The sequence below is a fragment of the Vanacampus margaritifer genome, chromosome 10 (assembly GCF_051991255.1).
Source record: "Vanacampus margaritifer isolate UIUO_Vmar chromosome 10, RoL_Vmar_1.0, whole genome shotgun sequence".
NCBI lineage: Eukaryota > Metazoa > Chordata > Actinopteri > Syngnathiformes > Syngnathidae > Vanacampus > Vanacampus margaritifer.
The window spans coordinates 4,337,978-4,410,066 of NC_135441.1; the positions used below are offsets into that span (position 1 = coordinate 4,337,978).

Genomic DNA, 72,089 nt, shown 5'->3' on the forward strand with positions numbered 1-72,089 from the left:
GGACAATGGCTGGGGATGGGAAGCGAAAATGGCGACAGGTTGCAAGCAGCTCACGCTTGAGCAGTTTTTGTCAAAGACGAAAAGCATTGACCAACGCTAAAGAGCACATTGATGACGACGATGATCATCTTCGATGATGATGATGGTGACTCCGAGGTTGGAAGCGTTAACGCGGCAGTAGAAGACGTGAGGTGAGCTACATGGCTGAGGAAGCGAACAATGGCGACCGGTTGCAAGCAGCTCACACTTGGGAATTTTTTTCAAAGACGAAAGGCATCGACCAACGCTAAAGAGCACATTGATGACGACGATGATCATCATCGATGATGATGATGGTGACTCCGAGGTTGACGCCGAAGTTGGAAGCTCTGACGCAGCGGCTATGACGACGTCATAAAGGTTCACGGGCTAGCGATGCTAACACCGGAAAACGCGGAGCACAACCGAGCACGCTCATGCGGATGTTCAATGGGACGACGAAGAGTACTGAAGACATTTAATATTTTCAATTTATAATTTTACTGTTTTTGGATTTACTTATAAAGCATATAGATGTGATATAATCATGAGTGTTTAATAGAATACAGTGGAATAATGATTTTGTGAATTTTATTTTATCCTCTCACCCTCAAAGCTATTGAAGATAGGAATGTGCATGATGTTATCAGAGCCTTTTGTCATTAGAGACTAAAAGTCTGGGGTTAGATCCTAATTGCATTTGTTCCCCCAGTCAAGAAGGGGAACTGTATGTAAATGTCTGCTTACTAATAACATCACACATTTGTTCACTAGGAGTCGACATGTCTGTCCTTTAATCAACTTAGGAGGGGAAGAGGAACCTTTTATCTTTTGGTTATAAATGAGTGGATGTTCTGTAGACTGTTACACACTTGGGGGCCCGACATTGCATTCAGAAGTGGGTGTCCTGACTGTGTCTTTAGAAGCTTCTAAATAAATCCTTGCAAGGAACCTTCTTCATCAGATCCGGAATACAATTATTTGGACACGCAAAGATTACACTTAATATAGTAATCAAAATATCCCTTCAGTACCCCGAGTCCAATGCATATTCATCGGAGGAGTGGGTACAGTCTGCTACTTGCTATTCCCCGGAAAAAAAGGCCGTCAAGAAAGTGTAACGTCTGCACGCGAAACGGACAATCGAAGTGAAACGTATCTGTTGTGCAAATCCTGCTCCGTCTCCTTGCACGTCTCCTTGTTACAAAAAGAAAAACTGTATTTGAAACATCCACATAATTGTAAATAGTACTACAGTTGCACACATTTGTAAATAGTTCGCGAAATTGTTTTGTCAAATTGTTACACTGTTGAATGGAAATAAACGTATTTTGCAATCTAAAAACACTTTTTCACTGTTGGTGGTGGTGTATTACAGAAGTAAAGCACTATTTAGGTGTTTGTGACATCATTCATGGACAAAAAGAAGTGTAGAATTCACTAGAGTGCATGAAATAACATCGTTTCACAAAAAGCTCTTTTTCTCCGCTTTTTGTTTCAAAACAGAGCATTTCGGTGAAACTAACCATTTTCTATTGTTGATTACTGAAGAACGGAATAAGGTAGAAACAAACTTTTTTTTCTGATGAAAGATGAGAGTTCAATCTTTCATTTAGTACTTTGAAACCTGGACGGCGACGGATCCCACACCGCCGACCGTCTCTCTGACCTGTAAAGGAATATAAGAGTTTGTGTGATGGACGTGGGGGTTTTAGGAATGGAATGTTGCCAACAAAGGATGCTAATTGCAGGGGGAGATGCAGAACCGTGATAAGGTCAAAGTATGTTGTAAACCACATTTGTTTTACACCGGGGCGGAAAAGTACAAAACAGGAGAAGCCACCCAGTGACGCTGCGGATGAAGATCAGCCAATGAAAAGCAAGCTAAAGTTAAACTGCAGAAAACACATAGCCAATAGAATAATGCCAGGATGCCTTTGTTTCTGTGTCATTTAAATATTGTGTAGTATAACTATTCACTGGGGCAACTCGGATGAGACTACGTTGGCTGCTTGAGACAGAGACGTATAGAATTGTATGGGTAGGGACCCGGGACCCCAGCTGTTATGTATTAGATTTGAGTGTTAGGAATAAATCCACTCGTGTGTGAAAATGCCGGCTTCCTGATACCTTTCTATTGCAGAACGAGCATGCTATTGTTGGATGGGTGGTAGTTTGGTAAGGTCACAAATTGGAGTCAGATTATTAACTTAAATTTATATTAATATAGAAATAAATTCCAACACCTGAAATCAGACGAGACGACCTGCTGAATTTAAGCACATAAGAAAAGAAATCACCACTACTAACCGGTAGCGGCGAGTGAAGAGGGAAAGCGCCGTTCGTCTTTGGTTAGCCCCGTTCGTCTTTGGTTGTTCCCGGTCCAAGGCGAACATATTAGCTAATAGCTAGAAGGCTATGCTCTTGTTGAGTTGAGTTGCCTCTAAACTAGGGTGGCGTAATGCTGCTCCGCCTCTGGGATTAGCAGATTAACATATGGCTGGTTACATGTAACGCAACCATGCTGCACGGCAATGTATGGTATCAATAAGTATCGCGATACCGTTTAATGGATCAATACTGCAGATCGTGTGAACAAGTATTGCGATATATTGCCATACGATATTTTGTCCCAGCTCTACTTTTAGCAACTGGTATATTCAGAGATGGCTGTATTTATAGCAATTGTTCCCTATACTCATTAAAATCAACTCAAGATTTGCTCTCAATTGCTCACAGCCGCACATCACATACGCACACAAACTTCCGCAATCCTCTCTCAGGTAGTCCACCGCTCACACACGCGTGTGCACGCCAACCACAAACGGCTGAAGAATATTCAGTATGAGGGCGGACTCAGACCCTTTCATTGGTCCACTTTACATGTTCAGTAATTTAAGTGGTCAGATGTGACGAGACTTGAACCTCGTCAGTCAAAAGGTCATGAATAAACCGCAGTACATTAAAAGCCGCAGGGTACAAAGCATGGTGAAAAAAGTAGCGGCTTATATTCCGGAAATTACGGTACATATTATCATTATGGTTTTACTTGTGTGGTTGGCTAGCTTGTTTTGTTTAGATGGCTAATTGTTAGCCTTATAACTTTTAAATATTATGTAGTGCAAGCAAACATAATCTGGTGCGACCATTTTAGAAAGCGTTACATGATGGAGATGTCTTTAAAATTTTACATTGCTGGCAGTAGGCCAAAACTTCATAAAGATAGATAAAAGTAACTAATAATAATAAAGAATACATATTTTATGTGTCTTTATAATGATTTTTTATAATATATTAACTGAAATTGGTTATTTCTTTTTGGTTACACCACATGATAATTCATAAAGTAGGCTCCATCTGACAAACGTATCCATCAATGGCCGAAACAGAAGAGCAAGGACAAAGGATCTTGCAAATGAATAGAAATTTACCCCTTTGTTTCAATCTGCTGTCACGCACTTCTCCAACACATCCGGTTTGTATTATACGTATAATTGATATTCATGGTATATAAAAATGTGCAACTCATAATTTGTTTAGCAAACAAATAACATTTATATAGCTTTATAAAGGGAAATAGACATCGATTTAGTTGTGGAAGTCACAAATGTTGTCATAGCAACAGAGAGGAATGTATACTTGCTTTAATTAGGATGTGTGAGTTTGCCCAAAGCGGCTGACTGGTTAGCACATCCGCCTCCCAGTGCTGAGGACGGGAGATCGAGTCTGGGCTTCGGCCTTCTTGGGTAGAATTGCATGTTCTCCCCGTGCTTGCGTGGGTTTCCTCCGGGTACTCTGGTTTCCTCCCACATTCCAAAGACATGCATGGCAGGTTAATTGAACACTCCAAATTGTCTACAGGTGTGATTGTGAGTGTGGATGGTTGGTTGTCTCTGTGTGTCCTGTGATTGGCTGGCAGCCAGTTCAGAGTGTACCCCGCCTACTGCCCGAAGCCAGCTGGGATAGGCTCCAGCGCCCCCCGCGACCCTTGTGAGGACTAAGCGGTTAAGAAAATGGATGGATGGATGGAGTTTGCCCAATGAAGATGCAGAACACGTGTGTGCAAGGCCACTATTATTACTCGCAAGGTAACTGTGTTGCTCACAAAGTTTCATACACTACACTTAGTCCTAGATTTAGGACTAAGAATTTATTCATAACCCTCATTTTCACATTAATCCAAATTGACAGCAGAACAAATGAAAGTGCAATCATCTTTAAGTGGCATGAGTTATGTGAGTTTCAGCATTCATCTGCACCGCAGGCCACAATCTTGCCTGGAGAAAAGAACCAAGGCAACCCAAATGGAGTTTTAATGTTTGCTCTATAATTAGATTAAATCAAGTTGAAGTGTAACGTTTTGCCTTAGGTGACTCGTTAATGTGTGCAGAATTATATTTTAAACCAAATTACCAGCTCTGCCATTTAATCTGGAGCAGGATTTGCATAATGTTCCCTTTTTAAATATGTATATTAATGAATACCGTATGACTTCAGAGGAAAGTGCATTAGTATACATTTAACCATCACCCACAGGCCCGGCTCCCCCGTCATCACTACCACATGCACACACACGCACGTGCGCCACTTTTAGACATCCATCTTTACACATCTCTCTTCCTTTGTTTCCACAGTTAATGTGGAATAATTGGGCACAATAATAGAATAGATGTGAAGGCAATATCTCCTCTACTTAAAACACAAATTTAAAATACATTTTCAGAGTGATGTGGCCTGTCTCTCGCCGCAACTGTCAAGGTTTTGTGGCTTATTGTTAGTTCTTTTTATTGTGTAGCTAAAAACAATTGTAAATTGTAAATTACTACATCTGAAAAGCCTGATTGCAAGTTTTCCAATCATTCTTTGTTTGGCTTTGTGTCTCTGTTTGTCTTGAGTGCATCCTCATCATGTTGCCTGTCCTGCCAAAATCCACAGTAACCCCCGTGTTCCCATTTGTCCACTGACGAACATTTCCTGTGGTCTGCAGCTTCCTCCACAGGGCCAGGCCTAAACGCTTGGTAGCTAACAGGTTGTCAACACCTGTAAAAGCAGCTTGCTGTCCAGGCTGCCATCTGGCAGACTGTCCACAGCCAAGGCTGGACTGCTGCCGCTATGAGCCTAAGCCCACATTAATGTTGATCAGCTATAGAGTGCTTTCGTTCTACAGCCTACAGACATACATTGTGTATTGATCTGTATGTGGGATCAAACGATAGAATGCTGTAGAAAAAACTAAACTATTACATAAAAGTCATTCTTTCCTTTTTCTTCAAGAGTCCACTTAAAGAGTTAGTTAATCATTTGAATTTTTCAACAATGTCAAAATCTATCAAATACAAAGTAAAAAAAATAAATAAAATAAAAATCATCCACAGCAGCTTGCATATTTTTTATTCCAGTGTTAAACACTAGCAGGAAAGTTTGAGTTTGAGAAAGGAACAAATCAATACCGAGCAGGTCTGTTCCTGTAAATCCCTGCCAGATGCCACCTCCTTCAACACCTCGCTTCCCATTCCAGCCTGCCCCTCGTCACCCCACTTACATCCTCCATCCTTGCACAGATCCTCTCATCTTTAATTCTCTTCCCACTCTATACGTAAACATTGTTGTCGGTCTTTGTGCTTCTACACAGCAAACACACCGACAATGCAATCTTTTTATTTTCTTACTGCTATATTTGAATGTATTTAAGGGGAATTTTCATTACGATTTTACCTACATAAAATGAAAGTCAGGAAAGAGGAAGTGATGTAATACTTTGAGAAATAGGTTTCATGATTCGGAATGAAGCTTATGCATTTTATATATCAAGTGCAGGGGTGGAGCATGAACATGATAAGTTGGAAACCTTCCTTTCAAGAACAAGGTAATACAATGAAAATTAGGGCCTAGCTTTATTTTTATGGTCCAATTGAATTATTTAATAAAATGGGCCTGGACAAAAACGATCGTACCTGTAACAAACATTTTCATTGCATAACCTTTTGAGGCAATTGCTGCAATCACATTAACTTTTAATGAACCCGTAAAACAGGTATGCTTGCCCAATTCTCATTTGCAAACTGCTTGAGGCGCCATCTGAAGTTTGAAATACAGTTGGTACAGGTTTCTTTTATTTGTATGCTTCAATGTTGCCTGTAAAGAGAACCAAAGTGACATGCCAAAAAGTTTACTTCAAAATGATTCCAGTGACCATTGTGGATTATTCCTTTCTTTGATGGAAGGGTGCTGACAATTTTGCCTGTGCTGTGTGTACCAGGTTAAGAACATTGTATTGTCCGTTAAACATTTCTGCACTAAAGCAGCCCCAAAACATAACAGGGTCAACACAGAGTACAATTAATATCAAGACTAAGGTATTTGGAGCGAAAGGTGCTGCACGGTGTCAAATAATTGAACCTGTCTCAGCCGCACGTGATGGGTCTTTTAACAGGAGGATAATTACCACACAGTTAAAAACATCCATGGATGGTTAACAAAACATTAGACTATTCTGAAGAGCACTGATTTAAATCCTATTATCATTTTTCCCCAAAAAAATTCTGTTCAACCACAACATTAAAAGTAATGCCTGATTTTTGTTACTTCATTTCCAGTGTACCGGTATACTAATTTATTTTCTATACTTTCAAATTACTTAAATTGCCCTCGGAATGGTTTCTTATTCTAACGATAGTTCTACATTATTGTAAACTACAACCACAATATACATACAGTTTATTTATTAAGTACAAAAGTGGGCATATAGAGGGTAACATTTTCATAAAACCCTTGTACTGATTCCATTAGGATCATCAACATCATCGTGCGGTTAGTTGGTGAAAGCTGCAACTGGCTACTAATGTGGGCTAAATGATGAAATGTCAGTATTCTATTAATTTTACAACTCTGTCTATCTATCTGTCTGTCTAACTAACTATCAGTAACATGCATGCCAATTCCCATCATGTGTGTGGTCTCACATTTTAGGAATCAGTTTGAAAATCATAGGGAAGCTGTGGACAAGTGGTTAAGATCATCACCTGCCACCGAGGGGATTCTTACCTGAACACATGGCTGCAGTGTCCATGAGCAAGACTACAATACCCTGAACCGCTACATGTAGCCTAACCCACAAACAGTGACAGTGTGTATTCACGGTGATGGTTCAACTGCAGAGGTATTTTTTTTTTATTATGTACTTAAAAACATTGAATAGTTAACTCTTTGACCGCCAAAAACGTTAAATAACGTTTAGTAAAATCCTACGGAGGACCGCCAAAGACGTTAACTCTTTGACTGCCAAAAACGTTAAAGAACGTTTAGTAAAATCCTACGGAGGAGCGCCAAAGACGTTAAAAGACGTTCACCAAGTTTTTTTGGGGGAAACGGGTGGAGGAAAGCCTTGGCCAGCTGTGCTGAAAGTATCAAGCAGATCTAGTTAGTATAATGCCTATTTGTGTTCCCTAGATGGCAGCGATGACTCTCTTTGGACAAGATTGGGTAGGCGTCAGTAGAAGACGTGAGGCAGAGCTAGAGTGTTGAGGGGACAATGGCTGAGGAAGCCATAAAGGCGACCGGTTGCAAGCAGCTCACGCTTGAGCATTTTTTTCAAATACGAAAAGCATCGACCAATGCTAAAGAGCACATTGATGACGACGATGATGATAATGGTGACTCCGAGGTTGACGCCGAAGTTGGAAGCGTTGACGCGGCGGCTATGATCACGTCATAAAGCCTCACCGGCTAGCAATGCTAACGCTGGAAAACGCGGCGCACAACCGAGCACTTCTGCTCAGGCGGACGTTGAATCGGACGACGAAGAGTGCCCCGAGTCCAATGCATATTCATCGGAGGAGTGGGTACAGTCTGATCACAGAGAAGACACTGGTTAAGGACTACGATGCCACCATGAATGGAGCGGATAAGATGGACCAACCACCCGGTATAGGAACTGAAGGATAATGAGGAAGCCAGACGTAACACCACCGTAACGTCACCGTATCATGATCCTGAGAGTAGACTTGATGGCAACATGGCCAAACACACACTGCAGTATATACTTGCTATTCCCCGGAAAAAAAGGCCGGCAAGAAAGTGTATCGTCTGCACGCGAAGGAGCCATCGCAGTGAAACTAATCTGTTGTGCAAATCCTGCTGCGTCCGCTTGCACGCAGGGGAGTGTTACAAAAAGAAAAACTGAATTTGAAACATCCACACAATTGTAAATAGTACCACGGTTGCACACATTTGTAAATAGTTTGCCAATTTGTTTTGTCAAATTGTTACACTGTTGAATGTAAATAAACTTATTTTGCTATCAAAAAACACTTTTTCATTGTTGGTGGTAGTGTTTTACAGAAGGTGTCAAATTCACTAGAGTGCATGAAATAACATCGTTTCACAAAAAGCTTGATTTCTCTGTATTTTGTTTCAAAACGGAGCATTTGGGTGAAACTAACCATTTTCTATTGTTGATTACTGAAAAACGGAATAAGGTAGAAACAAACTTTTTTTTCTGATGAAAGATGAGAGTCCAATCTTTCATTTGGTAGTATGTGTTTCCATAGTCCAAACACAAACGGCATCCCTTTTCTGAAAACGTCTGGCGGTCAAAGAGTTAAAAATTATAATTTAAAGAATCTTTGTGCAGTTTGTCACTTTTTGACTAGCGACTGCCACCTCTGGCCCAAAGCGTAACTGCAGCATCTGTGTCAGGCTTGCTTATGGTGCGCGTGCAAGTACGTGCATGATCTTAAAGCGACAGCCACAGTTGACAAACGAAGACATAACTTCAAATGAGGTAAGAAAAATTCACACATTTGATGAGAGTCCAACTGGATCTACCTCATGTTTGCTCAGAGGAGTGTTTAGGCCAAAATTTGTGAGTTTTCGCGAATCGCTGTGGGCGTGGCAAGGTACTGTTTACCAAGAAAACAACGCCAAATTTGAGGGCCTAAACATGCGCAGAAACTCATAAAACTTGGCACACACATCTGGCCTAGCAAAATTTGCAATATTTTATCGTATATTGTGCGATTTTTACAAAAATGACTCTCTAGCGCCCCCTAGAAAATTTTAACCTAGCATCCCCGGTTGCACATTTTTGCTTAAACGTGAAACCGGGGAAGCTTCGTTAAATATTTGAGGGAGCCCAAGACCTACAAAAAAAGTCTCTTGGACCCATATTCTTAAATGTACAGTAAGTGAGCTACAAATTTTTGAATGTCCGATTTTTGACAATTTTTGAACATTTACAGGGGGCACATAATCTTGCTCATTTCGCCTACACGTTTGATCCAATTGACTTCAATCTTGGCCTGGACCATATCAAGACCTGGGCCATCAACAGGGGGAAAAATCATATAATAACTCCCCGGTACATGCTCCAAAAAATCTCAAACTTCACTTGTATGTTTATAGTCACGACCTGAAGGTATCTCTATGACAATAGTCAGTTATAAATATAGCGCCACCTAGCCCTTGGGTTGACAAAAAAAGTGTGTTTTAAATTCTAGCCAAGTATGCATGGACCTTGTCTTTGACAACTAAAGGGTGTCCCCATCGAGCAGGATGTGTGTCCTAAGGGTCGTCCGAGTCTGTGTCCCCTCCTACAGCAGCAGCAGGACGAACCGGATCCTCTTGAGGAGTGGCTTCATCTTTGTCGTCCTCTTCCTGCCCCGGGCTCTCTTCCCCCGGACTGGCTGGGCGCTGTCGCTGTAGCTGGTGGTGGCCGCGGCGACGGCGGCGGCCTCAGGTGTAGTCGTAGCGGCCCGTTTGCCGATTAGGCCTGTCTCACCTCCCACTTCCCCTCCTCCTTCTTCGCCAAAGCCCGCATTTTTGCGTCTTAGTGAGCTTGGGAATTTGGCCCTTTCTTTGTCACGGCACTCATTTTCCTTTTTAATCTTTTTTTGAGCGCCGCTCTAAAACTTTTTTTTCTGTGACATAGCTGTCTGTCCTCGATCGCCATTAACTGTATTAATGTCCCCTCCTGGCGGAGTGGGCGTGGTTTGTAAATTAGTACAGAGGCGAAGTGACTGACAGAAAGTTGAACAAGTGGCACAATAGTATATGAAACTGTGGACTTCCGGCAAGATGGCGTGTTGAATGGCAGTTCGATTGGCGGCTGCGTTAAATTTGTCCCAGAATTAAGATAGAAGAACACTCACAGATTTCAAAATGAGCTCAAGAAACGTGTTGAAACCTGCCAAATTGACAAAGCTCGGCGGTAACGCTGTGGCGACCCAAAAAGCAAACAATTCGAAAGTGGCGCATGCCACAAGCGAACACGACTATGCCATGGAGGTTAGCATGGCTAACCAAACGAAGCGGAAATATACTGCTCCAGTAGCTCCAACGACTCTGAGCAAGCTCCCATCAGGCAAGAAAAACACATCCGAAGACGACGAGACAGAAATCTCCATCAGAACCATTCTTGAAGCCATTCAAGGTATGGAAAAGAACTTTGACGAGCTAAAGGAGCAAGTTAAGCAAACTAGCTCCATGCTAGCGGCCTTAGCGCCGAGGAAGTTAAGGAATGCAAGGAGAAAATGAAGGAACTGGAAACACAATGCCAGTTCCTCCAAAAGGAAAATGTTGATTTGAAGGAGACAATCAGGGAGCAGGAAAGATACAAGATGCGGTGGTGTCTGAAAGTGAATGGCGTGGCAGAGAAAAGTGATGAAAACATCCGAGCAGACATCATTCATCTCTTGAGGAATATCGTTCCTGACTTGGAAGTATGCCAGCTAGAAGATGCCGTTGATGTGCACAGGGTCGGCCGAAAGGAGGGCAACTGGAGCAGACCTGTCGTGGTGCTGTTTGTGCGGAGGCTGATCAAAGAGGAGATTTGGCGCAGCAGCAAGGATTCTCCAGTGTGCAAGGAGAGAGGCGTCCGCTTCGCGGAGATGATACCGCTGGAGGATCGGAAGGCTAGTAAGAAGTTATGGCCACAGATCGAGCAGGCCTGACGTGAAGGGAAACGAGCCTACTTCCGTGGTCCACATGGATACATCGAGGGACGGAAAATTGGTTGAAGACTGATTGGCAGGTGACGTACGAATATGCAAGAAGAGTGGAAATTGTTAGCATGGGACTTTTGTTTACCACAGTAAGAAAAGGTTAATTCTTCTGAGTACATTAAGTTTGTTTTATTTTATTTTATTTTGTGAATGTTCAATTGCACCATTTCTTGTGCTTCGTTAAATGTGAGGGGACTTAAAGATTTTGTTAAAAGGAAAGCTTTATTTTTATTTTGCTAAGGGCGGAAATCACACTGTTATTACAAGAAACTCATTCTTCTGACACGGATGTGAACTTTTGGACCAATATGTGGGAAGACCAAATTTTGTTTAGATATGGAAACAACAGGTCAGCTGGTGTTGCTATTTGTTTTCACAGATTTCTGGGGGTCGCAATCATTCACAGAACAGATGGAGAAGGTCATTGGCTAATTGCAGTTTTGAAGGTAGACAGTCATTTTCTGATTTTAGTCAATGTATATGGTTACAACTCTGCTTCCCAAAACAAACAAATTTTAGAAAATGTTACTGCAGAGGTGACTGAGCTTAAAACTCTTCATCCGACAGACTTGATTTTAATGGGAGGTGACTGGAATATGGTTCCCGATGAGTGGGAAGATCGATGGCCCTCCAGATTTGACAGTCAACATTTTAATTCAATTATGGAAGGCTTTATCAGAGATAATATAATGATTGATATTTGGAGAAATCAAAATCCTGGGAAGAAGCAATTCTCTTGGTACAAACCAAATGGTACTGCTAAATCAAGAATTGACTACTGACGTTTTAATTTCTAAGGCTCCTTTAATTGACCACTGTATTATTGAACTATCATTGAACGCGACTTGCAGGAAAAAGACAAACAAATGTTACTGGAAATTTAACTCTACACTATTGAAAAATTAAGAATTTTGTTCCAAAATAAAATAAATTATAACAGAAAATGAAAATGACATGAGCATAACTAGCTTTTGTAATAAGTTGGAATATGTTAAATACAAAGTTAGAGAATTCTCTATTAATACGAGCAAAATATTGAACAGAGAAAAAAGAAGGGAAGAAAGAAATTTGTTTTGGTAGATTGGTCAATGTTGTAGTAAAACTGATCTGACTGATGATGATAAGGAAAAATGATTGTTTCTGCAGTCCAAAATTGATTATATCTTTCTGAAGAGAGCGCAGGGTGCTTTTATAAGGTCAAGAGCAAAATGGATGGAAAAAGGAGAAACTCAACTTATTTCAGCAAGTTGGAAAAAAGACGACAAGATTATAAGGCTATTGCAAGCTTGTTAATTGATGGTAGAGAATGTAAAGATAAGCAAAGTATTGAGCAGTATTGAGTATTAAGAGTATTGAGTATTATTATGCCACTTTCTAAGAAATTTGGCTTTGAATGTGCCAGTACCACAACGTGCAAGTACCTCAAAGTGTCCCGGGCTATGAGGGCCGTTTATAGCTGCCCGCAGCTCTAGTTTAATTTAATACTGTACTGCTAATTTGTGTTACAGTGACTCCTTTGCACACCATTGAATGCTTTTATTTTGTTCAATACGTATGTGCATTGTAAAATGACGTAACTTTAGTACAAACAAACCATAATCGTATCCTATCTCATTTTTAAAATGAAGTAACTCGCAAACTTCGGCACATTTTTAAAATGATAAAATACAACTTGACGCCAGTCCCCACAAATATATGCATTATTATTTAATTTATTACTGCTAAATTGTGTTATAGTGACTCCTTTTCAGATGTTGATCGCTTTTATTTTGTTAATTTCTCAGATGCGCATTGATATTAATTGACGCCGCTTTACTACAAGGCACAGACGCTGGCACTCTGCTGCAAGCGAGCCAAGAGCACTTAAGAGCTATTTTCTGGAGTTGCTGAATAAGATACGCCTCACATCTAAAGATCAAGTGGCTTGGAGTCACTCCAATTGACAAGACAGCGTCCATTCGGCTCTCACAGGAGTTTGTGAGTGCCCATGGACACATGGAGAGCTGGAGCAACCTAGCTCGTTGCTAACAGAGTGCGTTCTTTCAAAGCAGAGAACCGGCGGTTGTGCTACACAGTCCAAATGGCTCCACCACTCAAACATTCTGCCCCTTAAACATTGTGTATTGTAGCTGCAGTGCAGTACGGTGCATTTCTATTGGGTAATTTTGACGTGGACTTTTCTGCCGCGTCGCAACTGGAATTCCCTTCAGTAGAGGCGTTCCAAATAAGGGGTGGTCGTTAATCGAGCGTTAAAAAAATTGGTGCCGTTAAAGGCAATTCAACTTAAGGAGATATTAAATCGATATTTCTGACACCCTTAACAGCAACATGGAGAGCCCGTGTGGTGTTCTGCCCGTTATGTTCAGTGCTTTAAACGTGTATTCAAATGTCAAAGTCAAATGACCGTTTGTCACTTTTTTAAAAATGTGCATGCGGAAGATCATCCTACCAGCTCTCCTGCTCGTCCGAGGGAAACGCCTATCAAATGTCGGGTACGTGCGAGCTCATCTTCATCATCATCTTCACCAGTCTCTGTAGCCGGCCTCACTTCATAGACGGATGTCCTCTTGCAGCCATTTTCAAAGATCAGTGGAGCTCCACCGATGAATGGCTGAGTCCGTAGCTCAGCGGCTACATGCACAACCACTGCTGCCATGATCCACAGGATACACAGAATCGAGGAAGAACCACGTTTACACTAGGGATGTAACAATATCCAAACATCACAATACGATATTATCACGATATGAAGGTCACGATACGATAATTATCACAATATTGTGGGGAGGTTGTTGATATAAAAAAAAAAGTCACAATGTTGTAAAAGAAATGAGCTTATACTAAAAAAAAAAAAAAAAACGCATTATGGTGCTTTTGTACATAACAGCAATTCATATAAACCTACAATCTCTAATATCACTTAATATTGAAGCACTTTTATTTTTCTGTAGGAGGCACTTACTTTCTAATGTACGCACATATTGAGTTCCTCCACATATTGACTTAATTCACAAGCATATTACATTGCCCTTCATCTGACAATTAGCATGGATTTTAAACATAAAAGGGCCAAAATATGCCTCGTGAAAATCAAACTGCACTTAAAAACTAGCCACCAGAGGGTGCTACAACTGCATAAATGGAAATCAACCTGACTTTTTTTTTTAACAGAAGTGCAGCTTTTAATATCATGACATGACGATGACGATATTGTGGCAGTTTTAATATCGCGATATCACGATAATGCCGTTATCGTTACATCCCTAGTTTACACCAGCTATCCATAAACGGCACTCAAACTCCGTGTGGCTATAAGTGTTGCCGTTAGTGAATTAGACGCTGTTTATCAATGAGTCTAATTTTAATAGAGCTGGGCAATTTCTCTGCCAAATGTATGAAAATGGCCTCATTTGCGTATGCGCAAAACCCACCGGCGCTCCGGGGGCGCGATCTGTTTGGCAGCGCGACTAGTGCTGAATTTCCCCATCTGCGCATGCTTAGTGAATTATACGCACCTAGAGATGTTACGCTCGAGCCTTCCTGCTCGAATCTGATTTGAGCAAATGAAGCGGAGGCGTGTCGAAGCAGTGTTCCGACAACTGCTTCGGAAAAGCCGAAGATCACGTGACCACTGCAAACGAGGCCTTGAACGTCACAGACCTGTCAGCGACTTCACGCTGTTTTGCGGGAAAGATGAACTCGGTGTTTGACAAACCTGCCTACAATTAAAGTCCCAATTACATAATACAAAATAGGAAAGGTTTTGAACCTTCGGCTCCAATATTTTTTTCCATTTTAGGATTATGGAACTACGTATACCATATAATAAAAACAAAATCCCTGTTGACAAACACTGCACCTACACATTATATTCTGTAGAGTAAATTTGACTCTATTTAGAGGGGGACCAAATAGACAGTTTTAGAGTAATATTTACACGTGGAAGGGAGTAAAATAAAGAATTGTAAAAATAAGAGTCAAAATTTGAGGAACGAACTCGACCTTCACCTTGGAAGACAGATGATCTACTCTCTCAGCCACGCAGCTTCTGAAGTGCATTAGTATATATATCGCTCATGTCAGCTGGAATCTTCCTGACTCCGAGACCAAAAACTATATTTTTGGTCTGTTGGAGATAAACAAAAAGTTGGAGTGACATAGCTTAGGTGGTAGTGTGGCAGTCTCCAAAGCTGAAGGTCGTGAGTTTGTTCCTCAACCAAAGAGAGGCTTTTATTATTATTATTTTTCAATTCTGTATTTTATTCTCTTCTAAGTGTAAATAAATATTAGCCTACTCTAAAAATACTGTTTAGAAGGACACAGACAAAAACAATGACAGACTTGAAAGGTCAAAATTACTTGTGTAAATCACACTTAAAAGGACGACACAATCCCACAGTTGAAAAATATAGAGAACCTCCACTGAAACTTTATTGAACTTATGAAATGCTGAGGCTCATACATGATAGCAAGAAATGAAGCTTTGAAAACAGTGATTCTAAAAATTCCATGTGCGCAGGTTTGACCAGCAGATGGAGCTCTTGCAGTGTGTCAAATGCCTGGAAGAAGTGTATTTTTTTAGGGCAATTGTCTCGAAAGTGGTTCACTGTTTCGGAAAGCCTTGGTTTCTCTATCCCTACACGCCCCCGGATTGCTCCATTTTTATACCGGTTAGCGATGCGCAAAAGCTCCTCAAACTTTTTGTGCAGGCTTAGCCACACTCGGTCCTCGAGGGCCGGAGTCCTGGAGGTTTTGGATGTTTCCCTTCTCCAACACAGCTGATATATGATCAGCAAGCTCTGCATAACCCTGATAACGATCCTGTTGATTGGAATCAGCTTGTGTTGGAAAAGGGAAACCTCAAAAAGCTGCAGGACCCCCGGCCCTCGAGGATCCCACCTCTGTTTTAGTGGATCTGGCAAACAAAGCAAAAAAACAAAGGAGATGTGAGTGAAGGTCGACTGAAAACCATTGCACGCCACTTCTCTAAACAGAGTAAAGGTGTGAAGCTTAAGAAAGGACTTCCCAAGAAATACTGCAAGATGTCCACAGATGAGTCATTTGAGACTGTCAAGCAAAGAAAAACTTTCCGCTATCTTGGACTGTAGGATACCGTTATCTCCTAACTTGTGTTTGCTAGGTGACCTAACAACAACTGATTTACCACGTAAACAATTTCAATCTACACTTTCAGCCCTTACTATTGCTAAAAAAAACAATTCTTGTTAACTGGAAAAATAAACAAACTTTTAATGGAAAAAATATCTGCCTCGAATAAAAAACAAATATCAAAATGTATACAAACATGGTCTACGTATATAGAATCTTTTAATCTAAATCTGGTTACTTAATTCTGCCTGTTAGCGAGAGCCACCACATCGCGATAACTTATATTGCTGTTTCTGTATTTGGCAATTTGTAACTAATGATTGTGTTTTTATAGTTAGGAACCCAGTTGCTGCCAGCAGGGTTGAGCAGACCACATAAAATTACATCTTACAGTCACCAACTCCTCAAGATTCACATCCACTGGGCACTAAGGGTTAATATTCGGAATCACTGCATGTCAGTGGATTAACTTTATAGGTGCTGTCCCCCCTGGCTTAGCGTGGGCGACACTGCCCCTCTGTTGGCTGGTGGGTGGCGGCTGCGTCTTGGCCGTTCCCTGGGTCTCTTGGGGGGTGCTGCGTTGTTGTGCTCCCCCTGGTGTTCGGGGCGGCGCCGTGGGGTTGTGCCTGCCCCGCTCCAGTGAGCTTCCTGGCACCTTGGATGGGCCCCAGTATCCGGGGGGTGAGCCCTATCGGCGCCGTGCTGTCTCCATATGCCCGCCGGGGTCCCGTTTGGGGGGTTGGGTGGGGTGGATAAGGGAGCAATGGGCTTTTGAGCGTCCTGCCCCCGCCGGGTTGGGAGAGGCCCCGCTGGTCGCTCCTCTTAACTCACTGCACTAGATTTGCACAATACAGTACACTTTGTTAACTCTTTGACTGACAGACGTTTTCAGAAACAGGATGTCGCCAGCGCCAGCCGATTTAAGCATTTTGACTGATCTTTCAAGGTCCACAGAAAATGTTGTGTCTGGACTATGGAAACACACATACTACCAAATGAAAGATTGAACTCTCATCTTTCATGAGGAAAAAAAGTTTGTTTCTACCTTATTCCGTTATTCAGTAATCAACAATAGAAAATGGTTAGTTTCACCGAAATGCTCTGTTTTGAAACAAAAAGCGGAGAAAAAGAGCTTTTTGTGAAACGATGTTATTTCATGCACTCTAGTGAATTGTACACTTCTTTTTGTCCATGAATGATGCCACAAACACCTAAATAGTACTTTACTTCTGTAAAACGCTATCACCAACAATGAAAAAGTGTTTTTTGGTTGCAAAATACGTTTATTTCCATTCAACAGTGTAACAATTTGACAAAACAATTTCGAAAACTATTACGTTTCTATGTGTGCAACTGTGGTACTATTGTAAATAGTGTGGATGTTTCAAATACAGTTTTTCTTTTTGTAACGCTCCCATCGTGCAAGGAGACGCAGCAGGATTTGCACAACAGATTAGTTTCACTTGCGATGGCTCCTTTCGCAGACGTTATACTTTCTTGACGGCCTTTTTTTCCGGGGAATAGCAAGTAGCAGACTGTACCCACTCCTCCGATGAATATGCATTGGACTCGGGGCACACTTCGTCGTCCGATTGAACATCCGCCTGAGCGTGCTCGGTTGTGCTCCGCGTTTTCCGGTGTTAGCATCGCTAGCCGGTGAACCTTTATGACGTTGTCATAGCCGCCGCGTCAACGCTTGCAACTTCAGCGTCAACCTCGGAGTCACCATCATCATCATCGATGATGATCATCGTCGTCATCAATGTGCTCTTTAGCGTTGGTCGATGCTTTTCGTCTTTGAAAAAAACTGCTCAAGCGTGAGCTGCTTGCAACCGGTCGCCATGTTCTCTTCTCTTCCCCAGCCATTGTCCCCTCTAGCTCCGCCTCACGTCTTCTACTGACGCCTACCCAATCTTGTCAAAAGAGAGTCATTGCTGCCATCTAGGGGCCAAAAATAGTCATTAGGCTAACTAGATCTGCTTGAAACTTTCACCACAGCTGGCCAAGGCTTTCCTCCACCCGTTTCCCCCCCAAAAAAAAAAAAAAAAATTAGAGAACGTCTTTTAACGCCCTTGGCGGCCCTCCGTAGGTTTTTACTAAACGTCATTTAACGTTTTTGGCAGTCAAAGAGTTAATAGACACATAGGGCACATAACACACACTTTGGGGGAGGGTGGGGTAGGTTGGAGATACCGTCTTCGCCCTACAACTCCCCTCCAATTTTAATGCACCCCACTACTAGGGTGGGGGCGGGTGTGTCGGGGTGGTGAGCCATCGGTTGGGCAGACCACAGTATTAAGCAGTGCTACGGTCCCCCATCTGTATTCCTGCCACGCCACCACACCCCCCCCCCCTATTTTTTTTAATGCACCACATACACTCACTGACCCATCTAAGAAGCAGGTAAAGCGGAGCGATATCATTTCCCTCTGCTCCAACTCACCTGCTCCCAATTTTAATGCGCCACACACACACACACACTTTTATATACACTGGGTGGGGTCACATCCACAGTGTAGGGGGAGATTTCCCTGGTCGGCGAACTCTGTAACGGGGTTAGCTTTCACTATGGAACGCTGGCATGACGACCGGGGCCTTTCCCCGCTGGGCCTGGGGTTCGGGGGTGCCGCTCGTCTCCCAGTGCTCCCATCTCCCCTTCCGCCCCCCAGTGTTCCGCCCCACCACATGGCTGGAGGGTTGGGGGCGCTCCTGGCTCCTGGGATTGCTCTCCGGCCGGTGGCCCCTGCGGGGCCCGGGGGTTGTGCTTGCTCTGTCCTGGCCGGGGTCGACGGCTCCCCTCTTTGGTGGAGGTTTTCATGCATGCCAGATCCACCACACCAGCATCTACCGAAATTCAAACACAATCTGCTTCTTCCTCTAGTTGTTGAATCAGTGGAGGCTGATGTCTGTGGATCTCACTCTGCTTCATCTATCCTCCTTTCCTTTCCTCAGTCTTTCCTTTGGTCTCTTGAGGTTTCCCTAATTTGTTGGAATTTTCAGGGGTTGGTTAAAGATTCTGGCTGGTAACCCGGTGGGTAGTCGGTGATGTCTGGTCGGTGCTGGTTTTCACTTTTTTTTTCTTTTTTTTTATCCTTCCTTGGGTCTCCTGACAACCTCATGACTATAGCTATAGATTCTGAAGTATTCAGTTTAGCTGAACGGTATGGGATTTTTAATAGGTTTTAGGTGAATTAATGAGTACACACTCACATGCACACAAATATGCACACACACACCCGCACATGCACATACTCACGCACATACAAAATATTTTATTTTTCTAAAATTAAATTTAAAAATATATATATAAAAAGAGAGAGAGAGCAATGATGATGACATGTCGAATCGGTAAAATTACCAAATGAAAAATACTGAGCTCTCTCTCAAAAAAAAAGAAAATGAAAAAAAAAGTGTCTATGGTAGCAAGATAAAAATAGACCCAGCTGGAAGAGTATCTTAGAATAGGTGTCACACATTACCAATGCCCAGTGGCCTGCAGACTTAGAAGCAGAGCACAGCCACCAAGCAATACCAGCAAGAAGCAGTAGTCATAAGTCAAAGATAAAGAGCTGGTTAGTACCAGAGCCTGACATGATTCATGTCCACTGGCTCAAGACGCTAACTGCTATCCATGAACGCCTGGCAGTAAAAATGACTGAGCTGCTAACATCGGGACCCACCCACAATGGCTAACCCAAGGCCTGACAGTCCTCATCATGAAAGACCCGCAGAAGGGTCCATCAAACTACATATTACCTGGCTCAGGACCACATGGAAGCTCCTATAAGGCATCATATTAACCAAAATGAGGAGACATATGAGTCAATGAATTAACAGAGCACAGAAGGGCATTGGTAATAAGACCAGGGGAGCCAAACACCGACTACTGATTGACAGGACAATTATCCAAGACTGTAAAACCAATCAGAAGCACCAACCTGCGCACTGCCTGGATTCAATACAAGAAAGCATCCGACTCAATGCTGCATACATGGATTTTAGAGTGCCAAGAACCGTCTAACATCAACAGGATCCTAAGAACAGGGCTCGACACTGCGACCAATTCACCCGCAAATGCCAACTGTACAGCCTGTGCTGGTGAAAAATTAATCCAGTTACACGGCGCGAGTTCATGTTTTAAAGAGTGGTGCAATGTGATCCATATGCATCAAGCACCACGGTTCGAGGCGTAGGCCTACATAGCCCATGGAACGCGCTGTGGAGGGCAACTTCAAAATAAAAGCCTTTCAATACTATAATACTTGGACATCGATGCAATTGCCTTGTTATTTGTATTTTGACCAAATCCGGTGTGGTGCGACCAACTGAATTTTTTTTTAGCACCAGTGCTACCAGTGCAAAAGTTAGTGTAGAGCCCTGTTATAACCTTCATCAAGAAATCATTTAGGCTATGGAATACAATTCTGGAGGCCAACTCAAAGCCAATTGCGCAGGTGAATATAAAATGTGGCGTATTCCAAAGAGATGCTCTGTCCCCGCTGCTGTTCTACATAAGCCTGAACCCACTCAAGTCAGATCATAACCAACAGTGGCTTTGTCTACTGGTTCAGAGGTTGAATATATATAGATAAAGCTCATTTTAGTATTTAACAAGCAATGTATTAACCAGGAAAGTATTTTATCTTTGCATCACACCTTTGTACAAATTCCAATGCATAAACTATTACAGAGATGATCACAGCAAATGTAGGTCAAGGAACAAATTTGCATGAATTAACCCCTTTTCATATGTACAACATGTCTACAACTTAAGGAAGCAGAAAGTGACATTCCAAATAATCCAGTGAATGCTTTATGACACAATTTTCATTGGTGTAAGATTCATTTATATCATTATTACTCATTTCCATGATGGGGATTTTACTTCCTTGTGAGCATAAAATACCTCATGCTCTGAGTCTTACACTAAAGAGGTTAAGGCTATATGTGCGGTTAAGATTAGATAAGAACAATAACGGCAAATAATTTGACAAAGCACACTTTGACATCAGGGTCATAGAACAATTTGTTGCCGACATTAATCAATCACCCATTTTCTATACCGCTGACCCTATACCCTGGACTGGTCGTCAGTCAGTCACAGGGCACTTATACTAAAGATACACATCACATTCACGCTGTCACTGAGGGGGAACTGAGCCCACACTGCCTGCACTTAAATCAGGTGACTACCATTACACCATCAGTATTACGTTAATCATCTTAGTATTATTATTCCACAGCCAGCTTAAGCAAGTCTTCAATCCATTTCATTTACCGCTTGCCCTCATTAGAGTCGTTGGTAACTGGAACCTATTTACAACACCCTAGACTTCTTTCAAATAAATCTCTGAAATGGTATTAAGATCAGTGGAATAGACAATGAAAGAAACTAAGTTACTCAAATAAAGAGTACCATTGTTAATGTGAATTTAGAGTCGTTGGTAACTGGAACAGATTTATAACACCCTTCACTGGTCCCTATCAATCAAAGGACACATACAGTAACAGACTAAACCATCATCTGAGGACCACAATGGAAATAAGTCCTTGGGCTTTGTTGACAGATAATGGGCTAATGTGAAGTGAACCTCCTCTTTCTCATTTAAGAGGGTTACTATACGGTTTTATCAAATTTGCAGTGACATCACACATCAAAACGATGCAATAGTTTGATCACTTCAAAGCTAATAATTTTTTCACTCATCTGAAGACAGTTCGGTTAAAGCCACACTGATACCCTAGGAACTTTCAAGGGGATAAAAGCACTTCTTTCAAATAAATCTCTGGATTGAGATCAGTGGAATAGACAATGAAAGAAACTAAGTTACTCAAATAAAGAGTACCATTGTTAATGTGAATTTTCCTGAAACAACAACTTCATTCCAGTCTACAAAGTAAAAACCTCACCACAGTTTGTTTGGAAGGGTGTCAAACAGGGTGCTAAACTTTGAAGAAAAGACATTCATTTTAAAATCATACTGGAAGTATGGAAACGCAGTTGAAATGCCATAGGCCAATCAATAAATTAAACAGAACAATAAATTAAACAGATCAATAAATTGGCTAAGAATAGAGATCTTACCCATACTCTACCATTATTTTCTATTTCCATCTTACCGTTATGTTCTGACAGCTTGGTTTTGTTTTTGGTCTATATAAAGTTGATAAATACTGCAAGTAGTGGCTTCCTTACACAATCCTAATAAATAAAATCACTGCAGCCAAATAAGGATAATCTAGCAACGATTGGTCACCGTGATTAATTTTCATTTTCAATTCATCATTTTTTGTGCTGGTCCTTTAAAAAAGTTGTGGTTTTCCTTAGAACAAAATATTATCAGTACGAAACAGGTCAGTGATTTTAGATATTTACCCCAAAAGCCAGGAAAACCACAGGAATCAAAAACTTGTATTAAAACCTTATCTTGATCTGCGCTCAACAGCCATGGGCTACTATTAAATCCTATAGTCGTAAAATTATTCCGAAAGTTGTTGTAATACTACAATGTTACTACTATTTTTTGAGGGGGTGCAACCCCCGTTTTTTCATTTGAAAATGTGCATTGGAGGTTTATCAGTGATTTCTGAAGAAATTTTAACGCTTTGTTTTTCCCAATGCATTTCAATGGGCTTCAATTATACACAGATTTTTGCTATTAGAACCCTAACCTGGTTCCTATAAATCATCCATTTACAGTATACGGTGTATACACCACACCTGGGCAATTATTTTCAACCAAGGGCCACTTGAAATATTTCTACTGCGGTGGAGGGCCCAGACCATCAATACCTTAAACTCATTCCTTTTCTATATTATTTTTTATTTCATTGTATTTAAAAACAAACAAACAAAAAAACTGTAAATTATTTATGTTTATGTGCAACTATTTTGTAAATATTTATTGAAATTAATGAATTGCTGATTAGATTGTAAAGAAAATTAAGTAATACAATGGATGTAACAAGCAGTTCGAAAATCTACTTTATTGATAAAGCACTTTAAAATAACCATCGCTACATACAAAGTGCTGTACATGGAATAAAAACGCCATCATGGAATAAAGACAGGTAAAACTAAATAACATGAAATAAATAAATAAATATCTGAAGTAGGTAATTAACTAAGTAAATACAATTAATAATAAATTAATAACACATGAAGTAGGTAAGTGAATAAGTACATAAAATAAATATAAATAAACACAATTTACAGAAGGATCCATAAAACATTGAAACAATGCCGAATATCATGCTGAGTTAAAAGCCAAAGTGAATAGAGAGGAAGATTGCCAAATATTTAACGGAAGGTCGTTCCTAAAGGAGGGACCAGCAACTGAAATGACTTGATCTAATCCGAGCCCCCGCTTTGTCCTCGGAACCTCCAGTCCTGTCTGGTCCGCTGACCTGAGGCACTGGGCAGGTGCATTGGGGTGGAGAAGCGCAGAGAGGTAAGGTGAGCCAAAACCATTTAGAGATTTGAAGACAAATAGAATCATCTTAAAATGAACTCTAAATTGCACAGGCAGCCAATGAAGAAATGGCAGAGTTGGGGTTATGTGCTCCCTCCTACAAGCACCAGTTCAGAGATGAGAAGCAGCATTTTGGACCAACGCTTGGAGATGCTTGAAAGCAATAATTGCAGCAGTGTTTCACTTTATTTTTAACTTGTTAATCTTTATACGTACATACTGCAATGTATTTTGCAGTATTAAAGATAAATAATTGATAAACAAATGGTCACATTTAGACAGCCATCTATTCTTACACCTGCCAGCTTGTCCCATTTCAGTTCCAACATATCCAAACATGCATTTACCTCTGTGAAGTTACCGCTTCTTGTTGACTGCATGAATGCCAGCTCGTCTGTGATTTTGAAGGTTGCAGTGATTCCACGCTAAGTAATTAGGAGATCCAGAGCCAGGGAAAACTCTTCTACTCAATATAAACTCAATATTTCTTGAGATTACTTCAACCCACCTCGTTACAGTGTCAGGAGAGGGCACATCCTCAAATTCTCCCTTTTCCCCAGGCATATCAGTCGAGCAGCTTCCACCATGCACTCAATAACTCTCTATCAGAAAATAATTAACTTTTTTTTTTAAAACAATTTGTGGAAGTATGATTTTTTTTAAGTCCTTGCACAGCCTCTTACTCTTTTGCATGCTCTCTGTACTGAGTCAAATGTGTGTATTTTTCCTTGTGTTTGGTGACATAATGATTCAGACGTTAATACTTGAACACAGCAAACTGTATGATACTAAGCAAACCATTGACTGCCATGAATAAATACTTACAGTCTACATCTTGTTGAAATGCGAGATTTGCTATCCAACTTATCTTTTTGTAATGTGGGCTTTTGGGGGATGGCCGATGGGCAGGTGCTATAGCTCCATCACTTGCTGCCGCCCACACGTGAGCACATGCAGACATGGACACATATTTTCAAAATAAAAGCAACATACTTGTTTGCTTTTATTTTTGCTGGATAATCGCCCAAATTGCCGCATGTGGCCCACAGGACGTAAAATGCCCTGGGGCCTCATTTATAAAGGAAACGATCAAAATGAGGCCAAAACCATACGTACGAACATTTCTGCGCCAGAGGTGGTATTTATAGAAAACAAACTGAACATGAAACTTTACGCACCACCACGTCAAGTCTGTACTTACCGTACGCAGCCTGCACATTCTGGAGATATGGGAAAACAGTGACACACACAGCTTTGTGGTGCATTTCGATTATCAAATGCCATGTATGCTGGATGTTGGGTTATATTACAGGTGCTGTCAAAGATTTTGAATATCCTCAAAAAGTTGAATAATTTCCATAATTCCATGCAAAAACTCAAACTTTTATAGATTATTGATTTATTAATTTGTTTATTTTTACATTATTTGGGCTTCCAGCTCATAAAACCCATGAAAACAGGATGTCAAAAATTTCTAATAATGTGAAGAAATCACCATGAACTTTCCCAGTGTTTTGCATGGGGGGGGGGGGGGGGGGGTGGATGGATGAATGTTATTTTCAAACCAAAATATCAATCTTCAATAGTTGGTTGGATTCCCTTTGCCTTAATCACTGCCTTGATACGCCATTGCATTGCCTGGGTGTCCTGGAAGCTGTCCAGGCTTTCTTGACGCTTGCTGTCCACTCTTTGTTTTTGGGTCTGGTAGCCCTCATTTTCCTCTTGATAGTAGGCCTACTGTATTGTGACCCTCGTTTTCCTCTTGTTATACAGTACTATTCTCTGAAAGTGATGATGCCTGGATGGGAGCATATGTTGTTCTTGAATCTGAATATACCTTTCTGCATTGACGATGCCTTTCCAGATGTGGAAGGTGCTCATGTCACACGCATATGGCAAGCCCTTTGAGCATTTATTCAATATCCTTGATATCAGACAGTAGTGTTTCCTAACTAGTGCAGTCTTTGTCAGAACTAGGTGGACATTCAGCCATACTAGTTATGCGCTTTGTCATACTACTTGTACAAAAACACTGACATGTCACCCATTTTCTGCAACTTGTGCCTCTTTAATCAAACTAGTGCTGACACAAGTCTAACTAGTGACACATATAAGCATGCATGTAGTGCCAAAGTCGCAGCTAGTCGGCTTTTTTATGCACTAGTTGCCCAGTGGACCAAACAAGTAATGTTCAAAGTCTTACTAGTTAACTAGTAAGGCGCAAAAGCTCTAACATGTTTACTAGTTGACCGTGAATTATTCTAACATGTTAACTAGTTACCTCTGATTTGCTGCACTAGCTTACTTGTGAGAGCTGAAATACCTACTTGTTAACTAGTGAAGACATTTAACATTTTCAATTTGATGTTTTACTGTTTTTTAATTTACTTATAGGCATATCAATGTGATATAATCATGAGTGTTTAAAAGAATACAGTGGGATGGGGATTTTGTGAACTTTATTTGATCTTTGTACCCTCAAATGCTGTTGGAGGGGCAATGTGCATGATGTTGTCAGAGTCTCTTGTCACTTAGGGACTGAAGGTCTGGGGTCAGATTTTGATTACTTCTGTTCCCCCAATCAAGAAGGGGAACTGTATAAAGATGTCTGTTTACCGTCAACCTTACACCTTTGTTCAATCTAGGAGATGACATGTCTGACCTTTGTTCAATCAAGAGCCGGGAGGAGGAACCTTTTATCTTTTGAGTATAAATGAGTCGATGTTTTGTAAATTGTCACACACTTGGGGTCATCACGTTGCATTCTGATGTGGTGTCCTGACTGTGTCTTTAGAGGCCTCTAAATAAATTCTTGCAAGAAAACTTCTTCATCAGATCCTGAATACAATTATTTTGGACACGCAAAGATTACACTTAATATAGTAATCAAATATTCCTTCAAAATGGTGACCCCGACGTGATCTTATTGAGACGTTTTTTCAACAGCTGTGATTGATCCTGAACACCGGATTTCTAAAGCGCAAAAATATTAACAAGGTGAGTGGACATTATATCCACGTAGAGAAATTCTGGTTGTTTAGGATCAATACAGTTGCATTTCGTCTGTGCTAAGTTGTATTTGGGATCTGTGAACAAGTTAGGGGGGTTGTAGTAGTATTTCTTACGGTGGGACGGAAAGTCCTCAATTTTGAAAATTACTACAACATTGAACCATGCAGTTTTTTCCGCGGTGGAATAGTTTGTGTTTTTTATTTTTTCGTGTGAATAAGCTACTGGGAGTGCGGTGTGGATTAGCCGCCTGTGTGTGATATCATTCACACAAGGTGTGTGCTGTGTGGAATTAGTAAACCGAGGGACATAATTCCTCGGTGTGTGTGTGTTGGGTTTAAGTCGCGCATAAAAATGTCCCGTGTTTACGGAAGTGACGTCAAGTCGGAGCGCTCCGCCGTTTTAAACGGCATAAGACATTGAGTACCACGGGGGAATAGGCTGTTGTGGTTGTTGTGGTGTTATAAGCCGCTAGTGGTGATCGCACTATGTGTGTGCTGATGTGTGTTGTGATATAAGCAGCTTGCGTTGATCACGCGTAGTGTTTGCTGAGTTAAACGCCCGTATATTGCGTGTATCGCTACGGTGCCGTGGAGTGATATAAAAAGCCTGCCGTTTTTTCGGTTCAGAGCTGTGTGATATAAGCCGCCCGTGAAGATCCAGGATATATTTGTTGAAGTCGCGCAAAAGGTATTTAATATCTGTTTCATTTTCGTCTTGTTTGTGTTTGTCTGAAAAAAAAAAATAATAATAATAATTTTTTTGGAGGGGATTAATGAGAATACTTTTGATCTGTTATATCGTAGTATCATAAGTGAGACGTCACTGACTTTATAAATATTAAAAACGACTAATTACTACATATAATGGACGACATTGTTGATCAAGACTCCGGCTGGTTTGATTTGCATAAACTTCCGGTCCATATTCTGAACTCTTCGCTGAGCGTACAGATAAAGGCTGCAACGCTCGTGATGATTGAAGCGCTCCCACCACGCCAGAGAACACAGCAGGAGCTGAGGAGCAAACGTGAGACGGAGGTTGCCGATCTCAAGAAGATTGTGGAGGACGAGGCCAAGGCCCACGAGCAGCTGATGGCCGACATGAGACAGAAACACAACCAGGCCTTTGACGAGCTTAATGAACAGCTGGAGCAGGCCAAGCGGAACAAGATGTCTGTGGAGAAATCAAAACAGGCCCTAGAGAGCGAATGGAACGAGGTGCAAATCGAGCTCAAGACCCTGACGCAAGGCAAATCCGATTCAGAGCACCGTCGCAAGAAAGCAGAGTCCCAAGTTCAGGAGCTTCAGGTCAAATTTGGAGACAGCGAACGGCAGAGGCAGGAGATGGCGGACAAGATGGCCAAAATGCAGTCTGAGCTGGACAATGTCAACAGCCTTCTGACTGAAGCCGAGGGCAAAAACATCAAATTCAGCAAAGACCTTTCTTCAGTGGAGTCTCAGCTTCAAGATGCACAGGAACTGCTCCAATAGGAGACTCGTCAGAAGCTGAACATCTCCACTCGCTTGCGGCAGCAGGAGGATGAGCAGAACAACCTGCGCGAGATGCTGGATGAAGAGGAGGAGGGCAAGAGGAACGTGGAGAAGCAGGTCTGCTACGTTTCAGGCACAGCTGGCCGACATGAAGAAGAAGTTGGATCAGGAGACGGCCAACCTGGAGAGCGCGGAGGAGGCTCGCAAGCGCGTCCAACGTGACGCCAACTCGTTGCAGCAGCAGCTGGAAGAGAAGACGGCCGCTTACGACAAATTGGATAAGACCAAAACCCGTTTGCAGCAGGAGCTGGATGACCTCATGGTGGACGAGGACAACCTGAGGCAGGTGGTTTCCAACCTGGACAGGAAACAGAAGAAGTTCGACCAGATGCTGGCTGAGGAGAAGACCATCTCCAGCCAGTATGCCGAGGAGCGCGACCGGGCCGAAGCAGACGCCAGGAAGAAGGACACGCGGGTGCTAACGCTAGCCCGTGAGCTGGAGGCCTTGGAGGCAGATGCCCTGCACTACCAGGAGGATCTTGCCACAGCCGAGAGACTCAAAAGACAAACGCAGGCAGAGAGAGACGAGCTACAGGATGAGATTAACAACGGCAATGCTAAAAATGCTCTGCTGACTGAAGAGAAGAGGAGGCTGGAGGCTCGCATAGCCCAGTTGGAGGAAGATTTGGAGGAGGAGCTACTCAACACCGAGATGATCAACGAGCGTCTGAAGAGAACCACACTGCAGATGGAGCAGCTGACCACGGAGCTTGGCGCCGAGCACAGCAGCGTCCAGCGACTGGAGGGCGCTCGTTCCCAGCTGGATCGCCAAAACAAGGAGCTGAAGCTGAAGCTGCAGGAGCTTGAAAGCACCATCAAGTCAAAGTACAAGTCCACCATCGCCTCCCTGGAGGCCAAAATCGCTCAAATGGAGGAGCTGCTTGACATTGAGTCAAAGGAGCGTCAACAAGCATCCCGGCTGGTCAGGAGGACTGAGAAGAAGCTGAAGGAGGTCGCTGAAAGAAGATTCATTGAAGTGCCTTTTCCATGGGCAAAGATGGGCACAGTTGATTCGCCTGGAAAAGCTGATCAAGTGTCAATCTGCTGGTGAAAGGGGGAAATCACTCAATGGTGATTTGAATCACATGCCCCTTTTCATCAATTCACGGATTGAGTCACACTGGGAATGAAGTCCCGTGACCTTTCCTGTGATCTCTGGCAGTGAGCCAGGGTTCGGAAAGAGAGAAAAAATTGACCAACTATCGAACACACTTTTCATTCAACAAGACCTTCATCAGGAGATGGCTTCGAGGGACGGACACATCTGCTATTGCGTCGTGACACTTAACCACATCACATAGTGTTATGCCTCACATTTATTATGCCCCTTCCACTGAAATTTTTAATGAATCAAACTGAATTCTGACTGCTAAGCCCCTCTATCTTTCTCTCTCTCTCTCACCTGCTATTCTTATTTTCTGAACTCCACACATAAACATTGCTTCATTTTGCGACGATCAAGATTCGCGCTGGACTTTCTCTCTAGACTATTGTGGGATTAAATGTCCGGTTTTTGAATTTATAGAAGTTCAATGGTAGGACTGAAGACATTTAACATTTTCAATTTGATATTTTACTGTTTTTTAATTTACTTATAGGCATATCAATGTGATATAATCATGAGTGTTTAAAAGAATACAGTGGGATGGGGATTTTGTGAACTTTATTTGATCTTTGTACCCTCAAATGCTATTGGAGGGGCAATGTGCATGATGTTGTCAGAGTCTCTTGTCACTTAGGGACTGAAGGTCTGGGGTCAGATTTTGATTACTTCTGTTCCCCCAATCAAGAAGGGGAACTGTATAAAGATGTCTGTTTACCGTCAACCTTACACCTTTGTTCAATCTAGGAGATGACATGTCTGACCTTTGTTCAATCAAGAGCCGGGAGGAGGAACCTTTTATCTTTTGAGTATAAATGAGTCGATGTTTTGTAAATTGTCACACACTTGGGGTCATCACGTTGCATTCTGATGTGGTGTCCTGACTGTGTCTTTAGAGGCCTCTAAATAAATTCTTGCAAGAAAACTTCTTCATCAGATCCTGAATACAATTATTTTGGACACGCAAAGATTACACTTAATATAGTAATCAAATATTCCTTCACTAGTGAATGACAAAACACTGACATGTTAGCTAGTGAAAGCCTCTTAAAGTCTACATGTTGAACTAGTGACACTCAAACGTTTTTACTAGTTAACTAGTAATGCCCAAAATTTCCACTAGTTACTCTAGTGAGACATTTTGACTGAACTAGTTCAACTAGTGAGGTCCAAAATGTTCACTAGTAGAACTAGTGGATGCCAACATGCTCACTAGTCAACTAGTGTTACAGTCTTTTGAATTTGCTAGGTAGCTATGATGCCCAAATGTTCACTAGTAGAACAAGTGAAAAACAAATTGCTCACTAGTGGCACGAGTTACGCTAAATGCTAATCAGGAGGCCGGACAATGCCATAAGTGGGTAACTCCTATTGGCTCTATGATCAGAGCTCAACCCAGGAAAATTTTAACCCTGTAAAGCCTGAATTTGAGCTTCCACAGTCATTTACTGCCCCTTGTATCTATTCAAAATCAACACAGAGCAGTCACTTACCACTTTATATGCTATACTAAATAAAAAGAAATCCAGTGCAACAGTTCTGAAATTTGCCCTTCTTGAGGATTTGAATTGTCATTTGTTGTTAAATCTGTTCAAACTGGTGGTGGTAGCAAATGCATCATGATTGGCTGATTGGTTGTCCGAAGTCACGCAGATCTTGTCTGGTGCATCCTGGGTAATGTAGGCGGAGTAAGAACACGTCTGGACGAGTAAGTGTTCAAAGTTAATTTTTATCTTTATTCCTTAAAATGTCCACTAGAGGGCAGCATGTCAACATGCACACCGTGCAAGTTACATGTTAACAAGTAAGCTTTTATTGAGCGTACATGTTAACATGTAAGCTTTTATTGAGTGTACATGTTAACATGTAAGCTTACATTGATCTTACATGTTGACAAGTAAGCTTTTATTGAGCGTACATGTTAACATGTAAGCTTTTATTGAGTGTACATGTTAACAAGTAAGCTTACATTGAGTGTACATGTGAACAAGTAAGCTTACATTGAGTGTACAAATAAGCTTATATTGACCTTACATGTTAACAAGTAAGCTTTTATTGAGCTTACATGTTAACATGTAAGCTTTTATTGAGTGTACATGTTAACATGTAAGCTTACATTGATCTTACATGTTAACAAGTAAGCTTTTATTGAGCGTACATGTTAACATGTAAGCTTTTATTGAGTGTACATGTTAACATGTAAGCTTACATTGATCTTACATGTTAACAAGTAAGCTTTTATTGAGCGTACATGTTAACATGTAAGCTTTTATTGAGTGTACATGTTAACATGTAAGCTTACATTGAGCTTACATGTTAACATGTAAGCTTTTATTGATTTGTGCAAAGAGCCCATACTGTGCATTACAGTAACATACCGAAAAGACCCTGCGTTGACCACCTTCAAAATAAAAGCTACTCAACACCACAAAAAATCATTAAAAAAGTCAAGGTTTGTGGCCAGGACCCGGACCAGTTCTACAGGACACTGCACCACCCCAGGTGTTCAACGAAAAAAAGCACTTTGACCAAAATTTGATGTTACATTTTAAAATAAAAGTCATTTGAAATTTAGACTATTACTGCTGATTTCAATAAATCATTAAAAATTTAAAGTTTGTTATCCTAGGACCGGACCAGTTCTACAGGACACTACACCAACCCAGGTATCCAACCAAATTTCTTTCATGTGATTTACTGGCTAGTCCTGGACCACAGCACTCGCTCAAAGCAGGTAGGATATGCTCCAGCTTAAAGAATATAAGCTTGTCAAAATGTCATCAGTTAACAACCAATTCCTGTTAGGATGACATTGCATATATAATGACACAGGTATTTTAAAACATATACTGTATATACAATACAGGCCAAAAGTTTGGACACACCTTCTCACTCAATACATTTGATTATTTTTCATAACCATATACAGTACATTGTAGATTCTCACAACTAACAAACACATGTGGAGTTATGTAAAAATAATAAAATAAACACAAATAAAAAGCCACCCTTTTCTCTGATTACATTTTTGCACATTCTTGGCATTCTCTCGATGAGCTTCAAAAGGTAGTCACCTGAAAAGGTTTTCCAATAGTCTTTAAGGAGTTTCCAGAGGTAAGAGTATGCAGAAAAGAAACCAGAGCAAAGGATGGCTATTTGAAAGAATATCTAATATAAAATATATATATTTTTAAGTACATAACTCCACATCAGTTCATACATAGTTTTGATGCCTTCATTGAGAATCTACAAAGTAACCAGTCACGAGAATAAAGCAAATACATATATTCAAACAGAATAATTATATATACACTACTCACAAAAAGTTAGGGATATTTGTCTTTCAGGTGAAATTTATGGAAAATGTAAAAAGTTCAAGCTACAATGATATCAATACATAAATGTAGGACATTTTGAGTGGTTCCACCACACTGGAATCCCTCTCTAAGTAGAACGATGCACTGGTGATTTCGTCATCTCAAACAATTGATTGAAACAAAAAATAACAACAATGGTGGGTACCCCACAACCAGAAATTTCAACATCTCAATAATTCACCATGTGCCCTTGAGCATTAATTACAGCTTGACAACAACATCTCATGCTGTTCTCAAGTCGACTAATTGTCTGCTGAGGCATGGCATCCCACTCTAATTGAAGGGCATTGAGGTTTTGGAGTCTCCAGCCTCAATACGGCGACTCTGCTGATCCCACAGCTTTTCAATAGGATTCAGGTCTGGAGAAAGTGCAGGCCATTCCATTTGAGGTACACCAGTTCCAACAGCCGTTCCCTGATGATACCACCTCCATGAGCTGGAGCAATGTCGTTTGTGAATTTTGCCATTAAGCTCCTTCTCAGAGAACAGAAACTTGTGCAAAAAGTACTGAAACATTGGACAGTTGAACATGTGCATTCAAAAGCATAGGGAAGGTCACATTAAGTTAACCTGTGAAGGTTTGAATGCATTTTAGGCTTGTCCTGAAATTTCACCCAAAAGCCAAATATCCCAAACTTTTTGTAAGTAGTGTATATAATTTTGTGTAAAACATCGTCCAAGATTTTTCTTTTTAATCCACTGTGATAACTTCCGACCTTTTGACAGATGCTAATTTGGGGAAAAGAAAGTATATTGTGACCTTTATAAATCTTTATATCAGTAAATTTTCATTTTCTTAGGTGTTACTGTCGCTTTAATTAATTAATTCATTAGACATTCCAGATTCATCAATATGAAGAGCCCCTCCCTTTGGACCATGGCAGTGAACAGTGCACGGAATCCTCGTATGTGCCATCCAATGCTCTTTGTCAGAGGAAATACTTGCTGCACTACAGCAAATAAATCCAACCTCTTATTCCTTCAAATCTGGTCAGGACATCTTCTTGCAGGCTCTGTCATGTCTGGGTAGAGCTGGCTTTGGTTTGTGTGTGACTAATCCCCTAATTAGTGTGGGTGCATTTAATTCCCGGGTGGTGATCAGTCCCTTGTGGGATCATTGCCATTGTCACGGTCACCCCCGGAGTTTGTTCTGTCGTTTTTGATTTTGAGTTATACATTAAAGGACAACAGTCTAACCCGCACTCCTGCCGTGGTTCTCCTGCCTCCCTGCTTTTTGGGTCCTCTACGCCACACATCGACAGTCACCACGCCGTTCCGTGGACGCATCGTGACAGAATGATCCCACCATAAACGGACCCAGCGGATCAAGAGGCAGGTACCGTTCCTGTTTTGGCGGTGCGCATGCAGCGCCCGCTTCCAGCGGCGCGTGGGGAGCGCCCGTGGCCAGTTCTGGCGGCGCTCGTGCAGCGCTTGTTGCCGATGTTTCTGGCGGCGCTCGTGTAGCGTCCGTTGCCAGTGTTTCCGGCGGCGCTGATGGCAGCGCCCGTGCCGATGTTTCTGGCGGCGCTCACGGAGCGCACGTTGCCAGTGTTTCCAGCGGCGCTGATGGCAGTGCCCTTGCCGATATTTCTGGTGGCGCTCGCGGAGCGCACGTTGCCAGTGTTTCCGGCGGCGCTGGTTGAGCGCCCGTTGCCAGTTCTGGCGGCCCCCGTACAGCGCCCGCTTCCAGTTCCGGCGGCGTACGTCCTGCGCTGCAGCCCCTGGCATCACCGCCTGAGCCGCTGCAGCCCCTGGCATCATCGCCTGTGCCGCTGCAGCCCCTGGCATCATCGCCTGTGCCGCTGCAGCCCCTGGCATCATTGCCTGTGCCGCTGCAGCCCCTGGCATCATCGCCTGTGCCGCTGCAGCCCCTGGCATCATCGCCTGTGCCGCTGCAGCCCCTGGCATCATCGCCTGTGCCGCTGCAGTCCCTGGACTCTACGCCGGAGCCTTCATCCGGGTCCCACTACAGACGGTGACTTTGTTTAGGACGTCTGGGATCCGTCCCTTAAGGGGGGGGTACTGTCATGTCTGGGTAGAGCTGGCTTTGGTTGAGGGCCCCGATTGGTCCTGAGTGGATGCCTGCCCTTCCGCAGGCTGACCAATCCGGGCCCTCAGCCACTTGTGCCTGGCCCCAGGTGTGACTAATCCCCTAATTAGTGTGGGTGCATTTAATTCCCGGGTGGTGATCAGTCCCTTGTGGGATCATTGCCATTGTCACGGTCACCCCCGGAGTTTGTTCTGTCGTTTTTGATTTTGAGTTATACATTAAAGGACAACAGTCTAACCCGCACTCCTGCCGTGGTTCTCCTGCCTCCCTGCTTTTTGGGTCCTCTACGCCACACATCGACAGTCACCACGCCGTTCCGTGGACGCATCGTGACAGGCTCTAAAAGTTGCGGTCTAGTGGGCAATCAAGGAAGTTGCAGATTGGTCCAAATAGACATTACATTTGTTTATGTCACAAATAAAAATACATTCTTATGCCAAGCAGTTTCTCTTTTATTTATTAAAAAAAACCTGCATATTAATTTTCCCACCAACAATAACCTTTTGCAGTTCAGTTAAAAACAGTTAATGTGGAACAGACTCTGAGACAGATCCTTGTGGGCCTGCACCACCTCAGGAACGGAGGAGGCTCTTCCATTTTCATCTTCTGGTTTCACATCTTCAATAGTAAAGAAAATATAAGTAGCTTATAAGTGACAAACATACAAAGTATTTTTTTGTTTTTAATCAGGTAAGACGTGTTTGACATGATTTTTAGAGCTAACAAACGAGCAATAAACAATATAACAATCACAGATTAAAGTTATTACAAAATATTACTTATAAATATATACTGTTCACCAGAATAAATGTTTACAAAATATGTATAAAATGGTATTGGCATTCAGACCTGAAAAATTCACGCTGTGGTTCCCCCCATATCATCTGCATCTTCTCCTACAAACTCAATGTGTGGTGGTTGGCTCCAACAAAAACTCACTCTAGAGAGTGCTTTAATGGCACTCTCTAGAAGCTTACTCCTCCTGATACAAATGGTGGATGCCATAGTGCCAGAAATGTGATCCTCGTGATAAGTCCTCAAGATAGTGGCAGGATCCACTTCTTCCTAATATATATGAAAAGAACAGTACATTAGAAATGAATGGCAGAAACACTGGTAGAAAGTGGCAAAATCATTCATTCATAAACATTTTTAAATGCAGTCAAAAACGACTACTGAAAAAAAATTAACATTTTTCCCAATGCTCTGTTTAAAAAGTTATAACTTACTGGAGGACTGTCATTTTCAAAAGGATCTGCAATGATGTCATCATCTCCCCCATCTTCTTCAGTATCATCAATAAAAAAGTAATTGGCAAGAGTCCTACAAAATATGATTACACAAGTCATAATTACACACAGGAATCCCAGAGACCTAAACCGTTTGTATTATACAAGTACTACATTGTAATTTAGCTAGATGTACTGAGATTTCATTTGTGCATGTGTATCTCATTTATTGTGCATTCAGTCTTTTTTTTCACAGAAATTTTGACTACTCCTTTGTTTTCTGTATTTGTCATATAGTTTCATAACTATCGTAAGGACAAACTTTGTGTTGTCCGGCATAATTGATAAGAGAGGGATGTTTAGCTCTCTGTCAATATACAGTATACAGCAAGAGCACAGCACAAGTGTTGAGGACAGAATTGACATTGAATAGAATACAATGTAACATGTGGCTCCTGTTTCTAAACCTACGAAATACCTGTTCATAGGTTCCAAACATGTTGCTCTGTAGAAGACCTTGAAAAATAGACATGGTGCATGTAATAATGGCATAAAATGATAAAGCCTATAGTCATATTTCTAGAACATGCTCAATATGACTGATTATTTATCATCACATCTGGGGTCCAAGCATTGAGCCACTGTGCAGGATCCAAACTTGACTCCTGTTGGAAAGAGTTACATTCAGCTCTCTTCTATTGAGGTGTACACAGAAAGGGTGACTTCCAAATAGAGATGCAAAATAATGCTATTTTCAAACAATACCGATAAACCAATCATTTAGAAAGTGTCGATGTCGATAACCAATAAGTAAGTTGATAATTGTTTCCAAAATTAACTTGTGTGTGTTTACTTTTGAGTCCTACTATAGTTCTAACATACTACAAATACAATGAAACAATGTGTAAAGCACCATGAAGCTGAATTTTCTTGATATCTCTGCTTCAGACAACCAGTAATCCATTTTGAGTTTGCCAAAACAAAACAGTCATGTTTAAAAATTGCAACAAAAAACTGTAAGGGTAACATTTTTGGGAGAAACAGTAAAGAAAGCCCACAATGGCGACTGCCATGTCGCCATAATGCATCTTCTGTGAACATGAGGTCGTGCGCATTACGATGTGACAAATATGCGACACTACCATAGAAGAGGGGAGTGGTTGAGGAGTTGGGCACAACCACAACAGATGGAGCAACGTGACATGATATTAATATTGGCGGATTTCTTTATTATCTGGTTTATCTATATGATGTCAAATTGATTGATAATTGCTGATAACTATCAGCGGATTTCTTCATTATCTGGTTTATCTGTTTGACGTCAAATTGGTCAATAATTGTCGATAATAATCGGACACCGACATTATCGTGCATCCCTACTTCCAAACCCAAATCATTAACATTTAGACCACCATTTTCTTCAGTCTGAATTAAGTACACACAAAATACAGTATTGTTTACAAATACTTACGAGTACTGCGCTGAAGTCTGTCCTTAGTGCACTTCCTTCATTGTCCATGGATGTAGGCAAAGACTGGGAACTTGCACTACACTGTAAAAAAAAAAAAATACAAAATAATAATTAAAAAAAAATTTTTGAATTTTCCAGCACCAAAAAAATAGTCAATTAACATAAATTTATTATTTCTCATAAAACATGCCATTTAAGAAACAATACTTGGAATTTTTTTTCTTTTTATTACATCCTGGAGATAACATCCTCCTGTACAAATCCATTGAAATCTGCTGTCGAGATTCCTCATTGACCGCTGCAACAGCTCAGCTGGGATTCCATCATTGTTTGATTGTAAATGGCATGTTTTAAGGTTTCAATTACTATGAACAAAATATGTTTCTTCCATCACACTTGGTTTTATTGGATTGTTAAAAAAAGTTCCCATTTTTTTGGTCACCCTAACAGTATAGGCTATGACAAAAAATAATGCGATTCAGCTTCCAAAACATGTAAAAAAAAACTGTTGAAAAACTAGATATTGGGTTTAAAATTTCAACAATTTACATTATGGTACTGCAATTCATTTACCGTATATAGCACTTTTCCACCTTATGATGTCCTCAAACAGCTTTACATTTTGACTACTCATTCACCTTCTGATGATGCAGGATCAGGAGTTCAGTATATTGCTCAAGGATACTTCATTATGGTCACAAAGGGGATCAAACCCACAATTTAATGGATACTAGCCAACAACTTTACCACTGAACCATGTCGCTGCTGTTTTTAGCAATTTTAGATCACGTGAAATGTATACTTAGTTGGTAGTGCTGATGCCCCATGGCATCCCTAAATCAATTGCAGTTATTTGCTTTGCATATTATTTATCCTCTCATATTTTCCCTATGCCTCTTTAGATGTCCTTTCAAAATAAATGTTAATACAATGTCAATGAATGTTACCATCTAGTCAACTAATTAAGAATTTATCGTACAATTATACATTTTTAGTATTAATTTCTCAGAAATTGTAAATGTCTCTCATTTTTAAAGGGTTTTAAAGTTGCATAAATTTGAGAGGTTATTACCTTAAATAACAGACAAATATTTGAGGAATTACGATTTATTTGTGAACCTATTTTAACAATAAATATATGCATTACTAATACGTTTTTCTGTAAAACAACAGAAATATCAAGTTGTGAAATCTTGTGTCAGAGTTACAGAGATTTTATGTTATTTTTGCATTCAGGTAAAAACAGTCTATTTTTGAAAATTAAATCTTTTTTTTTTTTGAAATAGGAAAAACCTGTAAATTCAAATCAAATAAATATCGAAATTCTGTTTCTTTAGATTAAAAAATATATTATTATTATAATGTAGAATTGCTGTTAGATGTGACAAATGGCAAGTGTATTGGTACTCCAGGAAGTAGCGAGCATGACCTGAGGGACTGCAGCTGAGGCTAGAGATCCGAGAGCTGATGATGAAAGTGATTGAGATTGATTATTGTGTGAGACTTCCGGTTCCGGTCTGCAGGCTGTTGTGGTAGCAGTGGAAGAAGCAATTGTCTCTGGTGTCCTTTCAGATTCAGTGATCTAAGTTGACAACACAAACTGTCTTATTAGTAAGTCACTACGCTAATATAAAAAAAAGGAATGTTTGATCAATACAAAGACAAACACTAACCTCTATTGGCAGTGAAATATTTGTCTGGGGAAGAATATATAATCTGCTTCTGCCAACTGCTTTTCTGAGGTCCTTCAAAGTATTGGCCTGAATTTTACTCAGAAGCCTCGATTTGTCAGCTCTTGCCAGGTGAAAGCCAACTACGTTTAGGCTAACAGAGGGGAAGCTTTGGCAAATGTAGTTATTAAACTCTGGAAGAGTCCATGATAACTGCACAAAACATCGAGAGGAGGTTGCCCCTAGTAGCTCATGACTTGGGGTCCCTGGAAAACAATTTAAAAAATAAATATCTAACAATATTATTTCAGTACTGGTTCAACAAGTTTAAACATTTTTTAAATCTGGCTATCTATCTAATTGTGCTACTTTTTATTTATAGGTTGATTTGTTATACTGCGTGTATACTAAATTTGTTATGTCTGTGTTTGTGCAAGAGGATACCTCATGATAAAAACGTCACTGGCATAAAGCTGCCAGAATGTAGTTAATATTTTTTTAAAAAAGCACTTAGTTTTTTTTTCTATTTTACGCTAAAATACTGCACAACCAACGAAGCAATAATACACATAGATTTTCTGCATACACAAAAAATAAAACACAAATGCAATCTCACTGTGCAAATCAATAGTGTGTACATTACCCAAACCAATTCTGGTTAGTTGACAGCATTGTGAAGCCGATGGAACAGCGAGATGATCAGCATTTGGCAACAGAAAGAGCCTTACTCTCCAGATTCCATTTGTTCCTTGTGTTTCTGTATTAATAAGAATGTGTTAATGAGATGCAATTATCAGTAGCACATTCGGCAAAATGGGGTATCGTAATCTCATCATAAAACTGTACAAATACAGTAGATTATGGGACGTGGGGTAAAAAATAAATACATTTAAATTCCGTGACGACCATCTGGGGTGGGCGATGAACATTCTTAAACATGTGCTCAAGAATCTTCAAAAGAACACCTTTTTTTTCACGCCAAATGTTGCAAATTAATCAAGTACTGGTCCACTAAAGAATCAGTTCCATGGCTCAAGACTGCTTTTTTTGCCTCTACAACACCGTCACCGCAAATTTCTTTGAAATATCGTGCCATTATTTTTAGGCAATATCACCCACCCCTAATAGTATTGATTGACAGACAGTCTTACAGTAGCTAGCCGGCTAGCTGTAAGTAGCACTAATTGAATTAGCCATGTCAAAAAGTTAGCCAACCTGTTGTCGTCGTCGTCGTGCGTGCTCTTCTGCATCTCCGAAATGTGTTCCTTGTGGCTCGCAATACGTTGTTTCCATTCATCTGCGCTGCCAGTTCTCGTCTTGCAACATCTAGTGCATTCCAGACGCGACTAATAACTTCATCAAATACACTTTCTGAGGCAGATTCAGGTGAAGACCAGCTCATGTCAGCAATCAGCAGGAGGCCCGCCAAATAACTTTGTTGGATACGCATACTGCCACCCACTGGTCACTCTTTGTCCATGCCTGTATACTGCACTGCATCTATACAGTGCAAAAGTACTTATCCAGTTATTTAAAAATAAAACAAACTGAAAACAGCCATAATGCTTATTTAGTTTACTGATAGGGGCGAGATGAATTAAGCATGTTTTGTTTGTTTTTTGCAAATACAGTTGATTTTCTTTACATATATTGCGGTCCAGGCACTTAAGGGTTAAAGCTTCAAGACATCTAATTTGAATACCGACCAATCAAAGTTCTTGTCCCGCCTGCTACATTTGCATGCAGTCCACTAGTGAACGTGTTGGCGTTTGAGTCGCATTCAAGACGTCTATGGTCTATTGTTGCATTTTGCATGTTGACATGTAAGGGCCAAATGTCCACTGGTATCACCAGTTGCGTTTTTCTTACCTTAGTGGTTCACTTGTAAGGTTTAAAATTGATTACTAGTTAACTAGGAAGGCATAGAATGTCCACTAGTTACACTAGTTGGGATCTTCACAACCTTACTAGCTGACTAGTGAGGTACAAAATGTGATCTAGTGAACAAGTAAACGCAAATATACCCACTTGTGGCACTAGTTGGGCTCGTTTTGACCTCACTTGTTAACTAGTGAATCACTTGATTTCTCTCTTGCAAGCTAGTTACATCCGGACTGAGTCACTAGTTAACAAGTGACACTGATGTTTATTTAACTAGTTAACTAGTGGAAGGCATTTTCTTTCACAAGTCAGACCAAGAAATGAACTTGTACAAGATTTGACAGAACACGTTAGACATTTTTCCTACATGTTGGGCATGTCTTTTAACTAGTGGACCCTTATGTAGCACTGGTAAGCAACTGTGCCCAACGAGTACAACAAATATCTAACATGTAGTGAATTTTGTTGCACTAGTTGATGTTTCTAGTATAATAGGCGTCTTTTACATCATACTAGTTTAACAAAAATGCTTACAAGCTGACATGTGCGCACAACTAGTGAACTTGTGAAGTGTTGTAACTGGCAAACATGTCAACAAGTAAAATGTAATTATTTTCACTAGTTAAGTAGTTGTGTGCACATACCAGCTTGTGAGCATTTGTGTGAAACTTGCACAGTCAAAGTCTGTACAAGTTCAGTCTTGAGGCCGACACGTGAGACAAAATACCTTCTACTAGTAAACTAGTGATCAGAAAATATGTGTCACTAGTTTACTAGTTACTCACTCTGTACGCAGATAGTTTACTTGTAGGAAAACACGTGTTTCACTAGTTAACAAGTGGCATCATAAAGACCCCAACTTGTGTAACTAGTGGATATCTCTGCATTTACCAGTTAACTAGTGAACATTTTGAGCCTCACTAGTTAGCTTGTAAGGTCCAAATAGATGCAAGTAGTTGTGTAGTCTGGGTTTCTGCATTCACTAGTTAACATGTATCCGTAATAAGCATCCACATGCTAACAAGCTCCAATTCCTCAGAACAACTTGTAAACTAGTGTAAAACATGCAATTAAAGGGGGTGGGATAATGACAAAATCTGAATCTTGATTGGTGCATTTTAACTGCAGAGCCAATAGGAATCCTGGACGCACGTCGGCCCCACCTCCTCATTAATTTTTGGAGTGTAACTAGTTTACTAGTGAGCATGTTGGCATCCACTAGTTCTACTAGTGAACGTTTTGGACCTCACTAGTTGACCTAGTTCAGTCAAAATGTCTCACTAGTGTAACAAGTGGATATTTGGGGCATCACTGGTTAACTAGTAAAACAATTGCGTGTCACTAGTTCAACATGTAGACTTCAAGAACCGTTCACTAGTTAACTTGTCAGTGTTTTTTCTTTCACTAGTTAACTAGTGGATGTTTCAGCTCTCACAGCCTAACTAGTGCAAGGAAATCATAGGACACATGTCACTAGTGAGAAGAATTCACGTTTGACTAATTAACATGTTGCTGAAAATGAGTGACTAGTCAGAGTTTCTGTGCAACTAGTATGACAAAGTGCATAGCTAGTGTGGCTAATTGTCCAACTAGTGCTGGCAAAGACTGCACTAGTGAGAAACACTACTGTCTGATATCAAGGATATGGAATAAATGCTCAAAGGGCTTGCCATACACGCACTCATGCAACCCTATACGATCACAGATGCAGGCTTATAAACTGAGTGGTGATAACAACTTGGGTTGTCCTTGTCCTCTTTAGTCAGTATGATATAGCGCCCCAGTTTTCCACAAAGAACTTCAAATCGTGATTCGTCTGACCACAAAACAGGTTTCCGCTTTGCCACACTCCGTTTTAAATAACCCCTGGCCCAGAGAAACGCCTGCGCTTCTTGGTCTTCTTTAGAAATGGCTTCTTCTTTGTACTGTAGACTTTCATCTGGCAACAGCGGCTGGCACGATGGATTGTGTTCACCCACAATTTCTTCTGGAATTCTGAATTTCTGCATTCAGTTTTTATTCACAATTTGTATAGTGTCCCAACTTTTTGGGAGTTGGGTTTGTAATGCAAGGCATCAAACGTAATCGTTTCATTTGGGCCAAAGGAATTTTTTAGATTACGTGCGATTTTGCGCATGTGCAGTAATTTCAGCGAGGATTCTCTGCCCCAGTCGACCGCTGCCATTATGGATTTGGACTCGCGAAGCGAAGAACTCTGATAATGGTAAGAAACAATAATAAACCCTTCCGTTTGATAACCTTACGTTTAGTTTACTCATTTATCCATGTAATTGTTCTTGACTTAACTTTTTTTCAGCCCTCGAATTCGACGTACGCGGACGGGGACGGCCACCGGTCACAGTGAAAGCAGTTACACCTAGACAAGGGAGCTGCCACTTGAAGGTATGTATTTCTCCCAGAAAGTCGCCATAAAACTTTGTTAAATGGCGGCGGTAGAAGCCTGTGCCTTGTTTGACGCTTGAATAAGCTGCCTGCCGTGTCCCGTGTGATTTGTATACTAAAACTTGAAGTTAGCAAGCTAACGTCGCTCTAGTGTTCACGGTGTAATTTAACCGGTCTGATATAAATACAAAGTTTTAACGCTCTTTTTAGCTGTGAATAATGTCTCAGAATAGTAACACATAATACAATTAGGCACTTTCAAACAATTTTTAAGTGAACAAAGATATAGAAACAGTGACCAAACTTGTGTTTGTGAAGCAACGTGTTATAGTTGTCATAAAACATATTTTTGCTAGTAATATCTCTGGTGACATTATTTTACTGTGTGACCGTAGATTTTTTTCATGGGAAAATTGCTATATTAAAAAAAAAGAAGTGCTATGTAAGTTTCGTTTTAAGCCCCCATTAGTATAAGCAGTGTAACTGCTTTAGACATACAAGAGTATCGGTCATGTATCCAGTAGTAAAGAGCAATTTCTTTGTTCAAGGTCTGTCCTCAACTGGGCTTTTTTCTAGCTTTCCAAATATTCATTTTATTGTGTTTTGTGCATTTCCATGAAAATGAGGCCGACACAGTAGAGCAAGTAACCATGGCGATATCTGCCACTGGGAGAAAGGATTCTTTGCACCCACCCGAAGACATTAAGATATTGAATGATGGAACACTTTGGACCAGAACAGGTTTCCCTTATTGTTTAAAATACATTGTTAGCCATTTGTGCCAAAATATAATAATTGAACAACATAAGTTGATTAAGTTATTTGTTGGGAGAATGAAGTGTGAATGAAGCTTTCAAATATAAGCTAAAATCTATACTATACTTATTTTTCCTATGCCTATGAATGATTGAGCTCTTAAAAAGCTTTTTTTTTTTTCAAAATAAATAAATTCTATTTTAAACAATTTTTTTCTTGCATTGTAAGCATAGTAACTTTTTTCTGTACTTTGTTTTAAATGTCTTTGGTTCTCTTGTATAAATGCTTTTAAATGTATGTACATGTATTACCTAATGCCTAATTGCCTTGTATAAATAAAGTTGCCTTGCCTATCATTCTACTGTAAATGTATTTTAAGCATTTTTTTAATTCAGTATTATGACAATTTTAAATCTTTGAAAAGAATGAAAAAAAAAACCTCTGTTCCAATGTACAAATATGGTTTACATAAAGGGAACAAAATAGGTTAAACTGAAAGGATTTGTCGTATTTAATTAATCCAACTTAATTATTTTAAGTTGGGACAACCAAAAATAATGGATTTGCCTGACTTTAATAAATAACATTACTTGAAATTAAAACGTTCAGGTTAAACCGAATATTTTTAAATTGATCGAAGCCGAAGTATTGACTGTGACAGATAACTTCAATATTTTTAAGTTTATCTAATGTTTTCTTTTTTTGTGTGTACTACAGTAATTTCACCATTACAGTTTTACATTGCCATTACACTATAAAGGCTAAATAAAACTCTTATATTTACACAAGAATATAAAGATAAAATGAGCTAGAAAAATTCAGTCTAGTACAAGCATCTTTGCTATGGAGCTTGATGTGAGTGTGATGTGATTCTAGGCTTTTGTCCTGCAAATAAATAAATAAATAAAAGAAACGCCCACGTCAAGTCTGTCATAAATGTTCATGCAATCCACACAGCTGTGGTGATGTTGGATGAAGATCCATAAGCAACACATAGGGAATAATAATAGATACTACTAATAATAACAACAATAATAGGACAGCCTATTAACTGCCTAATTTTTGCCTCTGCAGTGACAACTCAATTTCCCTAAACCAATTTTTCCTATTATTATTGTTTTCTTTTTTGTTTTGTGTTTCTGCCACTGTACGCCCTGCAGCGACATTTTTGCAACTCGGCCTGCTTGCTTTTATTGGCGATTCCCATGCTGTGGAGCTCCAAAAAAATCATGCCCTTTCGTGATTCGACCTCTCCAATGACTGTATCAATGTACTTTTTTTTATCAGTCACACAAAAATTAAATGTACATCATGGTGAAGTTAGCCTTCTTTTTGCATTTCCCTGACGTTCCATTGTTATTATTTGTTGTTCGTCAACACATGCTGCTATAAATACGCAGATTTGTTGATTTGCATTGCCAATATGGAGTGAAATGGGCGGACTAGGGGCGGGGAATGGCGTGAGATCTCCTGAGCACACCGATTGGGATCGTGTGGCATTTATAAAGGGAAATTGCATGCAGGTGGGCGTATGTGTGTCTACGCATGGTTTTATAAATCTCCATTTTTTTCTGCGTTTACTACCACGTGAGTAATCCTAAATGGACAAACATAGCACCTCATTCATATTAAAATTTTCAGCGAGTTGACTTTTTGAGAAAAAATGCACAAAATTGTTTCTTGCACTTAACTCTTTCACTGCCATTGACGTTTAAAGACATCAAGTAAAAACCTACGGAGCACTGCCAATGATCGTTCCATTTGCCCGCACTAAGTTTGGGGGAAAAAAAGCTTTTAACTTCTCTGACCCTTCAACATGGAACCTGTTGCAAATTGCAGACTGAAAATATGTATTTCTTACCATACTCGGCTCCAGTAACATAACACTCAAAATAAAAATCAGAACAAAATAGTTTTTCTTACGACCGTAATCTGTAGACAAATAAAAATGACTGCACAACGTATTTCCAATTACTGTAAGCACATGCGTGCTTCCACACTTAGAGGATGTTATTATCCATCGTGTTTATAGGTGTGGTCATTGACAAGTCAGTGATTTGTAATGACTAGGAAGTAACCTCACAATCCTTATCTGTGTCTAATGTGTGAAAATGTGTGTAGAGGTGTGTAGTGTGCATGTGCAAATAAATCACTGTGTGTAATGTTTTGCAAAAAGTGTGAAGCTGAGTCTGTGCCTATTGTTGTGAAACTCTGGACAAGTGTTTTGCTCCTTGCCATCCACCCCAACCCAGCCCCAGCCGCCCCCAGGCCCCCAACCCCCCCCCCATAAAACAAAACTTTAGGTATCGGTACGGTATCGGTATCGGCTGATACTGCAAAGCTGGGTTTGGGAATTGGTATCGGGGGCCAAAAAAACGGTATCGGAACAACACTAAACTATATACAACTTTACAGAACAACTTGTGTATTATATATTCTAAAACTGTCATCTTTTTAAACTTGTATATTCAACTGTCCTTTACTGATAACTTAACAGCAGCAGGGTGGCGTGGCTCAGTGGAAGAATGGTTGTCTTTATACCCAGAGGTTGTTGGTTAAAAAAAAAAAAGTTGTTGGTTCGATCCCAGCGCAGTGTGACTGTGTTGAAGATCCATACACAAGATAATGAATCTCCAGTTGTTTCTGATGCTGTGTAATCAGTATATGTCAGCATCTGCCATGTTGGATGTAGCAGCGAAGGTAAACGTATCCTGGGACCGATACCTTGCAAAAATACATGTTATAAATGGTTTGGATCCGTATACAATTCCCAATACAGAGTGGAGCAGCAACCCGGACCTACTGACTCATTTGTGTGCGTCGGACATTTCCGCATACCTTGTCGTGGGCCAGAGGAACTAGATGACATGATCGCATTTGATAACCATGACTGTCAGATTCAGTGGTTCCACTTCAATTGTGTGGAGCTAAAACATGCCCCAGCACCCAGCATGACCTGGTTTTGTCCTTCATGTCGATAGATGTCAAAGCATCACCTGCCTAAATTAATTGCTTTTCCTGTTATTGCACATTTTTAAATTGACATATGAGAGGTACATAGTTTACTTTCTATGTAAATTTTGCACTATTCCTGTAATTTGGGATTGTTGCTGTTACACATTTTCATGTACAGTTCCATGTACATTTTCATGTACAGTATATGCCTCTTAAAGCTAAGAAACATTTCAGTTGCACATTTTCCACGAGTTAGCAACGCGGGGCCCGCCTTCCTGCCAAATGGCTTCCGATGTTCCCCCAGTGCAATTTTGACAGACAAATTGGCTGCTCCAACGTAGCAAAGGGAAAATATTTACCACACCATTCCAAATGTCACCCTGTCATTGGAGACATGAACGTTTGCGCACCCTGGAGATAAGCCTCTGAATGAATATATATATATATATATATATATATATATAGAGAGAGAGAGAGAGAGAGAGAGAGAGAGAGAGAGAGAGAGAGAGAGAGAGAGAGAGAGAGAGAGAGAGATACACTGAACATTACTACAATCCTGCCTAGAAGTGGACGATCTAAAAATATCAGCAAGAACCACAAGAAAAACTATAATTCAGTTAAAAAGCCAACTCAAACATCACAACAAGGGATTTGCAGATCTCTTTTGCAGCATGCTTCAACAATCAGAAGAAAAGTCAATCGACAAGGCTTTTATGGAAGGCTTGCTAGGTAGAAGCTTCTGCTCACGAAAAAGGTCAAAGCTGCCCATCTGTCAAAGCTTTTTGGAAGTCCCTTCTGTGGGCAGATGAGTCCAAAATTGAACTGTTTGGTCACAACTAAAACAGTCATGTTTGGTGAAAAGTCAACACTGCATACCAGCAGAATAACTTTCTCCCTACAGTGAAGCAGGGTTGTGAGAATGTTAAATTCTGGGCTAGCTTTTCATCCTCAGGACCTGGACAACTCCTCATAGTCCAGGGAATCATGAATTCACCGGAATATTGTGAAGTTCTGGATCATAACCTGAAGCCGTTCTTTGTGATGTTACAACCTGGTAGACGATGGATCATGCAACATGACAATAATCTAAAGCAGAGGTGGGCATCGAGGGCCAGAGTCCTGCAGGTTTTGCATGTTGCCCTTCTCCAACACAGCTGATATATGATCAGCTCATCAGCAAGCTCTGCATAAGCCTGATAACGATCCTGTTGATTGGAATCAGCTTGTGTTGGAAGTGAGAAACCTCCAAAACCTGCAGGACTTCGGCCCTCGAGGACCGAGATTGCCCACCTCTGATCTAAAGCATTCCAGCAATACAACCAAGGAATGTCTGAAGAACAACATTCCTGTTCTGGATGTGCCCAGTCAAAATCCTGACTTAAATTCTTTCAAAATACCGTGGCGGGACCTGAAGCGGGCAGCGCCCATCCAACCAAAGGAGGTGCAATGTCCGATTAAGTGAGAGGTTCACATACTTTTGCACCCATGAAATCTGAGTTTTTCTTAAATCAACAACTTTTGCTCGAGAATGAATGACAATATTATCATTATTTTTGTTCAAGTCCATTATTTTCAATGTCAGCATTGTAGATTGGGGTATGACTAAACATTTAATAAGGTTATTTTAATATTATATACAAAACATCTGACCATGCCTGCAGGGTTCACAAACTTTTGAGCAGCACTGTATATATTTGTTTACTTTGTAATTTGTTCTCGAAAGGAGTCAAGTCATATTTATTTATATAGCACTTTCCAGCCCAGTCAAAATCCTGACTTAAATTATTTCAATATACCGTGGCGGGACTTGAAACGGGCAGTTTATGCTAGACGCCCCTCCAACCTCTCTCAATTGGCTGCATTTTCCAAGGAAGAGTGGCAAAAATCCCCCAAAGTAGATGTGAAAAACTGTTAAGTCACTAAAAAAAGTGCTTGGATGAAGTTGTCATTGCAAAACGAGGTGCAATGTCTGATTAAGTGAGAGGTTCACATACTTTTGGATCCATGAAATCTGAGTTTTTCTTAAGTCAGCAACAACTTTTGTTCAAGAATGAATGACAATATTATAAATCTTTTTGTTTAAGTCGATTATTTTCAATGTCAGCATTGTAGAAAAAAATCTGACCATGCCTGCAGGGTTCACAAACTTTTGAGCAGCACTGTATATATATATATATATATATATATATATATATATATATATATATATAGCCTTTCCATTACAGCAGGCGTGTGGCGGGACCATTTGAACTGTCCAAGCCAAGCTTGCACTGCGATTTTTTTAAAACCACAATCATTACAAATACATCCACAAGTTCCTTTTAAATTGTAAATATAGTTCAGCGTTGTTGTAAAACATTATTGTATTTATTGTATGGCTGGGTTTAAAATATTGATATATCGATATCGAATCGATATTGCTTTTTATAGCCCAATATTGATTCATAAAACCATGTATCGATACTTGTAATACGGCTTTTTCCGGTAAATTAATGTGCCCGAGGCCAGCACATACTTGTTCAAAACCTCGTGTGAGCGTAGTTCAAATGTGCCCTTCTGTTATTCAGAGTACCCCAAAAGGAGCCCAGTGCTTACAAAGAAAAGAAACAGCTCAAGCATGAGCTGCTCCGAGCTGCTGATTGCTATACTGTATAACTTTAAAAATGGGCTGCGTTTTAATGCAAGCGGATTGCATCGCGGTTCTCCCTCTTGAAAAATACACACATGCAAACACACACTGTTTAGACAGATGCACTATGGAAAAGATTTTCTTTTTGCAGTAGTTTTAAATAGCTGACCTTAACTAAAATTATGCGTCGCATTGGAGCCAAAAGTAGAGTCCTGATCGTTTACTGTGCCTCTTGCTGCCCTAAATAGTAAATAAATCATACTACAATATAACTTACACAAGACTACGGACTACAACTTCTACTTCCATTTGATGGTTGTGAAATACCTTTAGTTTATTAGCTCCCCTTTCTTTAGCATAGATACCTGGCTATGAAGAAGGCCACTGGCAGTAATGCATGACTTCTTTTTTCTTATCGCGGTTGGCAGGTGATTTTGGTGCATTACCGCCTTATTATTAAACGGAGTGCATGCATGTGGCAGTAATTAAACTGTACATTAAATGAAAGAAAAAACGAAAGACTGAACACAAATGAAAAAGAAGTAAGGTACAAAATTGGACATAAAAACACAAAATGTGGATGCATAATTATGCACTATGACTGTGTCTCTTATGTCAATTTGTTTTTATTTATTTATTAACCACTGGAACCTTAGCATAAAAAACGTTACAGGAATGTGAATGTCGTGATTTGCCAGAGTGTTTTTGCCACTTTAAGTTACATAGCGCTGTAGTTGTAATTGATTTCACTTATTATTTATTGTTTAGATCAGGTCATGTTCAATAAAATATACATAATTAATGTAACTGCATTGGATTATAAATGGAAATATTCATATTTTTACTAATGCTCCAAGTAAGAAAAATAACTTTCTACTATTTTCAACATTGGTACTTTTGAGAATGTCTTCCAAATAAAAGTAAAATTGGTACTGCATTAAATCCTTAACTGAATTGAAAATCAATGTGAATCGTGAATCAAATCGGGCACTTCTGAATTGAATTTTAATACATTTTGGAACTCTGAATCAATACCCAGCCCTAATTTATTGTATAAACTGTATTTTCATGACTTTGGAAAAGACCGGGGGGCGCCTCTAGCCTCGCTTGCATAAAATAAGGAAAGGGGCGTGCTTCACGGCCATGGCTTGCTGCGTTGCTGTCGGTCAACCAGATGACAGTGACGACACGGCCAGCTGTAGAACCACCTCCAAGATGGTTTAAAAAAGCGGTTCCGTTGTAACTGCTCGGCCCCGAAAAAAAGTCAGATGGAGACGTGGACATTTGGAGACAAAAAAATGCCGCCTTGGTGTGGAACCGGTCCGGTGGAAAAGCACCATATTTAGTGACCGTTGATCAAATTTATTCATTCTGCCACACTTAATGCACGACTGAGGAGGGAAAGCAAGAGGATCTGAACTTCATTTCTTAACTTACTGTGATGAAAATGTACAGATCACATGCTCGTCCAGATAGATGGCTGAGGAAGAAGTGGTGCCCGTTTAGAAAGCAGCTCTCTACACTTACAAGACGAAAGGGATCGACCTACACTAAAAGAGCACATTGATGACGACGATGATCATCATCGATGATGATGAAGGTGAATCCGAGCTTGACGGCGAAATTGGAACCGCTGATGCGGCGGCTATGAACGTCATAAACGCGGAGCACAATCGAGCACGCACAGGCGGACGTTCGATCGGACGACGAAGAGTGCCCCGAGTCCAATGCATATTCATCGGAGGAGTGTGTACAGTCTGCTACTTGCTATTTATTCCCCGGCAAAAAAGGAAAGTGTAACGTGTAACGTTTGCACGCGAAACGGACAAAGTGAAAGTAAACTTGTGCGAGTCCAGCGGCGTCTCCTTGCACGCAGGAGAGCGTTATAAAAAGAAAAACTGTATTTGAAACATCCACATAATTGTAAGTACCACACATTTGTAAATAGTTTGCGAAATTGTTTTGTCAAATTGTTACACTGTTGAATGGAAATAAACGTATTTTGCAATCAAAAAACACTTTTTCATTGTTGGTGAAAGCGTTTTACAGAAGTAAAGCACTATTTAGGTGTTTGTGGCATCATTCATGGACAAAAAGAAGTGTACAATTCACTGGAGTGCATGAAATAACATAGTTTCACAAAAAGCCCTTTTTCTCCGTTTTTTGTTTCAAAACAGAGAATTTCCGTGAAAGTAACCATTTTCTATTGTTGATTACTGAAGAACGGAATAAGGTAGAAACAAACTCCTTTTTTCTGATGAAAGATGAGAGTTCAATCTTTCATTTGGTAGTATGTGTGTTTCCATAGTTCAAACACAACATTGTCTGTGGACCTTGAAAGATCAGTTAAAATGCTTAAATCGGCTGGCACTGGCGACAACCCGTTTCTGAAAACGTCTGGCAGTGAAAGAGTTACTAAGCAACACCGGCGGCACAATTTATTTACTAGAGTAAATTATAGAGGAAATCAGCATTCTATTCCCAATGTCCTATGAATGCAGTTTTACTGTGCAAAAGAGTTTGAGTTCAAATATTTCTCTGCAGAGATAGAAGAGAAACGGCGTATATTTCATGTCCACTCTGGGTGTACCTGTTCCAGGGGACTTAGATGTAATGTTGTTTCACAGTGCTCCGTAGACTCACAATATAGCAGTGAGCAAAGAGGGGCCAGTGCCCAGACGGTGGCCTCTGCTCCTCCCTCCAGTGCTCCCTCATATCATCCTTATTACCACTGCTGCCTAGTGCCTGAAAATGAAGTATTTCTTTTAAAGTTCAGCACTAAATCAAAGTTCTCAGCCTTCAGACGGAATCTTGGCTTACATATCCTCTCTAGGCAAAACAGCGGAGTGAGCTCATTTTAACTTGGGTCAGCATAGTGATACTGCCACTTCCACTTTTAGCCCTTGAGGAGACTTGCTGTCATTTGAGCTTTCATTACTCATGCTTTTATAATGACATCACTGTCACAAGATATTACATTATACACCGCAGAAGTTCTGCTAGTCTTTTCTTTGTTTGTTCATTGCATGCCACACAATACTTGACAGAAGGCATCAAATGTATGATTGCAGAATTTGCAGTAGACTTAGATTGGATTTAGGTGTTAGAGACTACAGACTTGACTGTACAAATAAGAACTTGACAGGGTTAACTATTTTTCATTTTATGTTTGGTTTAAAGATAAAGCATCAAATAAATTAGTCTATAATATATAAATACAGAACAGACTGGGAATGGCACTTTCATGATTGGAAGGTTAGCTGTCAATCAGCCAAACCACTTGCAATGGAGTCGCACGCCCACTCATATCTGACGGCACCGTCATGTTGGCTGCAGCGATACTGATACTGAGAATAATTACTTTCAGCTATCAAAAATTACTACCGGTAAGTGTGATGTAAAAAGTTGAAATGTGGGACATGAAAAAGACATTCTGGGGAAATGTGACGTGCACTTCAACCTTATTACAACACAGTCAGACTTTTGAAAATCAGATGATGGGTTCTGATGTAAAAAAACAAAAAATATCAAATTAGAGTGAAACTGTACAACTTAATTATTTCTCTCAACATATCTTCTGGACCCTTTCATTTTGCCTGCTACTTAGGGAAGCCCTTCTTCGATTGGCTATTAATTTTCATTTGAAAAGATCAACCAATAAGCTTTAACAAGCCGAAATTCTGAGGGGTTCTTAAATTGGATGCTTCAAAAAATAAATGAATAAATCTGACCTTTCAAACGGTGTCACTTCCCCTAAGAATTCCACAAAAATGTCACGGCTTGAGAAGGGCGGACCCAGATGCAGTGAGGAAGGCGAGCCACGGCAGGGATGCGGATAACTTTGATTTAATGTGGCGATAAACGCAAACACAAAATCACGCACACAGGCGGACAAAAATAAACACAAACTCACGCACACAGGCGGATAGCAAACAAACTCAAAATCACGCACACAGGCGGACGAAAACAAACACAAACTCACGCGCACAGGCGGATAGCAAACAAACTCAAAATCACGCACAGTGGCGGCAAAAAGGTAATTCATGGGCAGCAGGAGAAAACTTGTAAGACGAGTACAGTCGGGTCAAGAGAGCGGCGTCTCGGGGTAATCACCCGACACTCCTTGCTGTGTCCATCAGGCCTTTATTGAGGTCTGATTGCATGATGGGCAGCAGGTGTGTATGGTGGGCGGAGCCCACCAGCTGACCCAAATCATGACAGTACCCCCCCCTTAACGACGCCCCTAGGCGGACCACCCGGCGCCGATGGGTGTGCTAAATGGAAATCCCGAACGAGGGACTGGTCCAATATCCAGGAGCGGGGAACCCACTGGCGGTCCTCGGGTCCGTACCCCTCCCAATCGACCAGATACTGAAACCCTCTGCCCCGCTTTCGAGAGTCCAGAATGTCCCTTACTGTGTACACCGGCTGCCCCCCAACGACCCGGGGAGGCGGCGGGGGCGCGGTCGGCGGGCACAAGGGGCTGGCAGAGACAGGCTTAAGCAGGGACGTGTGGAACACTGGGTGTACCTTGAGAGTAGGGGGCAGGTTGAGCCGGACCGCTACCGGGTTGACCATAGCGTTGACCTCAAACGGGCCGATGAACCGCGGCCCCAGCTTCCTTGAACTCCCCGCCAACTGTAGGTCCCTAGTTGAGAGCCACACCTTCTGACCCGGTCGGTAGAGCGGTGCCGGAACCCGGTGCCTGTCCGCGAGCCGCTTGTTGCGGTCCGAGGTGCGGCACAGGGCCTTCCTAGTGTCTTGCCAAACCCTGCGAGCCCGGCGGAGGTGGGTCTGGACTGAGGGAATGGCAACACCGCCCTCCTGGGAAGGAAACAAGGGGGGTTGATAGCCACAGGCCGCGTTGAACGGGGACAGGCCTGTGGCCGAGCACTCGAGAGTGTTGTGGGCGTATTCGACCCAAGGGAGGTGGGACGCCCACGAGGAAGGGTGCTGATGGCACACACATCGAAGCGCTGCCTCCAAATCCTGGTTGGCACGCTCCGTCTGCCCATTGGATTGGGGGTGGTAGCCCGACGACAGGCTAGCCGTAGCCCCCAAGGACTTGCAAAAAGCCTTCCAAACCCGGGACACGAACTGGGGCCCCCTGTCGGAGACGAGGTCCACTGGAATCCCGTGGATCCTGAAAACGTCTTTTATCAGGATATCCGCCGTTTGTAGCGAGGTGGGCAATTTGGGCAGGGCGATAAAGTGGGCCATCTTTGAAAACCGGTCCACCACCGTCAGGATTACCGACCGCCTGTTGGAAGTAGGTAGTCCGGTAATGAAATCCAGGGCCACATGCGACCAGGGACGGTGGGGAATGGGCAGGGGTCGGAGCTGGCCGGATGGCTTCAGGCGGGAGGACTTATTACGGGCACACACCGTGCAGGATGTGACATAGTCCTGGACGTCCTTGCGCAGCCCAGGCCACCAAAATCTCTGTGCTACCAAGGACAGCGTGCGACCCACCCCAGGGTGACATGCTACCTTCGACGCATGCCCCCACTGCAGCACTTCCTGCCGAAGGTGTGTGGGCACGAACAACTTGTCTTCAGGGCACGCGACCGGGGTCTGCGTGTCGTCCGCTGCATCCGCCACCTTCCGCTCCACTTCCCACTGGAGGGCTCCCAATACTCTGTCCTCCGGGACAATGGTTTCGGGTGGAGACCCCTCGGCGGCTGGACTGTGTATTCGGGACAAGGCGTCCGGCTTGGTGTTCCGGGCTCCTGGTCGGTAGGTGATGGTGTAATTAAATCTGGTTAGGAACAGGGCCCAGCGTGCCTGGCGGGGATTCAGCCTTCGGGCGGACCGGAGGTACGCCAAGTTTTTGTGGTCAGAAAAGATCTGGAAAGGTTCCGCCGCGCCCTCCAGCCAGTGCCGCCACTCCTGCAACGCAAGGATAACGGCCAGCAGCTCCCGGTTGCCCACGTCGTAGTTGCGCTCAGCCTGGTTGAGCCGGCGCGAGAAGAAGGCGCATGGGTGTAGCCTCTGGTCCTCCGGTGACCGTTGGGATAACACTGCCCCCACTCCTGTCTCTGAAGCGTCGACCTCGACGATAAAGGGAAGAGTCTCATCGGGGTGTGTCAACACCGGGGAACGCGAAAATAATACTTTTAAATTGACGAATGCGGCCTCTGCCTGTTGGGTCCAAACAAACGGAATTTTGGTGGATGTCAGTCTTGTTAGTGGTTCCGCTTTTAAGCTGTAGTTGCGAATGAATCGACGGTAGAAGTTTGCGAATCCAAGGAACCTCTGTAGGTGTTTCCTGGATGTGGGAGTGGGCCACTCGACCACGGCCTGGATCTTCGCTGGGTCGGCTCTCAATCGACCCTTCTCCACAATGTAGCCGAGGAATTGGACTGAACTGGCGTGAAACTCACATTTTTCGGCTTTTACATATAGCCGGTTTTCCAGCAGTCGTTCCAGGACCAGCCGAACATGTTGTCGATGTTCGGTTTGATTTCTTGAAAAAATCAAAATGTCGTCCAGGTAAACAAAACAAAAATGATTGAGCATGTCGCGCAGGACGTCATTAATGAATCCCTGGAACACGGCGGGAGCGTTTGAGAGGCCAAACGGCATCACCAAGTACTCAAAATGCCCAATAGGTGTTTTAAATGCTGTCTTCCACTCATCGCCCTCCCTTATCCTCACTAGATGGTAGGCACTGCGAAGGTCCAGTTTGGTGAATACCGTGGCTGAATGTAAGGGAGCAAACGCTGAGTCCATTAGCGGCAACGGATATTTGTTCTTGATAGTTATGTCGTTCAGACCACGGAAATCGATGCACGGGCGTAGGGTCTTGTCTTTCTTTTCCACGAAGAAGAACCCCGCCCCTAGCGGTGACTTGGAAGGCCGAATCAGTCCGGCCGCCAGGGACGTGGTGAGGTACTCCGTGAGGGCTTGACGTTCCGGCTTGGCGATCTGATATAGGCGTGTACCAGGCAGCGGTGCCCCAGGAACCAGTTCTATGGCGCAGTCGTAAGGTCGATGTGGAGGGAGAGACATGGCCCGGTCCTTGCTAAACACCTCCCGCAAGTCGTGGTATTCTGCCGGTACCTCATCCAGGTTAATCTCCTCTAACGTGGCTTTGGCTGGGCTACGGTGATCATCCACTGCTGACTGCAGGCAATGCGAGTGACAGAAAACACTCCATCTCTCCACCCTGGGAATGCCCCAGTTAATGTCCGGGTTATGCCTGGCCAGCCAAGTCAGGCCCAGGACCACTGGGGCCGACCGGGACGGCATAATGAGGAACTGAACTGTTTCCACGTGGTTCCCCGATAGACGCATCTGTAGGCTCTCCGTTCGGTGTGAAATCACACCCAGGGTGCGCCCGTCAAGGTCGCGCATCTCCTTGGCTCTCTTGAGTTCAACCACCGGGCATTTCAGGATGTCCACCATCCTCGGGTCAATAATGCATTCATCCGACCCTGAATCCACCAGAGCCGTCATCCTAGCGTTTACCCCCCCCCATGTCATCTCTCCTGAGACTAGTAGTCTCCTTGGGTTACGTTGGAATGGGATGGTTGGGGCTGGAACAGGTGCGACGTGCCTGTGTCTCTCAGGCCGCCTCCCACACTTGGCCGCTAGGTGTCTCCACCGGTCCGTGTGCTCCGTTGCCGAGAGCCGCTCTCCTCCCAGCTGCAAAGGCTCCGCGCCATCTCTGGCAGGCGCGCATCGCCATGAAGCGTTGGGAGGCGGGGCGTCGACGAAGCGCCCCGCGGACGTGGCCGACACCGGCTGAGCAGACGTCTCCGCTGCCTCCGGTTGTCGCTCCTCCTCCTCCCGTTCCCGCCGTCGCTCCCGCAACCGGTTATCCAACCGGATGGCCAAGCCGATGAGCTCCTCCAGCGTGGACGTCTCGTCCCGTGCCGCCAGCTCATCCTTAATCCGCGGGTTTAGTCCCTGCCGGAAAATTCCGCACAGCGCCGCGTCGCAGTAACCACTCTCGGCGGCCAAAACCCGGAAGGAGATGGAGAATTCCGCCACGGAGGAGCCGGCTTGCTGGAGGTCCAGTAAGCGGCTGCCTGCTTCTTTCCCTCTTACTGGGTGGTCGAAGACCTTACGGAATTCAGTCAGGAAGGCAGGAACTGAGGCTCGGAGCTCCGGGTTGGTTTTGCTGGCCGCCATCGCCCATAATGCTGCCTGGCCGGAAAGCAAGCTCATAATAAAAGCAACTCTGGAGCCGGCGTCCGGGAAGGTGTACGGCTGTTGGTCGAGGACCAGGCTACACTGATGAAGGAACTGGTCACACCCACCAATCTCGCCAGCGTAGCGGGGGGGATGCGGAATATTGGGTTCCCGGAAGACAAGATTGCCTGCTGATCGGGAAGTGGGGAAAACAGGAGACGCTCTGGCAGGTCGTGAGTCTTCCGCGGCCGTGGATTCCGGTCTCCGCTCCATCTTTAAGGTGAGCGATCCAATCTGTGCAGTTAGTGCCGACATCACCTCCTTTAGATCCTGGAAGTATTGCTCGTGCCGGTCGAGCAAGTGTCCATGGCTGGCCAGGACCTGGCGCGGGCTGCTGGGATCTGCGGGGTCCATAGTTTGTCGGGTGATTCTGTCACGGCTTGAGAAGGGCGGACCCAGATGCAGTGAGGAAGGCGAGCCACGGCAGGGATGCGGATAACTTTGATTTAATGTGGCGATAAACGCAAACACAAAATCACGCACACAGGCGGACAAAAATAAACACAAACTCACGCACACAGGCGGATAGCAAACAAACTCAAAATCACGCACACAGGCGGACGAAAACAAACACAAACTCACGCGCACAGGCGGATAGCAAACAAACTCAAAATCACGCACAGTGGCGGCAAAAAGGTAATTCATGGGCAGCAGGAGAAAACTTGTAAGACGAGTACAGTCGGGTCAAGAGAGCGGCGTCTCGGGGTAATCACCCGACACTCCTTGCTGTGTCCATCAGGCCTTTATTGAGGTCTGATTGCATGATGGGCAGCAGGTGTGTATGGTGGGCGGAGCCCACCAGCTGACCCAAATCATGACAAAAAATAGCGCAAATGGAACATTCTCCATGAGAAGAGCAGTGTAGTCATCATGTATGTCAGTTGTTTATTACTTTTTCCTAATAAAAGGCTGTTAAGTGCTCATTCCATTTTGTTTTCAAGAAAAGACCACAAAGATGTATATATATACAGTATATATATATATATATATATATATATATAAATATATATATATATATATATATATATATATATATATATATATATACAGTATACATATATATATACAGTATACATATATATATATATATATATATATATATATATATATATATATATATATATATATATATAGTGATAAGGAATATAAGGTTTCTGTAAAGTTGTCTCTAAATAAATGCATAATACATGTTAGAAGACAACTACTGAAAACATGTTCAAACAAAGAGAAATATTTAGTACTCAGTTGTGCAAAGACACAATAGTGTTAATTTGTTTTTCATCAATTCAGTTTTGCTGACTTCACTTGGGCATCCAGCATGAGTTGCCGCTCCCACACTGTATAACATCTGTGCATCTTCGTTTCATAAGTGGCTATCCAGCTCAAATGCCAATTACTTTGTTATAATTACAGTATTTGGTCTTTATCTACCACCATGCCTGTAGCGAATTTTCTACGCCCACAACCCAACAAATGACTGTAGTCAGATTCTCCACCAGCACTTTGGAATTGTTCACTGGCTCAGGCTCATACAGTGAGGAAAATAAGTATTTAAACACCCTGCAATTTTGCAAGTTCTCCCACTTTGAAATCATGGAGGGGTCTGAAATTTTCCTCATAGGTGCATGTCCACTGTGAGAGTCACAATCTAAAATAAAAAATAAAAAATTGAAAATGAAATTGTCTGATTTTTAAAGTATCCACTTGTATGTTAGTGCTTGAAATAAGTATTTGAACGCGTGAGAAAAAAAAAGTGGCTTTTGTTTACAATTACAGAGGTCAAAAGCTTCCTGTAGTTCTTTACCAGGTTTGCGTTACACTGCACCTGTTTAGACAACACCTGCAGCCCCCAGAATTGTTTGCCTGACACATTGTATGAACTGTCAAAGGGGTTGGTTTGAAATGTCAAAGTGAGGTAGGAACCAAATGCAGCTTAATACAATATTTTACAAACCTTATTCTACAAAAGCAATTCTGGAAGACACAAAGAAAGCTTAATGCAATGGTTTGCCAAGGACTCAACAGGTAACAAGTAAACACAAGGATGCAGCTTGGTGAAATACAAGAAGACTATTGATCCTACGATTCACTTGTTACAGCAGAAAACAATAAGATCCAAAATTATATATATATATATAAAAAAAAGTATTATTAACATAAAACCATTTGAGTGGGATTTATTTAATTTATTTTATTTTTTTATAAATAAAATCAAGTTCAAGTTTTTTACAAATAAAATCAAGTTCAAAATCAGCAGCATTTTTTAAGATGTATTACACATTGTGTGCGTGCATACACAGAATATTGCACATGGGTCAATTCAATTTTTTATTTTATTTTTTTTTATTTTGTGCGTGTGCTATATGTATTTAATGTAATTGGAAAGTCTTGTTGCTTTAGCAGGAATGACTTGTTGTGTAGTGTTCTTCTTCTATCCGCCACCTCCTTGATGGAGTCCATTTGGCAGCCCAGGACAGAGCTAGTTTTCTTAATTAACCAATCGATGAAGTCTCTTTTTATTTCTGTCTGCGATGCCTACTCCACAGCACACAAAACAAAGTCGAGTCCACCAAAGTGTGATAAAAGCTCCTGTACTAACCTCAACACATGGAGGAGGCTCACCTTTCATGTACAGAGCATTTGTGTTGTCTGCCCAGTCCATTTTACTGTTAGGTGAAAACCCAGGTCCTTAAAAATGTCCACTGTCTGAGCCCTGGATATCCACCAACAAGGAGCAGGTGTTTATTAAACTTAATATATTCACTTGAATTATATTAATCCAAAATGTATCCAAAGTGGCAATATTAAATGTAATTAACTTTTAATTAATTAAACTTAATATATTTACTTTGGATTAATTTAATTCAATCGTGCGTTACCAATGGAAGTAATTTTATTAAGTTGGACAACAATTAAATATGTAATTTTACGTCTCTCTCAGCACTCCTTTTTTCTTCATCGTCTCCTGCGACCGCAAAAGTGAGTAATCTAATTCCTTGAAAATATGGTTACAAATTAAGAAGTATTTTAGACTGCCAGTTACTTCTATCCATGCCCCAGTTTATTGTAATCATCCATTTCCCCCATCATTTTTTTATATATTTTTTTGAATGCTGGGGGCTGAAAGGTGTTTTTGCTTTGAAAGACTTGTATATTGTCATGGTCTGTGTTTTGTTTTTGTTTATAGGTCATGTTTTCCTTGTGTGCCTCCTTTTGTCAATGACTCGTCAAGTTTTATCATGTCTTCCTGTTCTTGTCATCCCGGTCCCTGGTGTTACCCAATCAGCTCCCCAAACCACATGTGTCTTGTCCAGGTGTCTCTCATTGCATCCTTACTATGTGTTTTTAGTTCCCTGCTTTCTTTTAGTTTTTGTCGAGTCATTGTCACACTCATGCCATATCCTGTTGTCATCATTTCCTTGCTTAGCCGTGTTTCTATTTGGTTTGTTGCTTTCATTTGTGTTTTTGGACATTGTTGATTTTGTTATTTAGCCAAGTTTTTTTTTAATTAAATCCCCTTTTTGACTGCATCCTTGCCTCGCTGCTTTTGCTCCCTGCATTTGGGTTCTTAATCCCATGCCCCAACCTGACAGAATGACTCGACCACGGAAGGACCCAGCAGGGGTGCTTCGGCTATAATGCCGCTCCTAATTAATCTGAAATCGACATAATTCGGGACATACGTATATGGACTCTATGTACTTGACTGACATCAAGTGACTTATGCTGTTTATCTTTGTACACAACCTGTATGTCTATCTCAAATGAATAATGTGTGTAATTTCTGTAGCCACATAAGTTTAGCTAATTAGTAAGCTTAGCGGATTCAATAACTTTATGATCGCGGTAATGTTTGAAATGTGTTCAGAATGATAAATGAAGACTTTGGCTTGTCAATTCTGATCAAAAAAATTATCAAATGCTATCCAAAAGCTTGGTCTCAGTGGACCAAGTCTGCTTCACGCGCACGGAAGGGGCGGGACTACTGCCCGACTCCCTGGGACACAGTTTAAAAGCCAGCGCGCAAAGGAACTTCCCTCTCTTCTTCACCTCTTCTCCGCTTCTTCTTCACCCTTTTCTTGCCCCACGAACTCCTCCTGACCATCACGAGAGACGTGGTCGCCAAACACGCTGAGAGTGTGGCTTCTTTCTTTGAGACCCGGATTTGAGCCACAACGCGCGCCCCAAAGCACGCATCACGCAACGATTTGCAACCACACTGCGCATCCCAAAACGCACGTGTCTGTTCCTGCCGAGAGCCGACACAACTACCTTCCGCTCTCTGAATCACGCAGCACCCCGCCAACCGGGTTCCATGACGGCTGTTAGGCACCGACCCATTTCTGCTCTAGCCGTGCGCCCGAGACGCCCCGCAGCGCCCAAACCAACTGACTGCGGCCTCTCAACAGCGCAAGCACATCACCACCAACCGGGACTTGGGCCAACCTGCCGTGGCCTCAACGCCGCACCGCCCAGATTGCCTCCAACTGAGTTTTCTTCAACTGAAGATTGACGCTCGCCGAGTCTCTCTCTCCCGTGCAACTGAACCAGTCCGTAGGTGCGCCTACATTGCAATCTGACCACATACTACTGGTGCAATGCTTTGATTCAAATATAAAAAGGATTGACAATTGAAGAGAATCTTCTGTTTCAATTTAATTATAACTGTTTTAACTTACTCAGCAAAGATTGATGAGTGTAATAAGTGACCAAACATGTGAAGATTCTTCCTGCCTCTTATCTCACGTTATCAACCAGCTGCAGGGGGGGCCCGGATCATGTCTGGCTTGCTGTTTACATATCAATGACCATCTGTTCATGTGTATTGAGTATCTTGTGACTGTTTGAGACGGAGAGGCGCCACGGAGAGGCGCCACGGAGAGGGAGGGGGCTTGGGGGCAGCAGAGGGAGGAAGAGCAAGAGGAGGGGGCTTGGGGGCTGTTTCTTGCGGAAGGGGAGGGGCTTTTTGGATTGCTGGGAGTCAATGGCGATTGCAAGTGGGAGGAGCCACACACACATGGGAAATCAAAATGGCATTTGGCTGTCCCTTCTGTGTCTCAGAAATTTCTGAAATAAATCCTTCGAAGGAAACCTGATTCACTGATCTCAAGTCTGATTCTGAAAACAACATTACGAACACGCGGAAAACATAAGGACGGTTTTCCAACACAGGTCAAAACGCTTCATCTCTATTCCCCATCTACCTTTTTCATCTACCTTTTTCAAAATCTTAGTTAGGTTGCATGTTTGCTTTTTATCTTTGATTCACATTTTTACTCCGTTTCATTAACTCTTTGACTGCCAAAAACGTTTAATAACGTTTAGTAAAATCCAAATGAGGGCTGCCAAAATCGTTAAAAGACGTTAACTATGTTTTTTTTGGGGGGGGGGGGGGGGGTGGAGGAAAGCCTTGGCCAGCTGTGCTGAAAGTATCAAGCAGATTGAGTTAGTATAATGACTATTTTTGGGCACTAGATGGCAGCGATGACTCTCTTTGGACAAGATCGGGTAGGCGTCAGTAGAAGACGTGAGGCAGAGCTAGAGTGTTGAGAGGAGAATGGCTGAGGTAGCGAAAATGGCGACCGGTTGCAAGAAGCTTACGCTTGAGCATTTTTTTCAAAGACGAAAAGCATCGACCAATTCTAAAGAGCACATTGATGACGACGATGATGATGATGGTGATTCCGAGGTTGACGCCGAAGTTGGAAGCGTTGACGCGGCGGCTATGATCACGTCGTAAAGCCTCACCGGCTAGCGATGCTAACCCGGAAAACGCGGTGCACAACCGAGCACTTCTGCACAGGCGGACGTTCAATCGGACGATGAAGAGTACCCCGAGTCCAATGCATATTCATCGGAGGAGTGGGTACAGTCTGATCACGGAGAAGACACTGGTTCTGGACTACGATGCCACCATGAATGGAGTGGATAAGATGGATCAGAACATCTCTTACCACCCGGTATAGGAACTGAAGGACATGAGGAAGCCAGACGTAACACCACCGTAATGTCACCGTATCATGATCCTGATAGTAGACTTGATGGCAACATGGCCAAACACACACTGCAATATATACCTGCTATTCCCCGGAAAAAAAGGCAGGCAAGAAAGTGTAGCGTCTGCACGTGAAGGGGCAATCGCAGTGAAACTAATCTGTTGTGCAAATCCTGCTGCGTCTCCTTGCACTCAGGGGAGTGTTACATAAAAAGAAAAACTGTAGTTGAAACATCCACACAATTGTAAATAGTACCACAGTTGCACACATTTGTAAATAGTTTGCCAAATTGTTTTGTCAAATTGTTACACTGTTGAATGTAAATCAACGTATTTTGCTATCAAAAAACACTTTTTCATTGTTGGTGGGAGTGTTTTACAGAAGTAAAGCACTGTTTAGGTGTTTGTGGCATCATTCATGGAAAAAAAAGGTGTCAAATTCTCTAGAGTGCATGAAATAATATCGTTTCACAAAAAAAGCTTGATTTCTCCGTATTTAGTTTCAAAACAGAGCATTTGGGTGAAACTAACCATTTTCTATTGTTGATTACTGAAAATCGGAATAAGGTAGAAACAAACTTTTTTTTCTGATGAAAGATGAGAGTTCAATCTTTCATTTGGTAGTATGTGTGTTTCCATAGTCCAAACACAAAATTTTCTGTGGACCTTGAAAGATCAGTCAAAATGCTTAAATCAGCTGGCACCCACAGCATCCCTTTTCTGAAAACGTTTGGCAGTCAAAGATTTAATAGGTTAGGCTGTGACTGATATATGTGTGTGTTTACTAAATAAATTTGTTGTCTACAAATTAAATTTCTGCCGAATCATTTGTGTTTACTGAGTGGATTAGTAATTATCTTGTTATAGCAAAGAACTCCATGATTAACGAAAGTACCACCTTCAGATTATGAATACTTGATAATAGGATTGTTATCGTTTATTTTGCTCCTACAAACAATTAAAGTCAACGTGGTGCCCCCAGAGGTTGCTGAGTAAATTACAACTCCCCTCAGTACCGTCTAAATTTCTCCTTCGCCCTTACGGCAACAGAAATAATCACTACATATGCATTCTTGTTTGTGCGTGCATGAAGGCATTTTCCGTGCTGTTCAGCACCGCCACCTGGCGATCGTTTGGGACTCATAAACGTAACTATCATTTCAGTTATCTCGCTTTCTGAAACGGAAGATGAAAATGAGTTTCCTGCATTTCAAGGTTAACAGACTCCAACAACTTACCAGCTGTGTCCTTTTTGGCAAGTGTTCGTCTTCTTCTTCGCTCCCACTGCTATCAGCGTGTACAGCCTCGAGGGCTTTCTGACAATAAAACATTGTCCTTTTCTTTGTGGCGGTGATCCTCTTTGCGTTGCAAGAAGCGCCACATCCGAAGCACCACAAAAAAAATGAACGAGCAACCAATACCCGGGCAGCGTTGTCCTCAATGGCTTCCGTGTTTTGGTTATGTGTTGTTTGCCGCGCTCTACTATTGTGTTGCAGCCCGTTATGCGCTACTTGTGCTTCAAATGGGGACAAGGTGGGTCAGTGCGTCAAGCAGTACAACAGACTAGTGCTTTTGGAAATCATGGAGCCAGCACTCTCTGCCTGAGGCCGAACACAAACGCTCTCAGAGTAGTGCACTGGTGTCAGAGTGAATTCCACAATGCGGCCTTTGCTGACATAATTACGACAGATTGCGATGGCACTGTATTACGAACAAATGCACATGTTGGCGAAACAGTGGATTCGCAAGGACATTTTTTAGAATCTTGAAAATGTTCTTGTGATAATGGCTACAATTACGATTAATTACAAACACAAATGCGATCTAATCAGAACCCTCACGAAACGCATCGTTCGCAGCTCAGAGGGGGATAGGGGCTTTAAGGCTGTATCCCATTGAGACGTGAACATTGAGTTTGCCAACTACAGGGTTATCGTCTCTGTCATTACTGACATTTTAGTGAAATATTAGAAAATGTGCATAATGTTGTGTAAGACAGATGCCCAAGTGGGTCTGTCCTTTTTTTTTTTTTTTGGAGTAAACACAACAGATGCAAATGATAATTTTTTGTTTCCTTTTTATTTAATAGATGTAATTATTAGGCATGGTCTCCTCTCCTCTTTCATCTATAACCGCTTCAAACATCAAAGTATGTGTAGGAAAGGAAAAAGTTTTGTTGGTTTCTTATGATTGTTTTATCGGTAATGTTTTATGTTGTGCATTCTGTTAAGCGCTTTGTGTCAGCTACGGCTGTTTGAAAGTGCTATATAAATAAATATGACTTGACTCCTTTTGAGAACAAATTACAAAGTAAACAAATATATACAGTGCTGCTCAAAAGTTTGTGAACCCTGCAGGCATGGTCAGATTTTTTGTATATAATATTAAAATAACCTTATTAAATGTTTAGTCATACCCGAATCTACAATGCTGACATTGAAAATAATGGACTTGAACAAAAATAATGATAATATTGTCATTCATTCTTGAGCAAAAGTATGTGAACCTCTCACTTAATCGGACATTGCACCTCCTTTTGAGAGGTTGGATGGGCGCTGCCCGCTTCAGGTCCCGCCACGGTATTTTGACAGAATTTAAGTCAGGATTTTGACTGGGCACATCCAGAACATGAATATTGTTGTTTCTTCAGTCATTCCTTGGTTGTGTTGCTAGAATGCTTTGGATTATTGTCATGTTGCATGATCCATCGTCTACCAGGCTGTAACTTCACAAAGAACGGCTTCAGGTCTTTAGGATGAAAAGCTAGCCCATAACCTAACATTCTCACCACCCTGCTTCACTGTAGGGAGAAGGTTATTTTGATGGTATGCAGTGTTGACTTTTCACCAAACATGACTGTTTTAGTTGTGACCAAACAGTTCAATTTTGGACTCATCTGCCCACAGAAGGGACTTCCAAAAAGCTTTGGCAGATGGGCAGCTTCGACCTTTTTCGTTAGCAGAGGCTTCTACCTAGCAAGCCTTCCATGAAAGCCTTGTCAATTGACTTTTCTTCTGATTGTTGAAGCATGCACATGTGTCCCAGATGCAGCAAAAGAGGTCTGCAAATCCTTCGATGTGATGCACATGTTGGCTTTCACCTGAATTATCATTTGTCTTGTGGGTCTTGCTGATATTTTAGAAGGCCGTCCACTTCTAGGCAAGATTGTAGTCATTTTCGGTGTTCTCTAATTGCAGATGATCTGCTACACAGTGAAATGATGAAGCTCTTTTTTTTTTATATGACTTTATAGCTTTCCCGAGACAGATGTGCTGTCACTACCCACTTCCTGAGGTCCCCTGAGATTTCTCTTCCACTCAGCATGACTGACCTGTATGGGTTCACCTGGGTAAGACTAAAGTGATGTGTTTTTTTTCTCTGTTTCAGTCAGTGATGCACAATTTATTTGCTAAACCTCTCCCATTTCATTGGCCCATTTCAGTGGTTAGTTTGGCTACCAATTTGTCCTACCTGATCCTACTTGACTGCTTGTTTTAAGCAATGCAGCTCAAGGTTCACTTACTTTTGCACCTACAGGAATTGACCAAAAACTCTTTTTAATTGAGTTTTGACTACACAATTGATTTTTTTTTTAAACAAAAAACAATGAATTGATAAAACTACACCTGCTAGTTCATATCAAATGTAATGGTTCAGATTGAACAAAAAAATCAGGTTGAAACAATTGGAAAGTCCAAATTGCTCAAGAGGTTCACAAACTTTTGAGCAGCACTGTATGAAAGGTGACTAAAAAAAAAAAAGCACGGCAATGTTATCACACGATATATATATATTTTTTAAATCTAAAAGTCTAGCTTTGGACACGTGTCGAAAATATTATCTAGTTTGCATTTGATGTCAATTGCTCATTGTGGCGACCACCGACAGCGCGGACAACATAAAGCCGATGAGAAATCAGGATTGTCGCCATGCTTATTGCAGATGTTATTCGATCTTTCATGTCATCCATATTTGATGCAAGTAGTTGAACATAAACTTTGTCTATGAGAAGAAACGTACTTATCTGAATGAAAAGGGGCCTCAGCACTGAGTGGACCCGACCTACTATGAACCCTGATGAAACACAACATTCGCTACATTCGTTGAACTGCCGCTTAGTGGGGAGGTGCTTCAAAAGTGATGAGCAAATGGTTACGCCACCTGTTGTATATAACAAATACAACAAAAGAAAACCGCACAGCTCCTCCGCCTTTCTTCTTGCCTCTCTCTGACAGGTTGCGGTCTGCACAAAAAAGGGTAAAATGCTCCAAGGAGACAATAGTGTCTGGTGTGTCCTGGTTCAACCACATCTCAGTGAGACATGAGACTTTTTTTCTCTGTACTCCCATTGCAGCTTGATTAATGCTGATCGCTCCTCCATCTTATTTGACAGAGTGCAGACATTTCGCATGATATTAGTAGACAAAGTTGATAGCTCCATGCTCTTTCTCAGCATGTGTCACCAGCCCAGCAGCCTCTTCTTTTCCTCTTTAGCTCTGCTGGGATCTTAGGTTTCATGCAGCGAAGTTCGGTGTGTGTGAGGGCCCGTACGTAGCTCCTGCTTGGAGCAGATAGGGCCTAATGATTGGAGCTGAATGGCTCATGCAAGTCTCATTCAAAAGTCCAAAGAACAGTATGACAAGATTCAAATCTTGTCATACTGTACCCTTGGCTGCACAATTGCAGTATTACGAGTTTCAATAGGCAGGCAAATACACAAAACATACTCATGTACAAATAATATACATTTTGGATATTTGGTATAGATTTCAAGTAGCAAGGAGCAATTGGAACTTGAACACAATGTCAGTGCTCAGTAAGGGTGTAATGATTTATATATTCGTTCCAAACTGTCTCTGCCGTCACAGTTAAGTGCATACACTCAGTCGATGAATACCCAAGTTCATTGCACTCCAAACAAGGTGGCAGTAATCCCTATGAATCTGTTTGCCAACTGACAGAAAAAAGAAAAAAAACACACACACACACACACACACACAAAGAAAAAAACTTTGTTGTCTATGTTTCCATGCCAACAAATGGACATGATAGTTTTTTTCCTCACATTCAATAACATTCGTTTACATATTTTAATCAATGTGTAAGACTTTTCTTTTCTTTTGTATGTTTTTTTTCTGGGTGGAACAGAAAACGTCGGCGAATTGCTTTTAACAGCAGCCGTGCACTGTTACATCATTTGGTCCTCAATATTTACTTAAAACTTCCCGCAGCACTTACAAAATACAAGTTTCTACTCATTCCAGCTGTCAAGACACCTTTATTGTAATGAGGTGCAACAATTGTGCATTTAACTCATTCACTCCCAGCCATTTTCACTGAAGCATTAGAATATAGCTAAGTTTCATCATTATTCACAAAATCTGTTTAAACAGTTGGGAAAAGAGCCTTTTTTGCAACATGGCCCTGGTTGATCTCTTACACTCTGCTACCACCTGCTGGCCGTTTTTTCGAATAACTACCATTGCTTTAAGCGTTCTCTTCAGTTCAGAGGCTGCATCAAAGCCTTCTGTATGCGCCAGCATAAAAAAAAAACATTAAAAAACATAAATACGTTTTTGGGACTATGGAATTATTTAAGTTTTATTTATAAGTTTTGGGAAGTAAATGCATTAACTGTGCACAAATGACATTTTCGGATGATCCATCCATCCATCCATCCATCCATTTTCTTGACCGCTTTTCCTCACAAGGGTCGCGGGGGTGCTGGAGCCTATCCCAGCTGGCTTCGGGCAGTAGGCAGGGTACACCCCAAACTGGTTGCCAGCCAATCACAGGGCACACAGAGACAAACGACCATACTCACAATCACACCTATGGACAATTTGGAGTGTTCAATTAACCTGCCATGCATGTCTTTGGAATGTGGGAGGAAACCGGAGTACCCGGTGAAAACCCACGCAAGCACGGGGAGAACATGCAAACTCCACCCAGGAAGGCCGAAGCCCGGACTCGATCTCACGTCCTCTGCACTGGGAGGCGGACGTACTAACCAGTCAGCCACCGTGCTGCCCTATTTTCGGATGAGTGAAAGTAAAAAAAAACAAAAAAAACTTCTCTCTATAAAAGTGCACACGCCCTTTTTTTTAAAAAGACGGAATTCTGAAATTCGTGGTATTTAATCCCTCTATATGCGCGGCGTGCCCGTAGTTCTCAATGTATTCTTTTGGCTTGCAAAATCCACATTTTGATGTGGGACCATTTATTTTGAGTCGTAATCTAAAAAAGCTAATACAAATGAAGCCCTATGAAGCGTGTAGCAGACTCACCCCCAAATACAAACGGATTTTATTTTCCATGATTACTGTGTCCTTTTACCGCTTTGATTGCGGTCATGGTTACATCAGAAACACATCCCAGACAAAACACTATGGACACCACTGCTCTAACAGGAGAAATGTATCTGATATCCACAGGGGGTGGAGTGATTGTGCTTTGCCAACAGGCAGATGGAAGCAGGAAGAAGACTTACCTTTTCTCCCAGGATTAATTAAAACTATCCCTACAGCCTAATCATTCTAATCATTTGTCATGTCATGCTCACTGGGCCTGCAGTACAAGTATAAATGAGTCATATAGGCAGTGAAGGCAACATGTCTGTAAACTTAATTATACAGGTACAGCTATGCTCCGATTCTCTCCCTTACTCACTGGCGTGTCGCTATCCAATCTTGTTTGGAAGGCACTAATGGAAAATGGGCAGAGAGATAAAGTGTTGTGAAACAAGCTCAAAGACTTAATCTACAAGCAAAATGAGTTTGCAATTTACTAGAGTAGTTTAGGTATGGCCCAAAACGTTCTCTGACTTGGATGACAATGTGAACCAACTAGGAAAGAAATTTGCATGCCTTTTATTATCATCATTGGATAATAGGAGTGTTAGTCCTACATGGCGCAAAGAAATTTAAAATACATCAAATATAACCATTCATTCTCTGTACCGCTTATCCTCACTAGCGCCACAAGTGTGCTGGAACCTATCCAATAGCCAAAGGTGTGGACTCAAGTCATGTGACTTGGACTCGAGTCAGACTCGAGTCATGAATTTGACGACTTTAGACTCGACTTGTTGTTGTTAAATGTTAATAAAAGACTTGCAACTTGACTTGGACTTTACCAACAATTGCTTGTGACTTCACTCGGACTTGAGCCCTTTGACTTGAAAAGACTTGCTTCTTACATCAAAACAAAAAGATTCAAATGTATGTTAGTGAGTAAGTTCCTTTGGGTGTGTGTGCGTGTGTGTGTGTGTACGTGTGCGAATTGGACTGACACCGCGGCGTCATTCAGTAACAGGCGCAAACACACCCCGCCTACGCTAAAGCAAACTTCAAAATAAAGCTGACTAAATAATACATTGACACCAATGCAACAGCTTAGGCGGATTTTATTTGACTACTTTCCTTTGACATTTTGGCTTGCATTATCGGCAATTTTATAGAAATGACATATTTTCTACCACCATTATCATAAAGGCACCCTGAAAGTATATTAAATAAAGAATTTAGGACGCGAAGAAACCGCACGTTAATTACGCAGTCATTGCACTATACGGTACAAGTCCCCGGCGTTCGTAGCTAGTAGCTAACTGTTAGCATTAGCATAAAGTGCCTGGCTACCGACAATAGTTTGACAGCTGTTGCTTGACTCGCTTGCTTTTCTTATTGTGGACCTATGCTACTTTGTAATCCACTCTACCTGTTTAAACGAAGGGAATGTGCCTTAAATTGCACTTAGATGTATTTTTCATTACTCTCAGGAGACCCGAAGAAGGATAAAAGAAAAGAAAGGAAAGTGAAATGCAGCACCGACCAGACTTCACCTACTACCCACCAGGTTACCAACCAGAATCTTTCACCAACCCCAGAAACATCTAACTTCCAATAAATTAGGGAGACCTCAAGAGACCAAAGGAAAGACTGAGGAAAGGAAGGAAGGATAGATGAAGCAGAGTGAGATCCACAGACATCATCCTCCACCAATTCAACGACCAGAGGAAGAAGCAGAGTGTGTTTGAATTTCGATAGATGCTGGTGTGGTGGATCTGGCATGCATGAAAACCTCCACCAGAGAGGGGAGCAGTCGACCCCGGCCAGGACAGAGCAAGCACAACCCCCCAGAGCCCCCCAGGCCACGGCAGTGCCAAGGCACAACCCCACAGGCCGGAGAACAAACCCAGGAGCGCCCCCCACCCCA

The 72,089-nt window shown here is 41.8% G+C and overlaps 1 long non-coding RNA gene and 1 pseudogene across 3 annotated transcripts; one reads left to right on the plus strand and one right to left on the minus strand.

The window, feature by feature from the left end:
- Positions 1-27,399: 27,399 nt before the first annotated feature.
- On the plus strand, positions 27,400-33,603 carry LOC144059499 (uncharacterized; annotated as a pseudogene).
- A 1,521-nt stretch (positions 33,604-35,124) lies between these two features.
- LOC144059232 (uncharacterized) lies at positions 35,125-40,472 on the minus strand. 3 transcript variants are annotated; one of them, XR_013295603.1, is made up of 9 exons: positions 40,276-40,472; positions 39,704-39,817; positions 39,064-39,326; positions 38,820-38,972; positions 37,391-37,471; positions 36,398-36,584; positions 35,920-36,013; positions 35,540-35,755; positions 35,125-35,308 (listed from the first exon to the last, which is right to left on the minus strand). It is a non-coding gene; the product is annotated as an uncharacterized LOC144059232 (long non-coding RNA). The 3 variants fall into 3 exon arrangements; XR_013295604.1 differs by lacking the exon at positions 40,276-40,472 and adding an exon at positions 40,180-40,255; XR_013295602.1 differs by lacking the exon at positions 40,276-40,472 and having other exon boundaries at positions 39,704-39,879.
- Between the last annotated feature and the right edge of the window lie 31,617 nt (positions 40,473-72,089).